This window comes from Malus domestica, chromosome 12 (assembly GCF_042453785.1).
Source record: "Malus domestica chromosome 12, GDT2T_hap1".
Lineage (NCBI taxonomy): Eukaryota > Viridiplantae > Streptophyta > Magnoliopsida > Rosales > Rosaceae > Malus > Malus domestica.
The window spans coordinates 30,249,686-30,310,633 of NC_091672.1; the positions used below are offsets into that span (position 1 = coordinate 30,249,686).

The 60,948-nt window shown below is 38.0% G+C and overlaps 6 protein-coding genes across 10 annotated transcripts; 5 read left to right on the top strand and 1 right to left on the bottom strand.

The window, feature by feature from the left end:
* The first annotated feature begins 1,973 nt into the window (after nt 1–1,973).
* Nucleotides 1,974–3,542, top strand: LOC139189929 (uncharacterized). The gene is made up of 4 exons (XM_070809202.1): nt 1,974–2,177; nt 2,307–2,847; nt 2,956–3,081; nt 3,145–3,542. Exons 1-4 carry the CDS (start codon nt 1,974–1,976, stop codon nt 3,540–3,542), a joined length of 1,269 nt encoding a protein of 422 aa, XP_070665303.1.
* A 9,890-nt stretch (nt 3,543–13,432) lies between these two features.
* On the top strand, nt 13,433–13,921 carry LOC103414150 (uncharacterized). Its single transcript, XM_008352557.2, has one exon. It carries the CDS (start codon nt 13,433–13,435, stop codon nt 13,919–13,921), a length of 489 nt encoding a protein of 162 aa, XP_008350779.2.
* Nucleotides 13,922–20,721: 6,800 nt separating this feature from the next.
* Nucleotides 20,722–24,828, bottom strand: LOC103451044 (uncharacterized). Of its 2 annotated transcripts, none has more exons than XM_008390469.4 (2): nt 24,389–24,828; nt 20,722–23,298 (listed from the first exon to the last, which is right to left on the bottom strand). In XM_008390469.4, the coding sequence occupies exon 2, from the start codon at nt 23,177–23,179 to the stop codon at nt 20,930–20,932; it is 2,250 nt and encodes a 749-aa protein (XP_008388691.2). In that variant the 5' UTR covers nt 23,180–23,298; nt 24,389–24,828; the 3' UTR covers nt 20,722–20,929. The 2 variants fall into 2 exon arrangements, with proteins under 2 accessions (XP_008388691.2, XP_008388692.2); XM_008390470.4 differs by having other exon boundaries at nt 20,722–23,368; nt 24,389–24,725.
* Nucleotides 24,829–29,372: 4,544 nt separating this feature from the next.
* On the top strand, nt 29,373–34,625 carry LOC103451045 (myosin-binding protein 1-like). 2 transcript variants are annotated; one of them, XM_029090149.2, is made up of 4 exons: nt 29,373–29,776; nt 30,601–31,827; nt 32,001–33,551; nt 33,944–34,625. In XM_029090149.2, exons 2-3 carry the CDS (start codon nt 30,747–30,749, stop codon nt 33,527–33,529), a joined length of 2,610 nt encoding a protein of 869 aa, XP_028945982.1. In that variant the 5' UTR covers nt 29,373–29,776; nt 30,601–30,746; the 3' UTR covers nt 33,530–33,551; nt 33,944–34,625. The 2 variants fall into 2 exon arrangements, with proteins under 2 accessions (XP_028945982.1, XP_070665597.1); XM_070809496.1 differs by having other exon boundaries at nt 29,529–29,776; nt 33,833–34,625.
* Nucleotides 34,626–35,386: 761 nt separating this feature from the next.
* Nucleotides 35,387–40,279, top strand: LOC103451046 (phosphoribosylaminoimidazole carboxylase, chloroplastic-like). 3 transcript variants are annotated; one of them, XM_029090151.2, is made up of 17 exons: nt 35,387–35,567; nt 35,653–35,938; nt 36,049–36,264; nt 36,363–36,474; nt 36,721–36,783; nt 36,902–37,040; nt 37,128–37,183; nt 37,322–37,395; nt 37,533–37,680; nt 37,814–37,987; nt 38,140–38,227; nt 38,319–38,435; nt 38,866–38,963; nt 39,065–39,182; nt 39,272–39,366; nt 39,556–39,662; nt 39,754–40,279. In XM_029090151.2, exons 2-17 carry the CDS (start codon nt 35,706–35,708, stop codon nt 39,845–39,847), a joined length of 1,932 nt encoding a protein of 643 aa, XP_028945984.1. In that variant the 5' UTR covers nt 35,387–35,567; nt 35,653–35,705; the 3' UTR covers nt 39,848–40,279. The 3 variants fall into 3 exon arrangements, with proteins under 3 accessions (XP_028945984.1, XP_008388695.2, XP_017192064.2); XM_008390473.3 differs by having other exon boundaries at nt 35,428–35,567; nt 36,918–37,040; XM_017336575.3 differs by lacking the exons at nt 35,387–35,567; nt 35,653–35,938; nt 36,049–36,264; ... (1 more) ...; nt 36,721–36,783; nt 36,902–37,040 and having other exon boundaries at nt 37,474–37,680.
* Nucleotides 40,280–54,550: 14,271 nt separating this feature from the next.
* Nucleotides 54,551–58,109, top strand: LOC103423582 (GRF1-interacting factor 1-like). Its single transcript, XM_008361670.4, has 4 exons — nt 54,551–55,017; nt 56,725–56,801; nt 57,276–57,360; nt 57,491–58,109. The coding sequence occupies exons 1-4, from the start codon at nt 54,937–54,939 to the stop codon at nt 57,896–57,898; spliced, it is 651 nt and encodes a 216-aa protein (XP_008359892.1). The 5' UTR covers nt 54,551–54,936; the 3' UTR covers nt 57,899–58,109.
* Nucleotides 58,110–60,948: the final 2,839 nt, after the last annotated feature.

Sequence of the window (60,948 nt, forward strand, 5' to 3'; positions counted from 1 at the left end):
TTGAACTTCTCCACAAAAAGACTGCTGTCGTAGAATTTCGCAAAATTGATTAAAAACGGGAATTATTTTTTACAGATTTTTTGGTGCAAATATTTCTTACAAATTTTGTGAAAGGTACAGAAGGACATTATAGTTTTGGCAGCTTTTCAAGGAAATGTTTTTAGTAAAATCAAGTTGGATTGCTTATTTTCCTTGTGTTATTTGGTAGATGAATGCATTAAATAGGTTGGTTGTTTCCCACCAGAAATCCATGATGCTTGTTTTAGACTTTGAACTATAAAAACAATGGATTAAAGGGAAATTTTATTTGAACCATGTAACCTCTTTTTACACCCAACTTAAATTTAAATTATTAATTGTCTATTTTACCCTTTTGCATAATTACTATTAAGTACAAAATGAAATTAATAATAAAACTCAAATTTATCAATAAACCCATTAAACCCTTCCATCAGTTCTTGTTTATCATACGTTCATTCTAGCTAAAACCCTAATAGGTCTTGTAGAGAAAAACAAGTTTTTTTTTATTGATGGATGGTGATTTTGTAGTTTTGAATCCTCCAACTAAGGTATGACTCAATTTATGAATATTTTGTTTGTTTGATTTCAATTTTTTTAAAGTTTAGAAGATGAGTATTTGGGTTTCAATTTTTTCATCAATCCCGAATGGTTTGTTAAACTTTTTGCAATTGGAAAATTCTAAGAAAAACTTCTTACTAATGTTCTTAGATTATAAACTTCCTTACTTGTTGATAAATAGAAGGGGATGAATTGTTTGATTTGTTGCTTATGCACATTAGTAGAAAGAAAAAAGGCAAATATCTGGCTTTGGTAGCAGAAAGAAAAAAAAAAAGTAGTCATGGAAATGCTAGTGGGAAGAGGGGGTGGGGCAAGGACACCTTTTTAAAAATAAAAAATAAAAACAATTCAATTACAGATGTTATTTTATAAAGGAAATGGGTGTAAAGATAACTTAACATTTTGAATTGGGTTTGATAGGGTAGTTTAGGTAATAAATTTGGGTTTAAAGAGAGATTAATTCTTCAATAAAAAACAATATGGGTGAAGAGAGTAAATTGGGTGTGGAAAGAGGTTACATGGGTTCAAATAAAATTTCCCTTATTATATTAGCATATTCATAATTATTTTTAAAGGTCGCCAATTTGGAAGAGCTAGGGTTTCTGTATGTGCCAAAGTTTCATTCTTACCATACTATATTCTCTATGCTTTTTACCTAAACTTTTCGTTGCTTTTGGAAGCTAATTAATTAATTATGCTTTGATATAATGTTAATATATAGCATAATCCCTTCAAATGCTAGTTGTTTAGTGCTGTGTATATAAGTTGTGTTTAAAGCAGGATTTTAATTTCAAAACCAAGGACAATTGGAGCTGAAATATCGTGAGAATATTTTCCAAACATCTCATCCTTTAGAAAGAAAAAAAATAATGAGAAAGAAGTTCTTCCTTCATTAGGAATCTAAACCAAACTTCTCCCTTTATTTATGCAGAAAAATCAATTACTAATTTCCACACAAGGAATTTTCTCCTTAAATTCTCATTCATGCAGACTATAAATATCGACCACTCTAGCTTCAATTACAACTTAACCTTAGAAATTGTCTCTAGTCACCTATTGGAAGCAACTTTGTGTCAATCACAACTTTGTGTCAATCAACTTTGTGTCAATCACAACTTTGTGTCAATCAACTTTGCGTCAACTTTGTGTCAATCAACTTTGTGTCAACTCCTTAATTCAAGGAGCTTGTCTTCCCTAAACCATTTGGTCGGTTGTCTTCCCTAAGCCACCTTTGTGGTGTAAATCAAGGGGTCAATCTCCTTATATATTGTTGTACAATTGTAATGATATTATGATGAAAATACAAAACATACTTTGAAAATCAACATGGTATCAGAGCAGGAAATCTAACCTGCCTCTGCTCTACTACTATCTGAGGGTGTTCAATCTTCAAAATGACTGAAGACAATTCGTTAGGATCAGAAGTTGAAAGTTCACATGTGATTTCCTCCATGACTGTGCATGAGGTGGATGTCAACCCAAATCAAAGATTAAGCTTAGTTGTGTTGAATGAGTTTAATTACTTGCCTTGGTCGAGAGCAGTGTCTCTGGCTCTAGGTGGAAGATCCAAGTTAGTGTTCATAAATGGAAGCATCAAAGTACCTGATGCTTCCTCACCAACCTATGAATCCTGGCTTAGCAAGGATCATCTAGTTATGTCATGGCTCTTGAATTCCATGGAACGGAAATTAGCTTAAATATTTAGTTACTCTGAATCTTCATACCAGCTATGGGAGGCGGTCAAGGAAATGTATGGCAGCCAGAACAATGTTGCAAGGGTTTTCCAATTAAAGAAGGACATCTCCGATCTGCAACAAAACGGCAAGCTGTTTGTGCAACTCCTAGGAAGCATGAAAAGCATGTGGAATGAGTTGGAAATTTATCGCCCTCATACAACCGACGCAGCACTGCTACGAAAGAGAGCAGAAGAAGACAAGATATTTCAACTCTTATCCAGTCTCGATTCAACGTATGAAGATCTACAATGTCACATACTCATGAACAATGAACTTCCTTCCTTCACCAGTGTATGTGCAACAATCCAACGTGAAAAAGTAAGGAGGAAAGTTAAAATCATGGGTATAATGGCCAGTGTACCTGAGGCTAGGGCCTATTTAACCAACAAGAGAAAGTACAAAGGAAAGCATCTAAACTTGAAGTGTCAACACTGCAACAATATAGGTCATGTTAAAGACACATGCTGGATTTTACACCCAGAATTAAAGCCTGACTTCATGAAGGACAACAAGGGTTTACAAAGGGTGAATCGTACTACACACCGCGCAAATCATGCGTCTGCCTCTAACTCTGATAAATTCAAGAACTTCACAGCGAATCCAGCTGAACTCATGAATGAGTTTATGTTTTACCTTTAAGGCAAGAAAGGAGGGGCTGGAATTGACCGTGCAGACAACATAGCAGAAGGGAACACGACGGCATTGCTTGGCAAGTTTGCGGGTTTCTTGGCAGACACGAAACCCGTACCCCAAGAGAACATGCAAGGTATCATGAAAGCCTTTAAAACTACTCTTAAAATAAATTTGTTGCATGATTTTTGGGTTTTAGATTCGGGTGCCACAAATCATATGACTAACCATGTGTCTAAGTCTCAAAAGTTTGAAAAATTCACTAATCCTTCCCAAGTTTCAATTGCAAATGGTGAGAGTGTAAAGGTTTTAGGAAAGGAAAAAATAAAAATAATGTCAGATGAAATTGAATCAATGGCTTTGTATGTACCTTCCTTCCCATTTCAACTTCTATCTGTGGGAAAGATTACAAATACCTTGAATTGCTTAGCTATATTTTCTCCTCACAATGTCATCTTTCAGGACTGTGCCACCAAGAAGACGATTGGTGAAGGGTTTTATTTAGAAGGTCTCTATTACATATCAAAAGCAATCCCAGAGGGTTCCAAGCCAAGTTCAATCCCATTCAAGATAATCAATTGTGGCATCAACGTTTAGCTCACCCTTCTCCACCCATTTTGTCAACTTTATTTCCAAACTTAGGGAATGATGCTATTTCATGTGAAACATGCCACTTGTCTAAGGCCACTAGATTATCTTTTAACTCTTCCTTGTCCAGGGCTAGTAAGTGTTTTGAACTAGTTCATTCAAATGTATGGGGACCAACTAGTGAATCTTTTGATGGTTATAAGTATTTTGTGATCTTTGTTGATGATTTCTCTCGAGTCACATGGTTGTATCTTCTAAAGTCTAAGAATGAAGTTATGGAAGTATTTAAGGACTTTCATAACCTTGTTAAAAACCATTTCTCCTCTCAAATTCAAACATTAAGGTCTGACAATGGCACCAAATATATGTCCCATATCATGAAACAATATTTAAGCACTCATGGCATCATGCATCAAACAAGTTGTGTTGGCACACCTCAACCAAATGGTGTAGCCGAACGCAAAAACCGTGACTTACTTGAAAAAACAAGAGCACTAATGCTACAAATGAATATACCAAAGAAATTTTGGTCCCAAGGGGTTATGGCATTTGCTTATATCATCAATAGATTACCCAGTCGAGTCTTGGATTTCAAGTCTCCCCTAGAGGTCATGAAAGGAAGTAAAATTGATCTCTTACACCTTCGAGTTTTTGGCTGCATCTGTTTTGTGCATATTCAATCTCATCACCGAGATAAATTGGATCCTAGAGTTGTTAAATATAATTTTCTTGGTTATTCATCTACACAAAAGGGATATAAGTGTTATAATCCTCAACTAAGAAGATTGATTGTGTCCAAAGATGTTCGATTCCATGAAACTAATCCTTTTTTCAGCAAGTCACATGAAATCACAAGTCAAGCGGATGACATCTTGGATATGTTCTCACTACCAAGAATCGAACTTGAGGCTCCTCAACAACAAGATCCCAGTCATGTCAACATTGATGCATATCTCAATGAAAGTAGCAATGAAGGGTCTCACTCTAATGGTACACGGCATGAAGATGGTGATAATTAAGATGACCCTCACAATACGGTCCAAAATGTGAACGAGTGTGAGACAACTCTTCCTGCTCCTCGACGCAATCCAATGCGTGTTAGGAAAACTCCCACAAGACTTCAAGACTTTGTCATCTACAAACCCACACATCCCATCTCCCAATATGTGTCGTACAAGAGAGTGACACCAGCCCATGCTGCATTCCTAAACACCATATCAAGTTACAAGGAGCCTCATATTTTCCATGAGGCCAACAACCAAGAGGTTTGGAAGGAAGCAATGCAAGAAGAACTTAAAGCTCTAGATCAACACAACACCTGGAGTATCACCAAACTTCCCATAGGCAAGAAAGTTGTGGGTTGCAAATGGATTTATAAACTCAAATTCAAGTCAGATGGATCAATTGAAAGACATAAAGCAAGATTGGTAGCTCAGGGATTCACTCAAACATACGAGGTGGATTACAAAGAAACGTTTGCACCTGTTGCCAAAATGAACACCGTGAGAGTGCTATTGTCCGTGGCAGTAAACAAAGGGTGGTCCATGTACCAAATGGATGTGAAGAATGCATTCTTGCACGGAGATCTCAAAGAAGAGGTCTATATGAAATTGCCACCAGGGCATCCTCAAAGCAATGAACCGAATTTGGTGTGCAAATTGCACAAATCCATTTATGGCCTGAAACAATCTCCACGAGCATTGTATGCCAAACTAAGCTCAGTTCTCACTAGTGTTGGTTTCATAAGCAGCAATGCCGATTCATCACTATTTGTTCGCACATAAGCTGTGGGCAAATTGGTTGTGCTGATCTATGTTGATGATCTGATAATTACGGGTGATAATGCTGACGAGATCCTCAACCTCAAACAGTCCCTCAAACAAAGGTTTGCAATTAAAGACCTTGGGATATTGAAGTACTTCCTTGGTATAGAAGTGGTAACCTCGCACAAGGGGCTGTTTCTTAACCAAAGAAAGTATGTCTTGGATTTGCTCAAGGAAGCCAACATGAGCGATGCTAAACCGGCCATTACTCCTCTCGACAGCAAGCATAAACCTAGCTTGAAGGCCACGCCACTCACGGATATCAGCCATTATCAGCGATTGGTGGGTAAGTTAATCTACCTAACAATCACTAGACCCGACATCACATATTATGTAAGTCTTGTGAGCCAATTCATGCACTCCCCGACTCTTGAGCATTTGACCCTTGTTAAAAGGATCTTACGCTACTTAAAATGATCGGTGGGTCGTGGAATCCTTATGTAGAAGAATGACAACACACAAATCATGGGATATTGTGATGTTGATTGGGCGGGGAATGCCATCGATCGCAAGTCCACAACTGGCTACTGTACTTTTGTCGGTGGAAACTTGGTCACATGGAAAAGTAAAAAGCAAACTGTTATAGCCAGGTTAAGTGCCGAAGCTGAGTATCGTGCCATGGCTTCAACTGCGTGTGAGTTGATCTGGCTCAAGGGGCTTTTGTGCGATTTAGGTGTTCCTACAACTCTTCCTATGTCCTTATTTTGTGACAATCAGGCAGCCATGCGTATAGCATCAAACCCAGTGTTTCATGAGTGGACGAAACACATTGAAGTTGACTGCCATTACGTTCGAGAACAGGTGCAGTCGCAGGTGATTCAGACACACTATACAAGAAGCTTCGACCAACTGGCCGACATCTTCACAAAGCCTTTGGCTTCTCATCAGTTTCAGCGACTTCTGTCCAAGCTTGGATCCATAAACCTCCTGGATCTAGCTTGAGGGGGCGTATTGGAAGCAATTTTGTGTCAATCACAACTTTGTGTCAATCAACTTTGTGTCAATCAACCTTGTGTCAACTTTGTGTCAATCAACTTTGTGTCAACTCCTTAATTCAAGGAGCTTGTCTTCCCTAAACCATTTGGTCGGTTGTCTTCCCTAAGCCACCTTTGTGGTGTAAATCAAGAGGTCAATCTCCTTATATATTGTTGTACAATTGTAATGATATTATGATGAAAATACAAAACATACTTTGAAAATCAATATCACCACATCTTTTCCCTCACTAATCTGTTGTTTTTCTGTGAACTCATTTTCCAAAACTTGCTCCGTTTTCGAATTTCTTACAAATATCAATGGGAAATAGTCAAGCAAAACAGCAAGAACGCCGCAAGCATTACGAATTTCCGGCCTCTCATTCTCCAAACACTTCACTTCTGAGCCATGATCATACTCGCTATTCGAATAGTATCCAGGTCAAACTAACTAATGTGTCTGGAGATGAAGCTGTGCAGACTGGAACTGCACGAGTGCACAAGGGGGAGATGAGAATGGAAGGCAATGATGCATTTTCTGACTACATTAATCGCACGAAATTTAAGATCAGACCTACGACCTCCAATGTTGGTCTCGAGAAGGTTGCATCCATAGCAAATGGTGTTTGTGAAACAAAGCAAGAAGATAATGAATATGAAATGTTTACGGATTTTGTCAATCGCTCTAAGTTTAAGATTAGAAAGACATCCAGCATCGGGAGCAGAAACAACATCTCCTTTAAGAAGTAGGAGACCCAAATTCTGCAACCACATGAGTGGTGGTGATTGCCGGCATGTTCATGGATTATGTTCTCCCTCTTTAATTCTTTCTCATATTTACGTCCTGGATACACAGGTTATATGATGTTGTTGATAATATAACGTGTATGTATTTCTCAGTCAATAATATTAAATCATTCTTCTTTCATGTGTTTCTAGAGCCCATTATAAATATGCTATTTTCGAGCAATCTTAGCGAATGCAGGTAACGATGATGTTAGAATGAAAAAATATCCCATCAGTTTACCCACGTAATTAGGGATCTTTAATACATACGCCTATAAATCATAGGACAGAGATGAGGAGATCCATCCATGAGAGGGTGACAATTGTTCTCTGAGATGATAGTCTGTAGGTTCCATCTTAGGAGAAATTTTTAGTTGTGATGGGAATACAGATGGTACATCACGTGTTTTTATGTAAGCGGTGAAAGTTTTTAATTTTTAAGTTATTAACATTTTAACACACATATCCCACCATTTATATAAAGACACATGGTGTACCACCTCATGTGACGGTCATACTGAAAAATCCCTTCCATCTTAAGACTGCTACTGTAAAATTTCCTTAGTAATGACACGATGATTGGCATACGGTTACTAAGAAAACATCTTTCTAGAAAGAAAATCTTCTCTGTAGAATAAAGTTAAAATGTCTTTTTCCCTTTCACAATTTTCCATGCGTTCTAGATCACAGAATTTACTCATTTAGTAGATATTGTTTGTTGAGAACAGCGAATTTAATGGACATGCTATTATTAGTAGCTTGGCACATTGTTTTCCAGTTGATGCGTTCAGGAGAAACCGTTACAGTTTTAGCATGAAGCATTCTAGCATGGAAGAAAAGGAACAAAAAAATGCATCTGGAAAATCACATTAAGATATGTTTTATGTTGAAATACGATGTCGAGTATTTGCAAGGTTATGTTAAAATATGAATTTTATCATATATTGAGTCTAAAAAGGGTGACTTAAGCCAACAAGGCTCACATGACATAATGAGTGGGGAAGGTACAAAGGAAAAGGCAAGATGAGAAGATAGCTAGCATTCCTCGTAATGTATTGAATGAATTTTAAAAAGTTTAGTGATGCAAAAATACCACAAAAACTATAAAATAAGTTAGTTTTCCTAATATTTTTTTTTTGTTGAAATTTTCCTAAATTACAATAATGCATATATGCAGAACTTTGCTAAACTGATTAGAAGGACTCGCTGATTTTGATAAAAATGTAAGGGCAACTTACACTTTACAACCTCAGGTTTAGGGTCTATAACTGTATACAACATCTTCAAAACGCATTCAATGCCATACATCAACTACAATTTTATTTCAATATAATACCTCCATTAGATTTTCATCCAATCCTCCATTAAAAGCTAACGTGGCAGCATGATGTCTACTGTCATGTCAACTTTTAATGGAGGATTGGATGGAAAACCTAATGGATGTATTATATTGAAATAAAACAGTACATGATGTGTGAGAGTGAAATATTTTAAAGATGTTGTATAAGGTTGCAATAGACCCCAAACCTGAAAAGATAGAGTGTAATTTAGCCAACATGTAATAAACCATGCTATTAATAAAATAACCCATAAGTATTTTTTTATTAAATTCAAATTGGAAAAAAAGAAAAATCCAATAAAATAAAATAATAGCAGGGATCATATAACATAGCCATAGGACTTCCGTCATCTTGAACATCACCACAATTTTCTTTGTGTGATTTAGCAGATGAATACATTGAATCGTTTGGTTGTTTCCCACCAGAAATCCATCCTGCTTGTTTAAGATTTTGAACTATTAAACAATGGATTATTAATATCCAAGGTCGCCAATTTGGAAGAGCGAGGGTTTCTCCATGTGCCAAAGTTTCATTTTTCAACTACCATCCAAGATTCTCTATCTTTCCTGCATCAACTTTTCATTGCTTTTGGAAATTAATTAATTAATTAAGCTTTGATATAATTTTAATAAATAGCTGGCCAAGATATTAATTACATAATCCTTTTCAATTGCTACTTTGCTAGTGGCTTAGTGCTGTATTAATTAGTTGTGTTTAAAGCAGGATTTAATTTCAAAACCTTAGAAAATTGGAGCCGAAATAACGTGGGAATATTTTCGAAACATCACATTCTTTAGAAAAAAATATTGAGAAAGTTCTTCCTTCATTAGGAATCTAAGCCAAACTTCTCCCTTCAATTCTGCAGAAAAATCAATTACTTTCCACACAAGGAACTTTCTCCTTAAACTTTCATTCATGCAGACTATAAATATCGACCTCTCTAGCTTTCAATTACAACTTAACCTTGGAAATTGTCTTTAGTCACCACATCTTTTCCCGCACTAATCGGTTATTTCTCTGTAGTTCCGTCACTCATATTTCCAAAACTTGCTCAGTTTTTCGAATTTCTTACATATATCAATGGGAAATAGTCAAGCAAAACAGCAAGCACGCCGCAAGCAATTCGAATTTCCCGCCTCTACTGCTCCAAACACTTCACTTCCGAGCCATGATCATACTCGCTATTCGAATAATATCCAGGTCAAACTAACCGATGTGTCTGGAGCTGAAGCTGCGCAGACTAGAACGGCACAAGTGCACGAGGTAGAGATGAGAATGGAAGACAATGATGCATTTTCTGACTACATTAACCGCACAAAATATAAGATCAGAGCTACGACCTCCAATGCTGGTCTCGAGAAGGTTGCATCCATAGCAGATGGTGTTTATGAAACAAAGCAAGACGATAATGGATATGAAATGTTTACGGATTTTGTCAATCGCTCTAAGTTTAAGATTAGAAAGACATCCAGCATCGGAAGCAGAAACAACATCTCCTTTAAGAAATAGGAGACTCAAATTCTACAACCACATGTGTGTGGTGGTGATTGCAATCATGTTCATGGATTGTGTTCTCCCTCTTTAATTCTTTCTCATATTTACCTCCCGGAATAAACAAGTTATGTGATGTTGTTGAATTGTCATGTACGTATTTCTCAGTCAATAATATTAAATCATTCTTTTTTCATATGTTTCTAAAGCTCATGTGCTATTATAAATCTACTATTTTCTAGCAATCTTAGTGAATGCAGGTAACGGTGAGTTAGAATGTAAAAAGATCTCATCAGTTTACCCACTTAATTAGGGAACTTTAATATGCATATAAATCATATGATTCAGGAAAATGCGACTGCATTTCTTCACTGAAGTGGAGAGATACTTCTTAATAGTGATTTATATGCATTGCAGCAAGCTTCAGACAGGTAATTTTTCGCCAAGTCCTTGACAATTGGCATCTGTTTCTTTACCTCTTCGAAAGGCTATAATTTAAAAGGCGAGACTCCTTTGCATGGCTAGCTAAGCAAAGATAGATGTTTGGAAAGAGCTCAACCATGAAGTGCTTCTGCATGTTGGTATTCAAAGATTACTAACTCAATACCAAAAATATGTGGGTAATAAGTTTTTCTAACTTTATCACACATTTCACTATCACTCTCAATACAATTGGACAAGGAAATAAAGAAGTAAATGAAGAAGCAAGCTTTTGTGTTGGACAAACTGCACGGAAAACAAGCAAAACATTTTGATATATTTAATAAGAGTTTACAAACTCAATTGCTTACAAGCTGAAATGGAAATGGGATTCTGATGTAATGTCCTAAAGCCTTACAAGAGGCTTAGTTATACATGCAAAAAGTGATGAACCACTCAAGTGCTTTTAATAAACAAATACAACATGTTAGCTTTCCTAAAAGCAGTTCAGCTATCACATGGTAGCACACTGCTGTCTTGTAATCACCTTTCGACTGACAGATAGAGGGAGCAATGATGTTTGTAGTTGTAGGTGAACAACCTGAAAAAACAACATACTAGCTAAAAACTGTTCCACCACTTTCTGAAAAGTGTTTCAACAATTTCTAAAAAGTATTACACCAATTTCGGAAAAGTGTTCCACCAATTTCGGCCACTGTATTTGATTTGAACTTCCAACACTGCATCTCTATTTTTGTACGCGCTAATTGGGGACCGAGATAATATAAAACAAATCCAACCTAAGCTACATATGTAGGGTTGACTCCATTCAGGCAATAAAACATCTAAATAATATTCTGGTTTGTACGCGCTTGCTGGATCCTACTTTTATGAAGAGTTTCTGGCTAAGAAGCTGGGAATATGATTCCCATACACCACTTCAATTGAAGAAATCGCTCCTTTACGAGTAATTTTTTACTATTCAGCCAAAGTGGTTTTCCCTTCATTTCTGTATATATTTTTCAGTTTTCGAGCAAGGATCGCAAGAACATGCTCTCGAGATTTCTCATTACTTCATCTCCTAAACTTAGCATACAAGCTTGCTCAATTTAATTTCTAACATACAAAAACAAAAAAACAAAAACTCAAAGTAATGACGTGAAAAAGAAAGAACTAGTCTGTTTATTCCCTTCGGGATCTTCAATATGCGTAGAAATCATGTGATGCGGGAAAATGTAACTGAAGTTAAAGACTTCCGAAAAGTGGTCATGACTTTTATTAACTTCAAAAAGGAAGGAATCAGATGATAAGTTTTGGATAAAAGGAAAGACTTGATTATGATTGCAAAAACCAACCCAGTGTAATAAAAGCTACAGCTTGGTGCAACATATATACATTTCCTCCAATACCATCCTCAGGAAAATGTACTGTAACTGGGCTAGTGTTTAAACAAATTCATCTTTGAACTACGTATGCATCTCCATTTTTGTGCACGCTTATTGAACGAAAGAACATAAAATAAATCCAGCTAAGCTACAGATTTTGCCGGATTCCATTCAGATGATAAAACATCTAAATATTCTAGCTTGTTTACAAATAATGCCTACAGAATTTGGAAACCAGTAGTAATAGGGTGCCCTTCCACTTAAAGAAATTAGGGGTAAAACAAGTGGGAATACGATCCCATATATCACTAATTCATTTAAAAAAATAAAATAGATCTCCTTGATGAAGAATTTTTTAATATTTTAGACAAAGTTTCCCCTTCATTATTTCTGCATATATTTTTAGTTTTCGAGCAAGGATCGCAACAATATGTTCCCAAGATACCTAACTTCTCCACCCATCTTACAAATAAGCTCAAGGTCTCTCATCTTTCCATTAAAGCCAGCGAAAAATACTTCTCCTGCCATTCTTCATTAAGCTATCAAATTATTTCGTCTCCTAAAAACCAAATGGGCAAGAGTCAGCATAGCTCAAACTCCAAGTGTTTGTGCAAGCACATCTTCAGTTCTCCCTGCCCCATTTGCAAATTAGCAGCAGCACCAATTCATGCTTCAAAGCTGGAGAAAAACGTGAATAAAGCAAATATGACTCCACCAACGAAGGTTCTTGCTGAGCTCAGTCATGCCAAGGCTAGTTCAAAAGTTAAGAAGCAAAAGTCCAAACTAGTGCCACAAATTACGAAAGCAAGTAGGACAATAAGTCTGGGTTACAATGATGCATTTTCTGACTACATTAATCGTGCAAGACTTAGGATCCAAGCTATGTCCAACGTTGGAATGGAGAAGATTGCGTCCAGATCAAGAGATGATGGATATGATACAAAGAAAGAAGACGATTCAAAAGATGCATTTTCCAATTATATAAATCGTACGAAGATGAGGATCAGAAAGACATAAAGCATTGGAAGTAGAAAGATCTTCTCCTTCAAACGAGAGTAATTAAGGAGAGTGCAATTAAACAAGGGAGATTTAACGTTTGTATAAAATAATGATAGTGGCTATGCTTAAAGTCTTGATGTGAAAAACTTAGTAAGGGCTGTGTGTGATTGTAGTGATTATCTTCCTAGTTTGTTTTTATGCTTAATTACTGTATCATTTACTTGTAATTTCTGTGCTCCTCCAAATAATATGGTGGTTCCTTCTGTTTGTTATTCAAGATTTCACTTTATGGGCTGTACGATTTCCGTCTCGGCACGTTAAATCTAAATCTTTAAGTTGATTTTATTCAGAACAAAGCTGGTGTCTTCTGTTCAATATAATGCCTAGAGAATTTGGAACTTGTAATTGGCTGCGCTTGCTGGATTCCACTTCATTAATTAGGGGTAAAGAAATCTGGGAATATGATCCCACACATCACTTCATTTGAAGAAATCATGAAGTACTCCTTTGAGAGGAATTTGACTATTTCAGCCAAAGTTTTCCCATCCATTTCTGCATATATCTTTAGTCTTCGAGCAAGGATCACAAGGGCTTATATACATATGCATGCTCTGGACATTTCTCATTACTTCATCTTCTAAACTTACGACAAGCTTGTTCATTTCAATTTCTTGAAAAACAATGGCAAAGAGTCAGCATAGCTCAAAATCCAAGTGTTTCTGCATGAAAATCTTCAGTTCTCCTTGCCCAATTTGTAAAATGGCAGCAATGGCTCATGTTTCAGCCGCACAGGAGGAAAGCAAGACCAAGGAAAAGATGCCTCCGCCAACAAAGGTTCTTGTTGAGCTGAGTCACACCAGTGCTAGTTCAGAAGTTGAGAAGAAAAATCCAAAAGTAGAGGCACAACTTACAAAAGAAAATGGGACAGAAAATATGGGTGACAATGATGCATTTTCCGACTACATTAGTCGCACAAAAATTAAGATCAGAGCTGTATCCAATGTTGGTATGGAAAATATTGCCTCTGGATCAACAGATGATGGATATGATACAAAGAATGAAGACAACGTGAAAGATACGTTTTCAGATTATATAAATCGCGCGAAGATGAGGATCAGAAAGACATCAAGTATTGGAAGCAGAAAGGTTATCTCCTTCAAACAAGAATAATTGGTAGAGTGAAAATATACAAGGGTGCTTTACAGTTTGCTTAGAGGATCTCGATCTCCAATGACAGTTTCCATATTTATGTCTATGATTCTGCTTAAACTCTTGATTAATAAGGGATGTGTTGGTGATTCCAGTGATTATCTTCCTAGTTTGTTCGAATACTTTACCTGTATCATTGCTTGCAATTTCAGTTTCTGTTCTAAATACTATGGTTCCTAGTTTGTTTGAATGCTTAAGCTGTATCATCGTTGGTAGTTTCGGTTCTTCCTAAAAGAAATTATTGTCATTTAAAATGTAGGTATTCGAGATTTCACCTTACCGTTATAGTTTTCAGCCACAGTTGTTAATTCAAGATCTTTGTTAGTCGGCAATTTGGTATTAGATAGAAAATTGAATTTATTGAAATAGCTGTGATTTTCAGAATTACATGATCGAGAATGAAGAACTTGTACGTAAAACATGAATAAAAGATCGTACCAAGTGCACAAGGCTCCCGCTTTACGCAGGGTTTGGGAGAGGTGAATGTCGGCTAGCCTTACCCCCATTTATGGAGAGGCTGCTCCCAAGTCTCGAATCCGAGACCTACCGCTCATGGGCGAAGGCACTTGACAATCATGTTCTACAACCAAGTGTTACATTCACAAGCTGGTTTGGTAGCGTCGAAGCTGCTCAAGCAGATTGCAAACGCAAACAGTATAGCGGGTAGCGACAATCCAAGGTGAAGACATCTTTTCCAATCTTTCCAAACTGTAGGATTACCCTCTCTTGCTATTCAGCCGAAACATTGCGGGACCGATCAACAGTTAACACAAGCTGGAAATTTTTAACAGAAGCCACTGTAACACGCCCTCTAAAGTTAAGGCACCAGCATTGTAGCTGCTCATGCCACCTAGGAGACTTATTTTTCAGCACCATTGGTTCTGCACCCGGGAAGCATCACCAAAGGAAGCATCTTGACTTCAAGGAAGAAAGTGAATTCTTCTTGACTTTAGGATAGTTTAAGATTCTCCCAGAATAATTTTCCACCCAAAGTAAATCATTATTTCGAACTTTCAACTTATTTATAATTAGTGGAATCATTACATTTTTGAGCTTCGACTATAAGACAGAGGCTCAGGGAAAAGCGGTAGAGAAAAAACCTAAGAAGACTTGGAACTAATGGAAGACATATTGCGCAAAACCAAGCGCATTGACATTCTAGGATTCATACAGTCGACCTCACTTAGTAGGATTAGGCTTGGTTGTTGTTGTTCGGTAAGCATCACATAATTAGCAGATTCGTACGTATCAACATGTTGTGTAAAACTGTTGGAAAGCATCTAAAATCTCATCACGTCTAATGTGCTTGCTAGATTCTGTATTTGTGGAGATAAGGACGCATTGTGTGTGGGAATATGATCCCAAACATCATATCACTCAGAAAAATATGAAAAGTCTACTTTATGAAGAACCTTAGCCCAATATGTTTCTCCCAGCTGGTTTCTTTCACACACCGCCAACAAAACCGTGTCCCTGCCTTCCATACTCCAAATCCTTCACCATCAACCCAAGTTCAGAAAGCTAAGAAAGATAATGATGATCAAAAACCCATGTCAGAGCTCAGAAATCAGAACTGGATACCAATGATATATTTTCTGAATACATTCATCTCGCAAAGATGAAGATCAAAAGTAGTAGGAATGTTCGCGGTGGGAATAGGAGTGCCTCTAAGTTCTAACTCCAAATTAGATGATGTACATGTTGAAAAGAATGAGGATCATACCAGGGACATATTGAGTACATTAAACGTGTCAAGACTAATTAAGATCAGAAAGACGACGAGTAGTATTGGAAGCAGCAGAAAGAGAATTTCAAAGGAGGGCACACACGAGAAATTGGATAGCCTTGAATTTGGGTAGAAAAGGCCGGTTGACAAATCCTGGTATTAAATGTTGGTACTCCCTGAATAATTTGATGTGAAGTCCAAGTTGAGAATAAACTTCTTGTTGCTGTGAAATAGTTTCTTTCGCTCAGTTGTATTTTTATATACTATAGTTTGTGCCGGAGGCTTGCTTGATCAAATTTTCTCTGAACCTTACCTGTTTTTGGTTTAATGGATATGTTTTGTTGTGTACTTCGCTGCTCAGTTACGTCATAATTAGTTTGATAGAATTTGTTAACAACAACCAAACCTTATCCCACTAAGTGGAGTTGGTTGTATGAATCCTAGAACGTTACTGTTTGAATTTAGCAATCAAATCATAGAGAAGCTGGTAAGCTAGCCAAGCGAGGATTTTCGAAATGAATGGTCACAGAACCTCATGAGCGTTTTTTGATGTACCTGTTGATCTGTTGGGACTTTATGAACTGAGGAGCGCCTGGTGTTTGTCCTACTTGTAAAGCCCCATATTTGCAATTGCCCATTTAGCTTCTGTTGTGCTAGGATAATACCAAACCAATTGGAACCAACTCAAGCTAACCCACATGAAATATATCAAATGAAATGCAAGAACAAAATATTAAAGACACCAAGATTTTAACGAGGTTCCTCAACAATCAGTTTAACTGGAGTACGTCCTCGGAGCAGTAAGAGCTCACCCAATAATTTACCATCAACCAAATGGGAATTTACAAAGTGTTGGCAAGCTAACAACCCAAAGGCCCAATACACCCAATAACTCTCACACACCAAAGAAACCAATAGAGAGAAATATAATGAATAATTTCCTCTCTATACAAAGTTCAAAGCTATTACAACAACAACTACCTTGGTGGATGATTACTAACCAAAGAGATGAGCTCTCTTTCAATGAGAGATGAGGCAGTCTTCTTCGTTCTGCTGCTCTGCTGCTCTCTCAAAGATGGGTTGCTAAAACAAATGGTGTTCTCTTCCTTCTCTCACATTCGGCTGCACACCTTCATCCATCCAAAAGCACCCAAAAACAAAACCAATAATAAGGCTACTTGCTAGCCTTTACCTTTTTTTCTACAAACATCATCATGACCCTTTTTATCTTTTCAACAAACATAATGATATTTTCTACCTCCTTTTGTTTATTTTATTTAGCCGAAAGTTGTTTTGTCATTTGGCCATTATCCAACAGCTTCCTTACTTATCCCTTCCACTTTTTGCCTGTGGCTCTTCCTCATGTTGCCTACTTCCTCCTGGACAAAAGCCATGGAGGCATCCTTTCAGTCTGCAGATAACGATCCTCATATTCAATTATCTCATCCGCCAACTTGTCCACATTTCACTGAAGCAGCGGATTTGGTTCTCATGGAAGCAATAGTTGCACTTCAGTATCAGCAAACAACTTCTTCTCCTCTTTGGGTTTAAACACATAAGGCACGTAATAATCAAGTCTCCTTAGGATATTGTCTTCGTCCGCCTTCTCCATTCGTTCCATCAAAGCAGCCCTATCAGTGCAGCCCAGGACAAATATTGAACGTGATCAGGAACGCCATCAATGAGATTATATGGAATCCAGTTCATACTCATCTGCTCCAGTGGGATGGTTCATTCTGTAGTAGCCCGAATAGGGCAAAGCAGATTTCTTGGGACGGTGGGATAGGTGATACAACAGCCACCAAAGCAGGTGGAAACGAAAAATCAGATGTCGATGCAGGATCCAGTTGTACAAACAGATCAAGTTTATTAAACAAAGCTTTTGGTCGACGTTCCAATATGAACCAATAATCTATCCATATAGTGCACAACCACAAGTCAGATAATGACCAGTATCTTATGAAGCTCTCAATTGGAAATCTGCTGTTCGATGTTTATGGCATTACTGACACCAGTAGTGATCTCTTGTGGACACAATGTGAACCATGTGATACATGGCTACTATAAGCAGATTAATCCGAAGTTCAAACCGAAAAAGTCCTCAACATACAAACCTCGTGAAGTACGAGAGTGCCATACAAATAGCACAGGCAGATGTTCACCTCAACACTCTTGCAGTTACAGTTATGCGTTTGGAGGCGGTTCGATGTCCCAGGGGGTATTAGCGAAAAAGGCAATTACCATAAATGTGAAACCCGTCCCAAAGTTTGTATATTGTCATTTTTACGGAATTATGAAATGACATTTTTGCCTCTTACCCCCTTACCCTATCCGAATTCCCCTTCTATTTTTAGATTTTTTAGTCATTATTTTATAACTCTTCCCCTTTCTCTCTCTCTCTCCTTGCCATATGGCACCACCTCATCCCTTTTCTCTCCTTCTCTCTTCTTTCCCCTAATCTCTCTCTCAACTCACTCACACTCTCTCTCTCATCAAACTCTTTCTCCTTCTCCCCGATCTAGACACACACCTTCACACCCTAAAAATCGAGAACACCACGACGGCGACAACACCCCCACCATCACCTCACCTAGTATTTTCTTTCCCTCCTCATCTGTGAAGCACAGAGAGCCCATGAAAACCCTCCGGCGAGCCCCGTGGCTTCCGAGCCAAAATCCGGCCAACTCCGGCCACTACTTAGGAAACCAAAGGTACCATTCTAACTTACACTCTTTTATCTTCATTTTGGTAGGTAGTTTGTAGGTTATGGTGGAGAAACGAGGTCGATTGGAGCTTGGGAAGCTCCGACTTCCTCCTTCGTGAATCCAGCCTGAGAACCGGGTCGTTTCGACCCAAACCCGAAAACCCAATTATTACTGACCCAAATCTTTGGGCCAAACTTTTAACCCAAACCCCATTTTAACATAGGCTTTAGGCCGTCCAACTCGGGCCTTAGGCCCATTAAACCCAAGCCTAATCCTCTTTCGAAGCCCAACCCAAAACCCAAGTGACCCCAGGCCATTGGGCAGTGCAAGCTTGGGCCTTCAGCCCAAGGACAAGCCTAGAAACCTTTTAGGCCCAAGCCCAAACCCGATCCAACCCAGAACCCAGGCCGTGCGTGGGCCTGCATATGGGTGTGAGTGAGGTCGTGCTCGTGCTGGATGAAGTGTTCTAAATGAAGAGTTCTATATGCCTTCGGGCAATACTGATACCACTTTTTAGCACACTGTATACGATATATGTTTTACGAAGGTTTTATGGCATGCTAGGGTTTTTGGAAAACCTATTACATATTATACTATTGAGTTTTCATAAAACTTTGGGGGTTAGTACGTTGATGATAACTATTTAGTATTATATATATATATATATATCAACTTGGTCCACTCACGTTTGTTTTGCACCCCCTCATGACATAGGAACGAGGCATACGATCTGATCTACGAGGCATTCCCCTATCAGTGATATCTCGTCATCCTTTCTGCTTGACATCATTGTAATAACACCTTCTGTTTGTATTTTGAATTAGATGTATGCTCTGAACATGTCATGCATTACCACTATCACTATCATTGTTGGCAGTTGAATATTATTTTATAAGGTTTATGTTGGAATATTACATTGTGTAGTTCGTGCGAAATTTACATGCATGTTTCACATGTTCTCAGCATATGCATTCATTAAATGACTTGCGTTACCCTCGGGTGTCCTCGGCCAGTACGTGGCCATCCCGATATCCCCTGGACATTGGGATCGGGGCGTGTCAATAAACCTACCTCAATCTTGGGAAAGATAGTGAAGTAATTGGGACGGTGTGGTTACAACGCCTTTGAAGATGACAAGACTCCATATTTTGAAGAATGGGAGGATTGGTAGGAAGCTACCGATTCTTACCCAGTACTCTCGGGAAAATACTGCCGACTTTAAATTGAGAGAATCAGTAGTTTCATACCGATCCTCCCATTCTTCCTTCCATAACGCTAAATTTGGTGACGGTGTGGTTTCGACGCCTTTGGTTACCAAAGAAGACAAGACTCCATATTTTGTAAGCCCACAGGGGATTAGTGTGCCTTTTAGTTCTTCAGGCAATGTTTCAAAAGGCAACATGTTCATGGACACTGGCACGCCTCCAACCCTAATTCGCAAGATTTTTATGATTGTTTGGTGGCGGAAGTAAGAGGAGTCAGATTCCGATGACCCCAATTGGAATTGATCCATGTTTGGGAACTCAGCTTTGCTCCAAGGGCAAGAATAATCTGAAAGGGCCAATACTGATTGTGCACTTTTGAGGGTGCTGATGTGAAGTTTAACACCAATACAAGCATCCATTCCACCAAAAGATTATGTGATTCGTGTAGGAAGCACTTTAAGTGTTTTGTCAGGGTTCACTTACATTTTTATTAAAAATAGATTTAAAAAACATTTTCATTAAAAGCACTTTCAACCATTTTAAAATTTCTTTCGAAATGAGCCGAGATTTTTTACTTTGCAATGCAAAGTGTCCCTTGGGATCATGGTATTAATGGAAACTTTGCTCAGTCCAATTTCTTGATTGTTTATGACCTAGAGAAAAATGGTGGCATTTTTTAAGCCAACTGACTTCCTTAAGATTAACATAGAAGTTACATTACATAACAATAAAGGTTCTTTGGACCATGATTGTTATCAGTCTTGTATTTCACGTTTTGTTTAGTTTTCTTAAATTTTTAAGTTGGGCGTAGTCAAGGAGAAATTCTTGGATTTGGTCCCTTGTGCCACGTCAGTGGTCCATCCCTTCTCAAAAAAGAGGGAAATCCTCGTATTTGGTAACACCCAACCCTACACATTTCACCCACCTCTTCAAGTCTACCGCCCTATACAGGCATCTGCACACAAGAATCTCTCGTACTAATACGAGCCCTGCAAAAGAGAACTGGGATACGAGCCAACATGTGCTAACAGGCCCTACAAATTTAGGACTGCACCAAGGCTTGTTGCTCCCTTTTGGCACGGCAAAATCTCAAAGTGTATAACCAGTGATACAAACACCATGATATCACCGTCAACGTTGAAAATTATTGGTGTTAATAACATTCATATTATGACAGGATATCCATATAACTTCCACGAAATACACTATATAATTACCGAACTAACTAACAAAAACTACATAAATAATCACAAAGCAAGAATTCCTTTGCACAAACGAGGGACGTACTCAGATTGTATAGCAGCAGCAACTAATCTCCAAGCAGTGACACAATCTAGATGGGGGCCGCACAAGTCGTCCTAAAGTGGCCGGTTTGATTGCACCGACTACAATGCACCACTCGCTTCACACGGCCACGGTCTTCTGCTCGGACACGCTTCTTTCTCGGCCGTCCTGGTGGGCGGAGGGACTTAGGTGGATTGATTAGAACATCAACAATCATGCTCCCATTTGGATCTCCCTCGGATAACTCCTTCCAGAGGGACTTGTCTGGAATAGGATGTATTGTTTGTGAGTATGTCTTCCGATAGGTGGTGACTGTGAAGCAGCTCTCTGTAAATCGGTTGACTTGCTGCCTGCACGATTTAAGTGCTGCAACGGCATGTGCACATGGCAAACCATAAAGCTGCCAGGCCCGACAAAGGCAGCAACGGTTTCGAATGTCCACTATGTTCGTCCCTTCATGGGATATAACTTCAAATTCAGCCTCATTAGCACGAAGGACCTGATAAGTGCGTGCACGCTCTTCAGCGTCCAAAACACGTCTCTCTGCACTGGGCACAAGAATCGATGTCCACTGCATACTGATCTCTCGACGCTCATTGAACCAAGTCATCAGCTGCCTTCTGACGTATTCCATCATCTGAATGATTGGAAGCCCCGACGCCTCCAATATCCAAGCATTTAGAGATTCAACTACGTTAGCTGTCAAATGCCCAAATCTTGTTCCCTCAAAATAAGCAGTAGCCCACAAGCGAGGTGGAATTCGCCGAATCCAATATGCAGCATCTTGTGATATCTCTTCAATCTCCAAAATTTTTGCTTCAAATTCTATAACAGTGAGAACTTGAGCAGCCTCCCATAAAAGATTAACAAGCATTGTATTGTTAAACTCTTTGCGGAAGCTATCACTCAAGTGACGCATGCAAAATCCATGAAAAGCAGTGGGAAAGTTTGCTTCAACTCCATCTACAATGCCCTTCTGCCTGTCTGACAAAATTGTAAGCCTAGGCATATTTTCTGTATTAATCTCAAGCAGATTATGAAGTTCAGAAAGAAACCACATCCAGTTATCATCATTCTCCTCATCAACAACCCCAAATGCCAGAGGAAAGAGAGCACCATCACCATCAAAACCGGTCGCAAGAAGCAAAGTTCCCAGATACTTACTTTTCAAATATGTCCTATCAAGTCCAAGGAGGGGCCGACAAGCATTCAGGAAACCATAAATTGATGCCTGATATGATATGAAGAGGCGTTGGAAGCTGTTATCATCCACGCATGCATAGACGGATGCAATACTCCCTGGGTTTGTCCGTTTAAGCTGTTCACAATATTGTGGAAGCAAGCGATACCCTTCTTCAAAGGAACCACGCATTGCAGCCATGATACGCTCCTTGCCTCGCCAAGCTTGCTTGTATGATAAGGTGATACCATGAACTCGGTGAATCTCCTCCAGTATCTCCTTTGGCTTGTAATTAGGGTTCTCTCTAAGCCGTTGCTCCACAGAATTTGCAACCCATTGAACTGAGGCTTGCTGATGGCCAAGATGAGAAATTCCTCCACATGTATGATTATCAATGATGGTCCTGATTGTGAAAGTTGGAACTCCAGGAAGCTTTGCAGCATGAATACGCCATGGGCATCCCTCAGTGGCACATTTGGCAGTGAAGCGAGTCTTGTCAGATTTAATAGTCTGCATTTCAAAGTGTAAAGCAATAGCAGTATCCCTTAGTGCCCTCCGGCAGCTCTTGACATCAGGGAACTCTTGCCCCACTGACAATTCATAATTGGGATTTACATGCGCCATACGGGCCTGAATCACAGGACTGGGGCTGAGTGCAAAATCAGATTCCTGGATACTCAAACCATGGGCAGATTCTATCCCCATTTCATTATTTTGAACCATAGACAGTTCCATATTTTCATCAAGTTCTTGGCCCTCTGAGACGGCCAGTTCATTGTTCTCTAAGACCATATTATGGTTCTGAGTAGGAAGAGCCATTTCATGGTCATCATGATTAGGTTTCTGATCCACACCTAACTCGTTATCATGCCCATAGCTGTGACCATCATCCCCTTCTTGGTCATGGCTCTGTCCTAAACCCAATTCATGATCAGCGTGCCCTAAACCCACGTCATGGTCATGGGCCTGTCCCAAACCCAAATGATGCTCACTAGACTGTCCCAATTGAAAATCATGATTTTGCCCAAGTCCTATGTTATGATTGTGGCCCAGTACTTGCTGATTCTGCCCAAGCGCTAAATTGTGACTTTGCCCAAGCATCAAATCGTGGTTAGCCATCAAAGAAGTCAAACCCGCTGTATTAGGTATAACAAAGACAGCAATAGCTCCACAGTCCCCCAAAGAAACAACCAATTTATAGTTGGAAGCACTGCCTTTCAAACTGTACTAAAGCATGTCTACAAATCAATATAACTACGGTCAGTAAAGATTCACATGCCTCTATCACATCAAGCATCAACTCTGAATCTGCACACATCTCCATACACAAGAAAATAATACAATAAATATGGAAAATATGAAAAACACACTTAGCAAGACAAACAGTCAGCAATTTCAACACATTCTTTCACTTCTCAAATCTGCATGCCTCCAAAGCAAGTAACAGCTACAAACAAATGCCTAAACCGTGATCAGAAGCAATGCAATTGAAAAGACAAAGAAAGTAGAAGAAATTTATACGTTGGTGCACCAATTTGTCATAATAATACCATAAAATATATATACACACAACCCAAGCCAGATTCATGAACACAACATACCAGACTGAACAACCCACCTTTCAGATGCTTATACCAAATTTACATCAAACCAAAAATTGCCACGACATTTTACCCCGACACATTTAAAACATACAACCGTGGCTATTGGAGATCTAAACCAGTCAGACAAACCAAGTATCTCCTCTGCTTCTGCTGAGAACAGTATAAAAACAAATGAAATCGAAAAGTCTAACTAAGCCTTTCACATTCTAGATCTCTTACAGCACAAGCGTCACTCGGGTATCTCACCTATGCCCTGGACATTATATAAACCAAGCTTGCATTCTTCAAACCGAAACATAAATAATCAAAAAATCTATAATTGAACTCCCCTCCCCCTTGCTTTGAAACATTTTCCCAGCCACAGAGTCAACATATTTATCTCATTCACAAATCACAGAACAGTAACTCTTACTTCATACAAGAACAGTAACCACAGAATCAACATATTTATCTCATTCACAAATCATCATGGACAGTGAGGCCAAAGCAATAATCTTTCAACCAGACCAATCGTTAATCCCAAATTAACAGCAAAACAAGCTAATTTAACACAAAATAACACTACCATTAAAATGCCACTCAAGAAATAAACGATCATATTCATTAAACTTTCAAATATTAATCAACTTTCGAAAAATTGAAATAAACTCCAAACAACACAGACCCATCAAAGAAAACCCACAAAATAAAAGCTCTCAACAGTGTAAATCAAGCAAAAAGGTACCTGAAATTATCCAAACCCTAGCTCCAGCCAATTAAATTCACAAGCTCATCTTCAAAATCGATCAAATCGATCAAATCAACAAAAAGACGAACTGGGTTTTACTCAAAACACCAAGAATCGAAATCCCGAAGCTGCAGAAGGCGGATCGAGCTCGAAAGTCGAGGTCTTGGAATTGCAGGAAGAAGAGAAACAGAGGTTGCAGAAGAAAAAAGGGGCAAAAAACAACGACAATTTGAAAAGACGGAGTGGAAGGAAATTGGCGGGTAAATTGTGGAGAAAATCGTGAAGGGCAAGAAGGAGAGGAAGAGAGATTGGGAATTACAGGGGCAGAAGAGGCAGTGTATGTTTAGGGTTGAGAAGGGAAATACAGGTATGAGGGCTTTGAGAAAAAAAGGGGGTATTTAGGTCAAAGAAATTGGGAATGGTTTTTTCGAATTCCTGTTTTGCCCTACTTGGTTTAGATTGGCTTTGCCTTACCCGGAATGGCAAAAGGAACACACAAAAGAAAAATAAAGAGCTCGTCTGAATGTAATTTGAAAATGATTGAAAGTGTTTTTAGAAAAAATCTTTTTAGGTTTTAAAGGCATTTAAAGTGCTTTCTACAAAAAGCATCAGTTATGTGATTCCTTCAGAAAGCACTTTAAGTGCTTTTTTAGGTTTACTTGCATTTTTACTAAGGATTTGTTCTAAAAACATTTTCACTAAAAGAGTTTTCAATCATTTTGAAAGTATATCCAAATGAGCTCTTTGTAATTGTGGCCTAATGGATGGACTCATGATACAAATTTGCAGTAAGAACACGTACTCAATATAAACACCTAAATACGTCGTTGATATGATCTATCGAATCACATGTATGGCCTGATAATTTGTGCATGTGTCGCACCATTCACTACTGGTATTCCTCTTTACTTGTAAGTAAGAGGTTTTATATTCGAATCTTGTGGATGTCGAATTCGGTACCAAATTAGGTTGCATGTTGTGTGGCTTAGCCGACTACCCCTCCCCTTAGTGTAAAATATAACTTTTTTCAGGCGGTGAAATAAATCGGCACACTCATTTTTACCTTTCAGACACTTTTTTAGTTTTGACCGTCGAGTCGAATAAACTAACCATGATCAAAAGATAGAAATTGATAAATAAAAAAAATATGTAGCAGATAAAAATAAGTATGTGAATAGCACTACTCTTTTTTTCCGTCTCAAATCAAATTGGTCTTTAAACTTCTTAAAAAATTGGAGCATTGATCTTTGTATTTTGATAAGTTCGAAGAATATAAATGTCAAATGGTTTGTAATAATGTCATTGTAGGCGAGAATACATCACTAGAAACATGAGTATTTTTCCAAGATGCAGCTTCTCTCTTAATCTTATTTACGTTTGTAATGATTATGTAGGGCATTTCTAATCCTTCCTATGGTTTTGGGATGCATTCCGATATCACCTTTTCTGCGTACAATAGTTTCACTATAATTTGGCATTTTCATTTGCACGCTAAATCCTCCCTTGAAACCATTTGAATTTGCATTTTGTACGTTTTAAACAAACATTTATAAATGAACCCTGAAATTGTTTTGGATTATAAAAGTGTTTTCTCGAGAAATTTTAGATATTTATTAAAATTTTCAACATGTTTCTTATAGCTAAACAGTTTGTGAACAAAAATGTTTCTTTAAAGAACAATTCCCAACAAGTATTAACAAAACTATTTCGTACCAAAAAAATAACACTCAAATTCTTCCTTCAAAATCCCTTAAAAGCTAAAACATAAAAGAGAAAATTGTAATAGTTATCCATCAACTTTAACCCAATTAGAGTAATAGTCCCTCATCTATGATCATTTTCGTCGACTCCATCAGGACTTTTGTAAAAAAATGAGTCATGTTTGAAAAATCATTTATGCAACTGTTGACCCTAAAAACTACCAAACCTACGTGGTGCGCAGGCCGAGTAATTAGTAAGTTAACTACGTCATTCGATTGTATGCGGGGCGTGCCAACTCGTCAGCCGAGCTCGGCCGAGGAGTAAAATTTGTTAATGTTGCGTTGGGTGCGCTGCTGACTTCTTGATCTTGCGATTGTGGCCAAGGAAGGAACATGTCTTGGCCTTCGGGTTCTAGAGCCTGAAGACAAGGCTGCTAACTTAGCGAAGTTCAATATCAAATTCAGCTTTCAATGTGCCGAATGTAGTAACTCGTAACACCTCACTTCGCCGAGAATGCTGATGAGATGACCTCAACCAATAAAGATTCAGAAATCTTTCTCGATCGAGACTTGGATAGGTAATCAACCGTCCTCGCCGCAGTGCTGTTGATGCTAACGGAAGATGCTGCGAGATCGGCTGATTCTACGGTGACAGAGCTATCTATGCCGACTTAAGATATCACCGGTTGCTTTCACAGTGCTGTTGATGCCAACGGAAGATGTGTCAGCGAAAAGAGAAAATAAAAATCTCAGTTGTTGAGAGAGTTTGCGCATGGCAGTTGTGTGTTGAATTGGAGATCCTTAAACGTTGTCTGCGACTTTGTATTTATAAGTATCATCCTCATCCTGACAGCTCGCGTTGTAAAGCTGCCGCCAACATCAAAGTCCTCCTTCATAACAATCTCATGCAAAATAAAAAGATTGTTATCACTTACCAACACGAAACCATCTTGTGCTAATTAATAGCATATTAGCATATACCAATTAGTGCTAATAAGCATCTTGACTTGAAATAATGATATGCATGCATGGCTCCACCAAATCCAATCACACGTGGCTATCCATCTCCAATTTAACATCTTCATCTTCATGCAAGCATAATTCGTCGGGCGCCGTCCAAAAGCATATACCATTTAGAATCCTTCACGCATTCTGGCGTGGATCAGACCCAACTGCATGCAATTACCCAACCTGATTAAAAATCCCCACCATTATCTCAATATTTTACGCAAGTAAATCCTGATCCAAACGTTTAATGGCCTCCACGTGCTGGAACCGTGCAATCACACAAAAAATATTCAACTTGATCACATCTCCCATTTATCCATGTCGCCTTATCCTTGGATTTCGATAAGTATCACTTTTCCGTGTTGATCAGGATGCGAACCAAATGTACAGTCCTTGTACAATGCAACTTCTTTTATTTATTTGACTCTTCGAGCTGCAACTATAAGATAATTACCAATTTAATATATTCCTAACATAATGGTAATATCAAATATGGCCTCTTTGATCGAATGACTCAAAGTATACAGGCCGAGTTCGTGCAAAATTACAGCCTCTTAATATTCAGAATCATCCGACCATATAGAATTCTGCTCATTCAACGGTCTCTATCACTCGGACCAATGGTGTAAATTTGGGTCCAAACAACAACTAGGTTAAAGTTGAGGGACTATTGTTCCAATTGGGTTAAGGTTAAGAGACAATTTCTCTCATTAGGTTAAAGTTGATGGATCATTTATACAATTTTTTCATTTAATTTTCAATATTTGTCTCTTGATTCAGCCTCACGTGAGTGGCTCGTAACTCATTGTGACAGAAGTTTTAACGGAGCTGACAAAAAAGACCATAGCTGCACGTTTCAAGGAGTTAAATGACCAATGATCATAAAATTTAAGTTTAGGGATCATACCTACCCATCAAGTGACAGTACGGTACGGGCCCGCTCCTGGCTCTGATACTACACGCCCCCTCAAATGGGACCTAATTAATGGGTCACACGTGGGAGATCCACACATCGATAACCACTTGGAGCCAATGAAACTCACCCTATACGCGGGACCAAGGAACCCACCATCATCGCGCAAGGCTAAGGGGACCCAACCATCAAGTGGCAGTACGGTACGAGCATGCTCCTCACCATTATCGCGCGGGGCTAAGGGGACCCACTTGTCACATCCCGGTTCGGGACGGATCACTTCTCAGGCCCACTCCACCACCGTAGCACGATATTGTCCGTTTTGGGTCCCCACCACGCCTCACGGTTTTGTTTCTGGGAACTCACACGAGAACTTCCCAATGGATCACCCATCCTGAGAGTGCTCTCGCGCGCTACTTGCTTAACTTCGGAGTTCCTACGAAACCCGAAGCCAATGAGCTCCCAAAAAGCATCGTGCTAGGTAGGGATGAGAATATACATTTAAGGATCACTCCCCCTGAACGATGTGGAATGTTACAATCCATCCCCCTTAAGGGCCCGATGTTCTCGTCGGCACACCACGGCCAGAGTTAGGCTCTGATACCATTTGTCACATCCTGGCCCGGGACGAATCACTTCCCGGGCCCGCTCCACCACCGTAGCACGATATTGTCCCCTTTAGGCCCCGACCACGCCCTCACGGTTTTGATTCTGGGAACTCACGAGCAACTTCCCAATGGGTCACTTATCCTGGGAGTGCTCTGGCCTCCTTCCTGCTTAACTTCGGAGTTCCTACAGAACCCGAAACCAGTGAACTCCCAAAAGGCCTCGTGCTAGGTAGGGATGAGAATATACATTTAAGGATCACTCCCCTGGGCGATGTGGGATGTTACACCTACCCATCAAGTGGTAGTATGGTACAGGCCCGCTCATGGCTCTGATACCATGTAGAATTATCAGAGAGACGGATCATATAGCTCACTTCCAATAATACCGATATTGTCTCCAACTTGGTAATTACTAAGTGCACAATCCGTCAGGTGTGAGGTTTTATCACAAAAAACTTCCGTATTAATTGGAGTGGAATTAGGTTATTTAAACTCTTCTTTTGTCATTGATAAGGTGGATGGAACATTTCAACAGTACAAAGTTTCAATCCGTGGCCTCAATTCTTGCTACAATTCTGGTTTTCCAATTTACTGATTTTATCCCCTCCAATTTTTCTCTGACAATGCTACTCTTATTACATTTTTTATACAACATATGTTGATGGATCCATCTCTATTTAAAAACTGATACAAATATAATTAAAAAAAAAAAGAACTTTAATGTAATAAGAGTAGCGTTGCTCATCTTCTCTAATCCACGTTTTCTTCTCTTTTAAGAAATTTTTTTTTTCCTGGGAATCTTTGCTGTTCGTATTTTTTTTTGGTGGGAAAATCCTCGCTGTTGATCCAACAGCCCATCCAATCTTTTTTTTTTCTTTTTATAGTGGGCACTTTCGGTACCGTGTCGTTTTCTGCTTTATGTGCAGCCGACTTTTTGGCGTCTGTCAGCCGACTTTTGAATTCTAACAATGTGGGACGGCAACGTGCGTCGTATGTTGTTGTAAAGCTTCAATCTTTCGGTTGGCCTTTCGTTGCTGTCTGTCTCTCGGAAACTCTCTCACGAAACCCATTTACTCGTTTGTTGGTTTTGTTTTTGTCATTAGTTCTGAAAAATTCACTCATTCCACTTCTTTCTTTGGTTCCACCACATGAACAGGTCAGTTTCTAATTTCGTAGTTATCTGATCCCATTTGCTACATTGATATGTTGTCGTTATTTGATCCTCATGTCGTAAATATTTAATCTTTATATTATTTGATTTTGATCAGACTAATTGCGATTTGATTTCTGATCATTTTAGTCAACTTTTCGAATTGTAAATGATATGATCTGAAATTTTTGTTGCTGATTGAATTGGGTTTCGGTTAAATAATCTTGTTTCTGTTGTGTAAAGTCAAGTCTGCTTAATTAGATTGAATCAGGCCATTAAACCTTCTGATGGGGTATTGGTGTTTCAAGTGTTGAAATTTAATTTCTAAATTTTTTTGTTTTTTTGTTTTATTTCTTAGAATCTTTGCTTTTGGTAAAATTGTATCTGCAATTTTGGATATTGGTTGTTTCAGATTTTTTTGTTTGATCTTCTGGGATTAATTGGTTACTGTCTGTTGATATGAATTTGTGCTTTTTAAGGCGTTGACCCTCAAAAGTTTCTGGTTTTGATGGAAATTTAAGCTTTGGATTATGTGGGGTTTGATCCTGTTAAGAAATAAGATTTGGGGTCATTAGCATTGGTTTAATCTGCATTTGATCGATTCTTTCGCTGTCTGGTTTTCGATGAGAAAGGGGGTTTTCTGTGAGAAATGAGGTTGTGTTTCATAGAGGAATGTTTTGTCTATGCATGTCACTTACTTGCCTTTTCTGTTTTCGGGTTAAGATGTTTCCTTTTCAGAACTATTTTCGATCAATGTAAATTTAGGGATCATTTTGTTATGTTTAGATTGTTCTGTGGTGCTCTCTCAGCTAACGGAAGTTGTAATGCAGGCCTAGATTCCGGTGTTAAGTTAGCTGTTTCGTTGATTGTTCTGAATCTCCCTTATCTTCCTTGTCTGCTGCGAGAAACGTTACTGAATTTCACCTTGGATTACTGATTCACATTTGAAGGACTGGAGTGTTTCCTCTTCGAGCACATGGCTGCCTCGGGGACTTCATCTGCATTGTCGCGGAAAGCCCCCCAGGATTGGTCTAAAGCTTTGGTATACGCTTTTTTTGAATGGCTGCTAATTTTTGTGCTGTTTGTTGACGCCATATTCTCATACATAATTACGAAGTTTGCTTATTACTGTGGATTGCGAGCGCCTTGCCTGCTGTGTTCAAGAATTGATCATGTTTTGGGCAAGGAAAAACGTGGTTATTATTGGGACCTGTTCTGCGGCAATCATAAGTCAGAGATTTCTTCGTTAGTTCTTTGCCGCGCTCACAATAAGCTTGTAGATGTTCATGGAATGTGTGAGAGTTGCCTCTTCTCATTTGCAACAATTAATAGATCCAATGCTGAGACATACAGATTACTGGTGGGTAAGTTGGGGGATGATCCTAAATTTGATTTCGATCAGGATCCATTACTTGGGGGTCATAATCCTTGCTCTTCGAGCAGAACATTTTGTTCTTGTTGCAATCAGCCGTGGATTTCTCAGGGGGATTCTCAAAAGTTGATTCAGAAAAAGATTTTAGAATCTGAGGCTGAACTTGATGTGCCCGCCTCTCATGTTATTGAACGTAATCATAAAGAACTGAGGAAACAAGATGAACCATCTATGTCAGTGAGAACCACTCATATTCGAGACAGCGGGCTACACCCTTTATCTCATGTTGGATATACCGAGCTCAAGGTTAATTCTGATACTGAATCGGAAGTTCATTATTCTGACGATGATGATGATGGGAGTGCTTTGATTCATGAAAGCCACGATCGCAAGAAAGATTTATCTGCTCAATATGTTGAGCCTCGCGTTATTACTCCAGCTCCGAGAGATCCAACATCTGTTCCTGAGCCTCCAGTTTTGGTGTCAGAGGTACAAGTTGATCTTATGTCCCACGGTAGTACATCTGTGGCATCTACTGTAGCTATTTCCCATGGACTGGAGGAACTTAACTGGCAACAAGTTGAGAGCAAGGCTGATGGCCCTGCGTCAACTGGACCCGTTGTTGACAATCCACCTCCATCATCAAGTGCAATAAAACCCCCAATTGAAGTATCAAAACAAAGAAGTGAGTTTGAACTTTTTTCAATTTCCTATTGTCTTGATTTCACTAATTTTATCCTCTCTGAATTCAACATATTATTGCTTCTTGTATGACATGCTTCTGCATTAAGCTCCCATTGTTTACTGCAGTAAATTAACTTCACAATCATCATTCTTGTCTGTGGTGGTTTCTCTCAGTTGACGTTACTGGAACTTGTGAAATTGATCAAACATCTGTGGTGGAATCTGGGGAATTGTACAAGGGAGAAGTCGGGCCACTTACAACATCTGAAACAGGTGTGGAAACAAACCCCGTTTCAAGCAATGCTGATGAGCAAGTAACCAATGTTCTAGATCTTGGTGATGCTTATAAGCTTGTTGTTGTTAGTAAAGGAAAGCATTTGTCTGGTGGGGTTGCAGAAAAATGGATTGGGAAGGACTCTTCAAAAGTTAGTGAAGATTTGAAGGTCTTGCTGTCACAATTATCTGCTAATCGAGGGCTTGAGCAATCAACAAGCACAATGAGTCCGAGATTGTCTGCAAATAGTGGAAGAGTAATGAGTCCGAGATTGTCTGCAAATAGTGGTGATTTGAAAGCTTCCGATATTTCCAATTCTTTTGGAATGCAGATACTTAACAAGAGGATCTCACTTGAAAGAAATGAGTCTGGGCTGTCTCTGGACGGGAGCATTGTCAGTGAAATTGAGGGTGAGAGTATGTTTGATCGATTAAAGCGGCAGGTTGAGCATGATAAGAAAATTATGAGCGCTTTGTATAAGGAGTTGGAGGAAGAAAGAAATGCTTCTGCAATTGCTTCAGATCAAGCAATGGCCATGATTACGAGATTGCAAGAGGAGAAAGCAGCGCTCCATATGGAAGCACTCCAGCAGCTAAGAATGATAGAAGAGCAAGCCGAGTATGATAACGAAGCGCTGCAAAAGACAGAAGACCTTCTTGTCGAGAAAGAGAAGGAGATACAAGATCTAGAAGAGGAGCTGGAATTGTATAGGAATAAGTATCCCAATGAATCGATGCTCGCTAATATAGCAGAGACAACTGGTGATATCCAGGCAAGGGATATTGGGATTGATCATTCCGAATCAAGCAACATGGAACACAGTTCAAGTGTACATAAACACGTGGATAATGGAAAGCCTCGTACACACAGCAAAGTTGAAGGAGCCGCGACTACTTTTGGTGATGAGGACGGTGGTAGTGTAAAAACTTCACTTTTGGATTTCGAAGATGAGAAGAAACAAATCTTACAATATCTAGAGATTTTAGAGAAGTCACTTTCTTTGTTCTCTACCAATGGGATAAACTCGGATTCGTCCAAAGGTGATTGTTCTGAAAATGGAGGCTCCCAAGAAGCTGTTGCAAAACGAGAGAATGACCTGCCAGTGCAACATGAAGTGTCTGTATCATCGTCGGGACATACTGATTCACTTGAAAACCCTCTGTCAAACGGCAAGGGACAGTGTGAAATTCATAGCAGCGAGCCAAACTCTGCAGATCTCTGTCAAGTGATAGATTTAGCTTCTCTCCGGGTCCTGAGTTCCAATGTGCTTAAGAGGTTGAAGACACTCGAGGCAGACCGAGAGTTTCTTGAACACACGATTAAGTCGCTTAGATACGGTGAGGAGGGACTGACGTTCATTCAAGATATAGCTTCTTACCTGGGGGAATTACGAAAAATCGGGATAAGAAGTGATCAAACATCAGCTTGAGTCTGCAACGCCATAACAAAAGGTGATTTCCTTATTCAAACATCATAGTGCTCGTTTAGTGCTTTTAAAATGATTGAAAGCGCTTTTAAAGAATATGTTTTTGGGTTCCAAAAACACTTGAAGGAAGTACTTCGAGTGCCTTTTCAGGATTCACCTGCATTTTTACGGATTGGTTTCAAAAACATTTTCATCAAAAACGCTTTTAGCTATTTTAAAAGCACGTCCTAGTCTTGCCAGCGTATCTTATATCTCTTCCGAGTACATAGCTAGGTCTGTCAACAGCTGTTTCGTTTCAATTTACAGACTCACGAGAAACATAATGCATGGATAACACAAGTATTGCAGTTATGTTCGTGTCGAATAAATTTAGAAAGTTTTTCCCTTTTCCCTAATATGTACATTGTTCTATGTCAGGTGGCGAGTAGTAGTTTTCACTCTTCTCTGTTTTGTCTAGTCTTTGGAGTGAATAAATCAAAGAACAATCGAGGGACAAAAGAAACGGGAGGAGCACAAATTGAGAAAACGGGAGTTTGAAAATCACTACCCTCGAAGATTTGGCGTAGCAGGTGTACAGTAATATAGCTTTTTTTTCCCTCCACAGTCGACAAAAAGAATATGATAGGAGTTGAGTCCCTCCCTTATACTATACAGTTGGTCGTTTTTCTCCCTTCCACCACCTTTTGTGGATAGATTTTTCTGTGTGCCGGAAATAATTTGGTGCACCAAGTATACTAATACAATTAGTTGGAAATTTAAAAAAAATATATATATATTTTTTCACACTTGGTTTACTAGACATGTTCCCCGGCACACTAAAACATTTCTCATGTTTTGGGTCTGACATATTTCACATTTTACCTTGGAAATATGTAGATTTGGTGAGCTTTTCATTTTAAATTTTATTATTTTTACTAATTAGAGTTTGAGCGGGTTTGTTTTATTTTTCTTTGTTTTGTTTTTTGGTTTTTAATTTTTTTCACCTTTTTTTTTGGTTTTATATGGAGTGGATGAGTGATTTAAATGTAAAACGGGTGATTCTAGTGTGTAAAACTGTGAAGTATCAATAAAAAGATTGATGTCATTTCGTTTTGTGCAATTTCATAGTTTATTTTTTTTCATATTCATCTTCATCTTCATATAGAGAGCGGGGCGAGTCTTGATGCAATAGTAAAGTTACTCTTTTGTGACCAAAAGTTTATGGTTCAAGCCTTGAAAATAGTCTCTTTGTACAACAAGAGTAAAAGTGTGTATAATAGATGTTCATCCTGCGACTCTCGCAAAGTTAGGAGCCTTGTTGGCTTCAGGTCACACTTTTATTCATCTTCATATAAAATTTTCATTTCTAGTCTATTCGGAGTCAATAGAAGTCAACCTAAATTGACAAAATTCACATCGAGAATCAATTAAATTCTTTTTTTTTTTTTAATAAACACTAAAAGGGTGAGGAATTAAATTCTTTGAATATGGATAATGCTTGGCTGTATTAGAAAACGGGACTTTGTATGTATAGGCCCTTCAGCTTTTAAAATATATAAACAACTACGTCATATAATTTATAAAATATAATTTAAATCAACAATCTCCTATCATTATTCTTTCGGTCATTTGATTTACAAAATATAATTTTAAATTGATTGTTACATTATCTTTCGAGTAAAAGTCATAAAGCTCGTTTATTAATCCGTAATCAGATTGAGGGGAATTGAATTGAAAAGAAATTGAATTGAAGAAGAATTGGAAATAAGTAGAATCAGAATCAGATTTCTATTGAAATTGTTTACTTAAATTGTCTAAAATCGAAATCGAAATAAAAATGACATTGATGTATTAAAATCGTTTACTAATTTACATGAATCGAAATTGTTAAAATCGTCTACTATCCCATCTCTATCTTTCCCATATTTTCATTTTCTATCGTGACCCAATCCATCTTCCCCACCCTTTAACCCATCACCGCCGCCGCCTTTCCTGTAACCACCAGCCACCTCCCATGTCACAACCAGCCGGCTCCCCTTGATTTTGGTCGTCGCCAACCGACGTAAGATCAAAACTGAAATCCAAAATCTCCTATCTTCTTCCCTTTTGATTTTGGTCATGAAATCTGTATAATCTTTCTTTGACAGGGACAAGTAGAGATAGAGGTAGAAGGAGAGAAGGGTAGTTTACTCCCTCTAAAATGCTTCAGCAGAGCTCTAGCTGCTGTGACTCCCTCTTCGCGTCGCCGGATTTCGAGTTCAGGCCGTGTTTGGCCTCGCCGAAAACCAAAACCGCATTCTCCTGCTCCATGGAAAAGCACAAGCTGCTTCTCACTTCTGCTTCTTCTTCTCTCTCGCTCAAGCAGCAGTTCCAAACGAAGCGCAATCCAGTCCTCGCCTGCCGAGCGTCACGTGACCCTCAACTGACTTCTGGGTAAATGGTCGTTTCCCGGAATTCGTTTCAAGTTATGTAAAGCAACGATTTTTAAGTAAAGTGGAAGAGAGTTCGAATATATGTGTAGAATTTGCATATTTGTTGTGCAGGAGAGATGATGCAGCCGTTCATGGAGTTGCTGATGTGATTGTTGGTGTTCTTGGAGGAGGCCAACTGGGTCGGATGCTCTGCCAAGCAGCTTCGCAAATGGCGATTAAAGTGATGGTACTGGACCCACAAGAGAACTGCCCAGCTAGTGAGATTGCCCATCATCATATGGTTGGAAGCTTCGATGATAGCGCAACGGTCCAGGAATTCGCGAAGAGGTGAAGATTTTATGTTCTTGTAATCCAATTTTATGTTTTGCTGTTTTGTGTAGTTGGAAATATTATGTATGGAGGGTAATCGTAATAGTGGTAGTTAGGTGTGGAGTGCTGACTGTGGAAATTGAGCATGTGGATGTGGAGACTTTGGAGAAGCTTGAGCAGCAAGGAGTGGATTGCCAACCCAAAGCCTCTACGATCAGAATAATTCAGGTTTGTGTATTCCTTTCGAGATTGCTTTTTATTTTTTATTACCCCGTCAATGCATGTGAAAGTTAGTATGTTACAAACATTCATCCATTTGGACAGATTGTTTTATGTATTTCATTCGTCCCAAGGAACATTCACATTTTAGGCATAAAATTTTACCCTTGTATTGATGTGTTGCGACATTCCATGTATCACTGCATTGTTCTTTTGTAGTGTGTTAAGCATTGGCTCGTGTTTTGAATGTAACAGGATAAGTATCTCCAAAAGGTTCATTTTTCAAAGCATGATATTCCCCTTCCTGAATTCATGCAGGTTTGTTACTCATTTCTCCATCTGATTGAAGTATTAGCATAAGTGATATTTGTAAATTTGCTTTCTATTAGAGAGCGCAAGATTATATATTATTTACTGTAAAATGTGGCTAAGGCAGATAGATGATCTTGAAGGTGCCAAGAGAGCAGGGGACCTCTTTGGCTATCCTCTTATGATAAAAAGTAAAAGGTTAGCTTACGATGGACGTGGAAATGCTGTTGCTAAGAGTGAGGATGAGCTTTCATCTGCTGTGACTGGTAATATGTTCATCAAAACGGATTGTGATTGATGTTGATTCAACTAGTAAAGGCTATGCGGTTTTTATAGTTCGAAATTTGTTGCAGCTCTTGGAGGGTTTGATCGTGGTTTGTATGTTGAGAAATGGGCCCCATTTGTAAAGGTTGGTCTCTAGATGTTACTAATGAGCATTGTTTGATGATTTACATTACCACATATTAATCCCCAACAAAACACAAATGATTCTGAGTGAGTTCATAAGAAAGAAACTTCCCTTACATTTTTGGCAATGTAACTGTAGGAGCTGGCTGTTATTGTCGCAAGAGGAAGAGACAATTCTATCGCGTGCTACCCTGTTGTTGAAACAATACACAAGTAAGCTGCAGATTGAGTTTTGAATTGTCTGTCACCAGCCAATCTTTGATCTTAATTTGCTCATATCTGTTTATTTAGGCGATAATATCCACATAAAGCCAGATGAGTTCATGCATGTTTGGGGATCATTTCTGCAGGGAAAACATTTGTCACATTGTAAAGGCACCTGCTAACATGTCATGGAAGATCAGAAAGCTGGCCACTGATATTGCAACCAGAGCTGTTCGTTCATTAGAAGGTGCTGGTGTCTTTGCAGTTGAGTTGTTCTTAACAAAGGATGATCAGGTAACAATTCTACCTCTTTTAACAACTTTTTGTTATGGTTATTTATTCGTGATCAATTGGTTGACGTATTTTAGTTCTCTTTTAAAAGTCTGCTGCATTTAACTAAGTTAAGAATGTACTTACTTCTTGTCAGATTTTGCTAAATGAAGTAGCTCCTAGACCTCACAATAGTGGTCATCACACAATAGAGTCTTGCTACACTTCACAGTATGAACAGCATTTGAGGGCTGTTGTTGGTCTTCCACTTGGTGATCCATCGATGAAAACTCCAGCTGCGATTATGTACAATTTACTTGGTGAAGATGAGGTCAGATTCAATTCATTACTGTGGTGATCACCATCTGTCAGCATTTATCTTCTGATTTTAGTTCTAAAAAAAGTATAGTTTTCACTATGCTCGTGGAAGATAAATCACTTAATCAAATGCTCGTGGCTGTCATGCCTCCTTTATGTTTTCAGGGGGAATCTGGTTTCCTTCTAGCTCAGCAGCTGATTGGAAGGGCATTGCGTATTCCAGGGGCCACTGTTCATTGGTATGATAAGCCAGGTTAGATTCTGCTTATGTTCATATTACAACGTCTTGCTTATTTCTGAGTCATACTCATACTCAAGAATCACCTATTTTTATGATATGGCAGAAATGCGGAAGCAGCGGAAGATGGGTCATATCACCATTGTTGGACCTTCCCTGGGCAATGTAGAAAAGCTTCTAGAGTCGATGCTAAATGAAGAAAGATTCGATTGTCAGTCTGCAGGTAGTTGTAGTAGGGTGGTTTCACATGATTATTCTGAGGTTGCAGGTCCTATGTCGTTATATGGTTATACGTATTAACCTTAGCTGGCTTCATTATTACATGTACTAGTAAATTTCATAAATTACTAATCATTGTTGTGGAAAATTTACTGTAAAATTGGAAGAGTGCAAGGGGAATGAAAATGGTTGAATTTTGTTAATAAGTCTGGGGAAAGAAAGGCAAGTCAACCATGCTATCAACAATATTAACCTTTTATATCTTGTGGTGATTCCCTTCCTTTCCTTGTGCCTGTAGCTGCACCCCTTCATAAACCAAACTGCATAGGATCCATTTTCATTTCATTGTACTTTAATGGTCTTAGCAATTTTTTAATCAGAATAAACTTTTTTTATCTTCAAATCACCTTCATTTTGCTTTTTAACAAATGCAGTCACACCGCGTGTTGGTATCGTAATGGGCTCTGATTCAGATCTTCCTATTATGAAAGATGCTGCAAAGATTTTGAATATGTTTGGAGTACCTAATGAGGTTTGCTTTTCACATGTTACTGTTCACTGTCAATTGATCACCCGTTAGTTGTGAGCTATGCCTTTTATTACTATATGATGTTAATGTGATATAATTTCCAGGTGAGAATAGTTTCAGCACATCGAACTCCTGAATTGATGTATTCTTATGCCTTGTCTGCTCGGGAGAGAGGCATTCAGGTCATCATTGCTGGTGCTGGTGGGGCAGCTCACTTGCCAGGCGAGTCATATAAACTATGCTTCAAACAAATTCGTCTGGTGCAGTATACATTATATGGGGTTAACTGAACTGCCGCTTGAGTTTTGCAGGCATGGTAGCTGCCCTCACTCCTTTGCCCGTTATTGGTGTCCCTGTGCGCGCTTCTACATTGGATGGAATCGATTCTCTTTTATCCATTGTGCAGGTACATATTATTTCAGATTGTTCTGCTTTTTTCCCTATAAACTTATGCTTTGTTCCATTTTTCTTTTCATTGCTGCAATTTTCTATACTGTTTGACAAGAATAGTATGTGGGTTTGGTTCTATTGTTGGTACTAGTGAGTTTTTATGACTTGTCAGGAAAGTTATTTTGTATCTGTGTACATTATGCAGATGCCGAGAGGGGTCCCAGTTGCAACAGTAGCTGTAAACAATGCCACCAATGCTGGTTTGCTGGCAGTTCGGATATTGGGTGTTTGTGATGCTGATCTAGTATCAAGGTAGGGTTCTTTCACTTGATTACGTCTTGGTTTAAATTTTTTGTATTCGGTTGCCTGCATTTTCTAACGAGGTAATTGAACTCGAGTGCAGAATGACCCAATATCAAGAAGACACACGGGACGAAGTTTTGACAAAGGCAGAGAAACTACAGAGAGATGGTTGGGAGTCTTATTTGAATCCTTGAAGTCGGAGAAACTACAAATATCTGTTGAATTTTTGCAGTTTCACTTTCTCTTGAAGTCGGAGTTTCCTGAATATGCTATTAAACATAGTATCTAGTTGAATTCCAACAAAGAGATGTGCAAAAGAATATCTGACAGCTTATTTAGTCGCAGAAAAATGAACAGAAGGATGTTTTTGAAAAAATGTGGAATGATTTTGCTTACGAACATCAGTTGACATTGTTCGGATTGAGGTCAAATCGGGAAAGAAGTACGAGGAAAAGACGACTCCGGCAGGGGGCAGATGAAGCCTTCTATTTATGTTTGTAACAGTATAAGATTTGTGTATCTTCTAATTTTGATCAGTCTTCATCTTGTGACGAAAAGGGATGGTTTTGTATTTCTTGTAACTTCCATTTTGATTTTTGAAGTAGTTTGGGTGCGTTTTCCTTTAATTTACATTTGGAATTTAAAAAAAAAAAATTGTCTTATGAACTTAAAAACTTTTTCAATTTGACATATGAAATAAAATTTTAAGTGATTTGTTATATTAACTTTTTGAAATCATTAATTTGTTATCTTATTTTAATTCCGTTAAGTTTTCCATTCAAAATAGGTCATGACTTCTGTTTAGTGTTATTTTGGGTACTTTGGCACCTATTACTCCGTTAATAAGTTCATGATTAATTTGTCATATCACTCTAATGAAAGCTTAACTTCGTTAAGTTCTTCCTAGAAACTGTAGAATTTGAAGGAAATCAATTGAAAATGTTGTTAACTTTAAGCAATATTTTCTCATTACGTAGTACCTTTGATTTTGGACATGATCAAGCAATGGATTAATATTTTTGATAGGGTAGCAATGAGATTGTCTATGTTTTTTTTTATGGACATGATTAACCACGTTGAATTCTCAAATCTTGCAATTAGTGAGTCTAATGTACTTTTTAAGTAGTTTATCATAAGTTTTTTAACCGAACAAGACATGTTTTAACTAACCAAAATTTAAGAGTTAGTACTAAAAAGAAGCAAAGAACTAGTAAAAAGGAGATCAAAAATCCGAAATGATCCTGGACATTGGAAATTACAGAAATGTTGAAGAAAGTTGCCAAATGCCCTCATCAATACCTCAAGGTAGTAGAAATACTACGGGTACTGTGCTCGTCCATATGTTTCTGATCATGTCATGTACTTTATAAAGAATGCTGTTACACCAGAGAAATGGTTATTGATCCTGTCCGACGTCTGTGGCTTTGTGGGACGCGTCCCAGTGAATTTGAGGAGGAAGTGAAGGTAAGAGAACATCCCATGGTTTTAATGAACATATATCATGCCAGGAAATTTATCGAAAGGAAGATACATAGTGTAGACATCGAAATTGTGGTGAAATAAATGTTCACCAACGCATTAAAATTTTGACGTGTCAAGGCATACATGGCATATGCCACGTGTCATACAAATTGTACACATGGTGTGTGACTCAACAAAATAAAAAGAAATACCCTTGGAGGATTACACAAGTTTTTCTTCTCATTTTGGGCAATGACAAGGCAAGCACATTTCAATCCATTGAAGATCAAAACAAGGTTTTCTTCTCATTTTGGGCAATGACAAAGCATGCACATATCAAGTTTAAAATGATATTAAGTGGAAAATTAGGCCATAAAATTACCACTTCAAGTTTAAAATTGTATTAAGTGGGAAATTAGGCAATGGTGCTTGGAAAAGAAAAAAATATTTTGTGGTGGTGATTCATTCTCAAAGCCTATAAATAGGCTTCTACATCAAGGTATCATGAACCAATTCACAAAAAATACATTTCTCTACTCCCAAAATGGAAGAGAATACTCCCCACACATCCAAAATCCTTGAAGCTTTGAAACTCTAAAGCTTTCAAGCATCCAACCTCCCAAATTCAAGCAAATCCCGAAGGATCAAGAAAGCCCTCTTCGTTCTTCGTCAAATCCTCCTTCAAGATCAAGCCCCAACGGCCCTTGAAGAAATTCCTCCTTCAAGATCAAGCCCCAACGGCCCTTGAAGAACTTCCACCAATTCAAGATCAAGCCTCGACGGCCCTTGAAGAAAGTGTTCAACAAATCCACACAACTGTTCATCCTAAGATCAAGCCCCGACAGCCCTTTTGGATCAACAACATCACCAAATCCACATAACTGTTCATCCTAAGATCAAGCCCCAACGGCCCTTTGGATCAACAACATCAACAAATCCACACAATTGTTCATCCTAAGATCAAGCCCCAACGGCCCTTTGGATCAACAACATCACCAAATCCACATAACTGTTCATCCTAAGATTAAGCCCCAACGGCCCTTTGGATCAACAACATCAACAAATCCACACAACTGTTCATCCTAATATCAAGCTCCAACGGCCCTTTGGATCAACAACATCAATAAATCCACACAATTGTTCATCCCAAGATCAAGCCCCGACGGCCCTTGGATCAACAATCATCCATCTTCAAGATCAAGCCCAAAAGCCCTCGAAGATCCGTTCATCATTATTCTTCAAGATCAAGCCCCGACGGCCCTCGAAGAAAGTGTTCTTCAAGCCCCAAAGGCCCTTGAAGAACTTCCACCAATTCAAGATCAAGCCCCGACGACCCTTGAAGAAAGCACCATCGTTCATCATCCGTTCATCCTAAGATCAAGCCCCAACGGCCTTTTGGATCAACAAACGTCGACAAATCCATACATCCAACCGTTCTTCAAGATCAAGCCCAAAAGCCCTTGAAGATCCGTTCATCACTGTTCTTCAAGATCAAGCCCAAAAGCCTTTGAAGATCCGCTCATCACCGTTATTCAAGATTAAGCCTCAACAGCCCTTGAAGAAACACTCATCCTCAAGATCAAGCCCCAACGACTCCTTGAAGATTCGCTCAAATCCACCTTCAAAGATCAAGCCCACGGCCCTTGAAGAAACTTCCAATAGTTCATCCAAAATCAAGCCTCGACGGCCCTTGGATCAACGAAACATCCACAAATCAACACTTTACGGAGATCGAATCAGAGGATCAAATTTGAGAGAGATTGTAACCCAAAATCATCAAACACAAATATTATTTTGTGCATGTTGTTCTTGTCTCTTTCCTTTCATGAATTTTCCGTGTTCACACATAGCCCTATAGAATTTGTATGCCTTTAGTAAGTTCAGTGCTTGAGTTAACCCTATAGATTTTATGAAATACTAGGGTTTGATTTTGTTGGAGTTTTCTAGTATAGTTAGAACTTAGAAACTATTCTGCTTAGTTCTTTTGATTAGGCACACCAGCCAGTCGTGGTGCGGTCTATGTTGTCGAGGAAGCACAATCTGAAAAGCTCAGATTTCAGACGAGTCGTCTTAAGGCAACGAGCGGTCTCAGTCTGCCTGAACGCGGTTTAACTAACTAAATTATTTTTGGAAAGTTACCTGAATTAAGATCTAAATTAGAACAATTGCAACTCATATAGTAGGTTGCAACCTTTGGAAGTGTCTAGATAGTTTAGATACTAGAATTTCAGAAGCATTCATTACGTCTGTTGTCTTCGAGAGAAACATCCAAATTCTAAGGATCAAGTGTTAGAACCTTTTAAAGACAGTTGAATTCTGGTTAGACATCGTTCATTGAACCACTACCACACGACTAGGTTCAAAATTCTGTCCAAGGACATTGCCAAAAAAACCTTTTATCTTTTTCATAACATTCTGATACTGGAGCTCAAATTGAATGAGAAAGGGTTGCTCCCTGTTTAAGTCAAATACAAAGGGAGCTAATATATATATAAGCTGTTGGTCAGACAGAAAAGCAGCAAAGCTTGGTGCGTGGATGGAAGTTTTCATATGGCAACGACTTTGACTTATTCTTTTCTTTTGCTTTTAATTTGCTGATACAGAGTCTTTACTCATCGTATGAACGTCTATACCTAGTTTGTATGCAATTTTAGTGAACTTACACGCCGAAATTAAACCTACTCAACCCTAATATATATATTTAGAACTTTCTACATGTTTATAGGGTTTTAAAATCCGCATTACAGCAGAAGTACCCTCACTAGTATTTAACTAAACGTCTAAAACTGTAAAAATAAAAATTAATATATGCATACATGTCAAGGTGCAATGATTCAAATTTTTATTCTTTTTCATCTTTTTGGGATTGAAAAGTTTTCCAAAAAAAAAAATCAGTATTGACTCATTCTGAACTCTTTTTATTTTTCATTTTCCACAGGGCCTCCACCCAAGGCCAATTCCTGCATCTCAATGGATGCTAGTTTAGAAGGTCAAACATATATGAAGTTGACCCCCATGCAAATTGTCCATCTTAAACTACTTTTATTCATATACTGAAGTAAAAAATATGGACCGGTTCAAGAGGGTCCATGTCCTTGATTCAGACCCTCTTTAATTCAAACTTCAAACACCGCGGCTCCAAGTCAAATTAATCAGACAATTACACACACTAAACTCCAATTAAACCCTAGTTAATTACTAATAACTTCACAATTTTGCATCTCTATATATACCAAACCCTCCCGCTTGTTTATATGTATACAAAAATGGCCTACTTTCTTCGGGAAAAGTACCAAAATGCTGCATTGGTTTTCACAATATTGTTATGCGTATCTGGTTTGCATGAAGTTTTGGCTATGAGGCCATTAGAGGGAGATCACTGGACGGAAAATGATTCTCTTCACGTTCAATCGCTTCGGGGCAAGGCGCCTCCGACCGGGGGCAATCCATGCACTCATATTCCAGGACGCGGCAGTGGACGGTTCACGTTTGAAATGGACGTTGCCGGTGGAGGCCATGCAACGCAAGCGGCTTTCCCAGGCCACGTTATTAGTTTTGCAGCAGCTACCGCTTCTGTTACGCCGATGACACTGAAAAGCAAAGACCAATTTAGTTCTTGATCATCATGGTTTCCCAAGGTAGCTGAATTCAACTATAAATTGAAGAATATTGACATTATAATTTGTAATTGTAATTATTTTATTTTATTTTTTTGTTAAATTTGTTTATTCTTTATTACCTTTGGGAGCTAGCAACCATGCTAAAGCTCAAGCAAGAAGCATGGTTGTTTCTCAACGATGTTAAGGAATCTGATGTTTAACAATTAACAGCAACAGTGCTGAATGAAATTTAAATTTATACGATTCTTTATTTTAATTTCTGGACACTTTTTTTATTAAGTTATATGATGGACTCAGAGAATGCAATTTGTCATGCATGAACAATTATGTAGGTTGTAGGTATGGTCTCCAAGGTTTTAGTCATAGGATGGCATGGGCCTTAAATTTTTGTACGTCTTTCCCTGTTTCATGGGGCTTCTTTTTGCGTATCAAAAACCCTACAAGCTAGCTTATCTTCGACAACATTCCATTCTCGAGACATGGTGAATCTATTAATTAAATAAATAAATAACCAAATTGGACGATATTAAATTAGAGAATTATACAAAACAAACCAAATATTGGACCAATTGAGAGAAAAACTTACGAGGTCCTTGAAGAAAGTTGAGGTTCTACCATAAAACTAATTAGTAATATAGGAAATAGCCCAACCTACTAATAAGCTCATGCAAGGTCTCTTCTCTCATTAATGTGAGATTTATTCTCAACAGTCTTACCGTCCTGATTTTGGTGAACTCTTGAAAAATTGTGTCAGAATTGTCAACAAGATGTATTGTTATTGCTTCATTGTCTCCATAATCTTCGATGGTATCTTTGCTTGGTTTATTGTTGCTCACATAAGCAATCGAGCAAATCATTGACAATGTCGTAGTGACAATGGTGGATACTTCTCAATAGAAATTTCTGAGCAACATTGTTTGGACAAGGAATTTTGGGCTTCTTTTTTCAATAGAAATTTCTAACATCTTTAATGATATAGACAGTTGAGTAGAATATCCTCAAAAACATCAAGAAGTTATTTCAAATGAAACTTTCTTGGCTCCTCCCATAGCCTCTCTAGACCAAAAAATAATAGATAATCGTAACTTGTCACTAACTGTTCCTCTTCATTAAAAAAAAAAATTCACTTATGTTTCATTTGGCTGCCCTAATCTCACTTTTCTCATATGTGATACCAAATTAAAGTACCTGCAGCCTGCATGTCATTATTCTCAACGACTCATTGGTGCAGGGAGTAGGAGATTCCTCATTGACAAAAAAAGCATAAAAAGAATGAAAAAAACTGGCTCTTTTTCATTATCTTTTTATTCGAAGCCATGAGAAATGAAAAGCTTTATTTTGCAGATGTACAACAAGTCCTCCCCTCTGAAAACATTTTTTTTATGTGCAAGAAAAGCGTGTGTTGTACGTGTCCTACCAAAAGCAGAGTGTCAAGCATATGGGACATGTTTCTGCGGCCAGTCACATGGTTAGTGCAGCACGGGAGGAAAACCAAGTACCTTAAGGGGCCCATAGGACCTATTGGTTTATAATAATTTTAGTGTAAACGTCATATCGTCATAAACAACTCTTGTATTTTTATGTAGAATTATACATCATATTATGTATAACACATGTAGTTATCTATTAACATTATAATTTGATTATATGGCGAAATCATTTAAGTCTGATTCAAAATATATCACATATGACATCCATCTAACTTATACATTATTATTTACTCATATTGTAACACGTTAAATGATAACATCGCGTAACAAAATCCGGTTACAACATTTCTCACTAGCTAGGAGCCCAATGGCCATGGGATTTGTTGTGTGAAAAAGGGATTTGGATCCTCTCCTGAGCTAATGGAGAGGATCCTCCTGATCAGTTATCATGAGCCGTTGGATAAAAATCTAACGGCTATAATTATTATAACTTTAAAGAGACTCCCTGTTTATAACCGTTGGATAAAAATCCAACGATCCATGATAACTGATCAGGAAGATCGTCTCTATTAGCTTAGGAGATGATCCAAATCTGTCAAGGGCATGCGGTGTGACATTTCAAGCCAAAATGTACAGGCATGTGGAACTGTGCATGTCATATTGAACGGTATTCTAGCAGCAGCTTAGCTGTCGTTTTGACTGCAAAACCTAGGCATATAATTTGGCACCCTCTTCTATGTGCTTCGACTCCCACAATCCCACCTCCCACCACCACAATTCTAAGCAAATGGTTGGTGACTTGGTTAAATTATTACTTTAGTAAACTACTCAGTATTTAAGGATTCTCAGCCGCTCAGGCTCTGGGGGAGGAGAAGGGAAAAATCTTCAGTGTGTCGGAATCAGTATGGCGAGAACGTTTTTGGCGCATCAACTGGGGTAATACAAGTGATTAGAAATTTTTTTCAAATATTTAACCATTTGTATATTGTCATATTTAATGTACTAGATCGTATTTCTGACATATTGAAAAATTTCTTCAAGAGAATAATAAAGGATCAATATCCCTAAGAATAAAAGAGTAAGACCATGAGATTATGAGTTGTTATGCTTATGACGTTTCCAATGTTGATACTTAAATTTATATGATCTCTATAAGTTGTTATACTTATGTTTATTTCTAATATGAAGACTCAAATCTTATATCGGAGTGAGTATTAATTAGGGTTTCTTTATTGGGGTATAAACTCAACACTGAAATTCAAATTATTTCAAACTCGCACTCTTGTTTGGGTTTGATTGTAACTTTTTAGTTGTGTCATGATTGTGATCATTCTTCCTTTAACAAAACTAAACACATGCTACTGATACATTTATATTTTTAGCTGTTTGATTCTTGATCAAGAATCCAACAAAAAATATCTAAACTTAAATATACCAGTATATAGGAATATAGGATACATCCAAACATGTTACAATTTTCGGGTGTTTTACGAATAACATAGATATTCAGCCCAATGCAAACATTGCATGGGAAGTCAATTTTGATGCTTGAAACATATAACAGTGTCCATCAGAAAAGAAAAATGAAATGAAAAACATAAAATTTGATGCTTTTCTTCGATATACAGACTAGGAAAAGACCAAGAAAGGGGCAGGACAGCTTTTACGGTTTGATATAGAGGAATCAATATTTACAGTCGCAAACAGTATTCCTCAGAATTTGATACTCTATTTTTTCGTACATTTTTTTTTTTAAAAGATACTATAGATAATAGTAGCTTTAGTGATTGTGCCAAGGAACGCTTTGCAATCCTCCACAATTTGTCTGATGGAAGACAAATTGAGGCTGGGATCCCTCAACACCTTCACAATCTGAAATAAAAAACCCCTATCAATTTCAAAAACTAATTTGGTGTTATTCACGCACTTATTTTTATTTTCTATATTTTTTTGTTAATCTTTATCTTTCGATCATTTTCATTATTCGTATCAATGATCGGAAATTAAAAAATATGTGTAAAAAGTAAGAGACAGTGAATATAGCACCACCAAAAGAATATTGCAGATTATGCAGATACTCTTAAAACGAAGATGTTTCTGAACCTGGTCTGTCTTACTCTGAACATTGCACAAACCCTTTTTAAACTGTGCACGAATCTTATTCTTAAATACTGTGTTTTATTAGTTAATTACTTAAGTTTTATTTAATTGTTATTTGCAGGTGGAACCAGAAACCAGATATTCCTGATTAGGATAATGATACTGTGCTTTGTAAGTTGTATAAATATATAATTTCTGGTGTAATTCCATCACGTCCTCGGTAATACTGAGCTAATAAAATATATATTAGCAAACCCTAATATAATAAGATGAGACACAGTCACGTGGCTGCTATCGAGGAGACATACTTTCTGGGATCCTGACAGGTGCCAAAATAATATATATCACCCCACCAGAAAGGCCTAGTGAATCCTGAGAAAATAAAGTACGTACAATGTGTAAGTATGTATATATGGGGTGAAGTTTGAACTATGGGAGTCTCCTGTCGCTGTACATGCCAGCCCAGTAAAATTCCACCTACGTAGTACAAGTCCAAATGCTAGGGCCGGTCCTGAGTTTTTGGGTGTTCAGTGCGAAAATTCAAAATATGTCATTTTTTAATATGGAAACATATGTTTTAAAAAATGTTTAACGAGGGCTAGAACCCAGTCGAAGCTGGGGGGCCAGACCCTCACGTCTAAATTATATTACTTGAGAAAATATACAACGGGGGGACATAGTACCTAAACCCCGACAATCAAGAATACAATCATATACAACCACTCCTAGCAAAACTCCTTGAAATTTCAACCTTTAAGAAATTGTCTTTTGCCATTTTTTGAAGCAAAATCATCAATTATATCATCATACTCCAAGTCTTCAATCTCATCATTTTCAATGCATAAGATTGCTAATCCATTTAGCATATCTTGAGTCATAATGGTCCGCAAGTAAGATTTTAATAATTTCAATTTTGAAAAACTTCTTTCTGCAAATGTCACGGTTACAGGTACAGTCAACAATACACGATAAGCAATCAAGACATTAGGATACATGTCAGTTTCTTTTACAAAGTTTGCTATTTCCATAGATGTCCAAGGGTTATTAGAGAGAAATGCTTTTTCAGGTAACATTATTTGCAACACCTATAATTCGGAACATAAGTCGGCTAGCAAATGCACAGGGTAGTCCTCCTCCACAGTTTTATTCTTTTTGACTCCTCTCAGTGAAAACTACAGAGATGAGATCAAATTAAAGAGTAAAAGTTTGGGTTTCTAATCCGAATGTGTGCTATTGGTTGATTATCTCTGTTCAAATGCAGCAAATAACCAATCGTTTCGGCCTTAGGGTTTATGTTAGTCCCTAGGGTTATATCTTCACTCTTTTATCTCCTTCAGAGGATAAATAGACAATATGAATAACTTTCAGGGAATGATAATATTAGAGTTGTGATATTTTTAATCATGCAAGCACAGCTGTATTGTGTTGAAAAATTATAATGCATGATAATATATACGTGAATAACTTTGACACTGCAAGAATAGCTTTTCCTTTATAATTTCTCACAAACCTTATATATCTGGTTATTGGCCATAGCATCGTTTAGAGACAAAGATTCCTAATGCTAATCCCCTTGTGGTTATCATAATTTTGGTAATGTAGCAATAAGTATCGTGCATGCAAAATGCTACATCAGTCCCTTCGAACGTGAATTTATTTAGACTATTCATATTTATGTAACTCAGAAAAATATTAACAATAAGAATCAGTACTCGTCATTGGTGCATTACTGTAATGGTCAACCCTAGTGAGACTTAAAATCACGGGTCGAAGAGCGGAGGAAGCTCTGAGTGCTAGTACTGTAGTAGAGTACACAGCTGTGGATATATTTGGTCTTGGCAGATAATAATGAGCAGGCGCGTGGAGGTAGAGCTAGGGTTTGGCACAGGTCGGGAGGGAAGGTCAGGGACAAGACCCAGGACCTATATGCAAAGGTGGCAAAAGCATGAAAGTGAAAAGAAAATAAAGCTAATGTCTAAAGGAAAAGACAGGATTGGAATATGAGTGCACAAAACAATTGAGACACCCCAACCACCCATCATGTTATCAAAGCTGGGAGCACCACCAACCTTACCTATATATCCATCTATCTCCTTCATGATTCGACTTCACTAGTTATTCACCCAATAATATGTTCCTTTTCTTTCCAAGTTTCCAACACTTCCAACACCATGGACTCTGGGATCCCTCTTAAGTAGAGCACAATAATTCATATAACCTAGCTTTTTATCATATCTCAAATTATAACCCTAATTTTTAACATGAAAAAGATAATTATTGTGGAGATATTTATGTACAAAATGAGGTAAATGTTCAGATTTCATGCTACAACGCGTGATTGATTTATATATTGTTTCTTTGACATCAAGTTTTACCTTTTAATTAGGTATTTTTTTTAGATTTGGCTAACGAGTCGTGTTTTTATGTCATACATATTATATTAACAGATAATATCGTGTCAAATTTGTTATCTTAATGACTTTTTAACAAGTGACCCGATAATAACCCAACTCATTAACAGGTTGTGTCGTTTCGTGTTGGGTTAATGGATCATGAAAAAAAAATTCATGTCTAATGTATAGACTTGGAAAACGGGTCATGTTCTTGTCGTTTATATGTCATATCATTTATCTTAACGAGAATCTTAACATGTGATATCCTTTATCTTAACGAGAATCTTAACAAATGACCTGATAACGACTCAATTCATTAAAATATAACCCAATAATGATCCGAATCGTTAATGGATTAACCTAAAATGTATTTTTTTTCGTATTATTTCATGTCGAATCAACGAATCGTGCAAAAATTATCATGCTCCACATGCATAAGAAAGTAGGGCAACTTGTTACTGTTAGAAGGAAAGCATCGTATGGTAATGGTTCAGTGACTTTCTGCCCCCACAAACCACAAAAAGAAATTGGCCAGTTAAGCCTTTTAAGATTTTTTTACCTTTTTCACATGACATTGTCACATTGCAACCGTAGCATCCCACAACCACAAAAATGCAACGTAGCATCTCGTCCCACAACCACAAAAAGAAGCTGCCCAGCATGACCTTTTAAGATAGTTAGATGGCATCGATATTCTCCTTCCGTGTTATCATATTTTAACTGTTTCATATATGATTTGCTTGAAATACTGCAACAGGGGCATCCTATGCAATTTCTTCCCAACAACCAGAAAAAGAGCTGCACAGCTGACCCTTTTAAGATAGTTAGATGCTCTCCTATTGGAGGCGTGTCTAGCTAAGGGGATAACTTTGAAAGTAGCTTTAACACTGCTAATCCATTGAGGGGCCCTAATGTGGGAGAGAGAGGATAGTTGGAAATGGAGTGGAGGACACCAGAGGTACAGGGCATGTGAACTCTTTGGGGTCCCTTTCCTGGCCAGATCATATTTTCCAGGATATAATGAATACATGATGAATCATGCATGCAGATGTCAATATATTTCTTCCACATATTCTTCAAATTATTAACTGATATGAGATAAAAAAACCAAATAAATATCTTCCTTTGAGGTGTTGAAGTAACTGGTCGAGTAGTTCAGCAAATATCACACTTCTACTTAACAAAAAAAGAATATCTACATTTCAATTAGTGTGCATCTGATGATAGTGCTGTAAGATCACCTAGCTGTGACATTTTGCAGTAAATTTCTTGCCTAGCCAAATGGAAATGATTAAAACACTTGCACAAATTCCATGGTTATATGCGGTAACTTTGTTTTCAGGAGAAAACTAATCTAGGGCATGATACATATTTCTATATCAACCGCAATACCGGATGTATGATACATAGTTATGTTAGAGTAAATGTAGAAATATAGAGAATAATCCAAATGATGACTTTGAGATACGAATTAGATCGTTTTCTTAAAGTGTTATTGACCCCCACTCGAATGAGTTTGCTAAAAGGTTCTTGGCAAATCACTTCCAGGATATAACAAAGTATGGAATATTCGATTAGCAAAACCGAATTATATTCCCTTAGAAATAACTAGAAATAAATTGGATGAAAGTAATGGAGAGAGAAGAGAGTAAGGAATGCATAAACAAATCTCTGAAAAATTGTGTGTGAAACATTATGTCACAATAGGTATTTATAGGTATTAAAGCACCCGTTCATCGAGTTCTTTCATTTTAGTTGAAGATATACAACATTTTTTAATAGTGTTAACCCAAAAGACATGTCTTTTATTTAGAATTTTCAGAAAATAAATATTGACTAATTACATCTTTTAATTATACTCATACAATTTGAGTAAACATCATATCCTTTAACCAAGAGTTGCAGTTCAACCAAAAGATACAAGGTTGAATTAATTCAACCTTTTGGTACTATTATTTTCGCACACACATGCTGCACAATGCAGCACCAAGTCACATATATATAATATATTTAACCAAGAGTTGCATTTCAACCAAAAGATACAAGTTTGAATTAAATTCAACCTTTCGATACTATTATTTTCGCACACACACACATATATATATATATATTCACTCGAAGAGAAGCAACGGTTGGGCATATACCTAACTTTTCAGCTAACGAATATATGAATATATTCTTGAAATATTCAACAAGTTATATACTCTAAGTAACATTTAAAAATCTCTTCGATAAGTTAGAGTCCCTAAATCTCCAAAAACTGGGTTTTTGGTAGGAATAATTTACCAATTCATTTTAAAGTAGTATTGGTACAGTCAAAGTACACAATGTTGTATATTGTGCAGGAGAATGATTTATGCACCGTTTACAATCGGAGCCCAAATGTTATATTTTGGGGGTGCGACTCAAAGATTCTAAATAAATATCCAAAGAATAATGGTTTGCTTCTGCTGCTTGCAGTTGCAGAAAAAAGTATGGAGGCAAGCAAGTGAGATCACGTGCCTAGCATCTGGAGAAGAGCGCGTGGGCATTGGTGAATGCAAAGGAAAGGAGCTTTCATGGAATCTATTGACGAAGCCAATACGTCATCAACATTAACAAGAGAGACCACAAGGGTTTGGACTCGAGCTGTGAGTCCAAATAACCCAACAGGCATTGCTGTGACCTATCATGTATGAAAATCCTAGTGGTACTAACATATCTTCATGTTTTTTGGATGGGTGTGATATTCACACATTCCTTTTCACTTCTCTCATACTTTTTTAATTTTCGGCCGTCAGATCGAATGAATTAAAGAAGATCAAAGGACAAAAATTAACAAGGGTGTGAGAGAAGTAAAAAGGGGTATATGGATAGCACACATCTTTTCGGATAATCATATCTTCATGTTTGATCCCTTGTGTTCTTTATAGGTCACGTTGCCCTAGTTACTTTATAATGAGCATGTTGCTGTGACGATATCTTAAGTCAATTTCGTGTTATTAAGTATGATTCAAGTGGAATTAAGTTATAATTGTGATGCTATAACCTATCACCTATAACATGTGAATGTGATGATAGTATCAACATTTCTTCTTGTTTAATTCAATTATTTTAGCATACTAACTTATCCAACTAAGATGTTACAATGACGATATTTCAAGTCAATCATATTTGCAGCACAGATCCACATAGGGACCCAAATGGCCCTGGAACCCTTCAGAGGTTTTTTTTGGGGGGGGGGGAATAGCAAGCAAAGGTCCTGCAAGTATCCTTTTGGATGTTGGCATGTGACTCTTGTGCTCAACAAGTATTTGATATAATGTTTCTCGATGTTAAATAGTACCCGGCTGGGGATCTTGAGAGAACTTAGTAGGGCCACTCGACAACACTTAGTAGATGTGGCTCGATAGAGGACGAGATGCACACCACATGCCTGACAAAATGCAAAACTGAAAAAAAATATACAAGATTTGTGCGTTGTGCGCTTTATTTTCTTTTCCAATCAGACCTCAAAGTTAGAACCTTAGATCTGTCAATACATGCATGGTTACATTCAGTTTACATGCAACTAGATGTAAAGTTTGTAAACTGTGACAATTTTCTAAATCAATCACACATGGTTAAATTTAACTTACCTATCTATAACGGAGTGTAATTGCAATCATTTTCTAAGCTAATCATGCACGATCAAGTTCAATTTATGTACACCGAGAATGTAACTAAAACGGTATCCAAGGACCCAAACCACTCATAAAGTGCCATGTAAAAAAGCTAAAACACATTGCAAGCTTAATTGACTTGAGCTATGCTTATGGATTGTAGGTGAATTTCTCTCCTCCACGTCTTACAAGAAGAGAGAGGAGATAGATAGAAGAAACTGATGCCGAAAACCAAAACCAAGCAAAACTCCAAAAACACATTATTTGCAATTCATTTGATTCGATGATCAGAAATTAAGAGAGCGTTTTGAAAGTAAAAGGTGGGGGCGTAAATACACTCTCTCTCTCTCTCCGCGCCTATATCTGTGCGGAGGTGGTGTCATTGTATGTCGGGAGAGAAAGTGAAAACACAGAGAGAAAAATAGAAAATAGAAGAAAAGAAAAAGCAAAGGCATCTGTCAAAACTGTCTCTCTATTTGGTTGCACTCTTTGCAGTAAGTGTGGCATCTCAACTCTGTAAAAAAAAAGCTCTGTTCCTACTTTAGGAGTGAGAAAGTTAGAGAGAGAAACAAAGAGAGAGTGTCTTTCTGTTTGTGGTAGAGGAGCAGAGCAGAGAGGTCGACATATATAAAAGAGAGATGCAGCAGCACCTGATGCAGATGCAGCCTATGATGGCAGCCTATTATCCCAACAACGTCACTACCGATCACATTCAGCAGGTCCTCCTCCTCCTCCTCCTCTGCTTTTTGCTCGGTTTTTTTTTTTGCTTCTGCACTTCCATTTGGTTTTTGGTTTCTCCTGCCATTTTCTGTATCCACTTATTTAAAATAAATTAATTTACCCCCCTTTTCTAATCTCTGAAGTATTGATTTTTGGTATGCTTAATGGGTTTTTCTTGTTTGATTCCTCTTGGTTTTTTCTAATGGACTATATAGACATATATGATGGTATGTACATGTATCAATGGATGTTTCTTCTGATTTTTTGAAAGTTTCTTCATAACCTCATCAAGCTAGTTTCTTTGTCTGTTGCCAAGTTTGTGTCCTGTTTCTTAGTGAAGTTTAAATGGGTGTTGAGGATGCATACCTGGGTTAGGCCATTTGGTTGCGACGGTGTGCCTATCCCCTTGCACCAAGTTCGAATCCTCCTCCCGATAGTTTAGAATATCGTCTCATAAGAAAAAAGGGTGATGAGAACTGATAAATGGTTTCTTTTCATGTTGGATATTTTGATTTACTATACATGTTATTTATTGTGTGTAGATTTAAACTTCGGCTCGTTTGGAAGTGCTTGTAAAATATAAGCGATTATGATGAAAATGTTTTTGTAATCGATCCTTAGTAAAAATGCAAAGTGAATCCTGAAAATGCGTTTGCAGTTGCAGGAAGCACTTTAAGTGTTTTGGGCACACTTCTAAACGAGCCCGATTCTTCTGTCTGTTGGAAATAGTGATTACTCACATAACCATGCATTTTCTTGTGCCTCATGAGTTTATCTGGTGTCCTTCCGGCTGCAACCTAACTTAAAGAGTGCTGCTTTTGTTTCTGTTTTGACAAGTTGTGACTAGTGAACTAGACTTTGTGCTTTCATTTACGCGTCGGTCTCTTGAAAAATCTTTGATGGCATCACTAGAATTATGAAAGTATTTAGCTTGATCCTTACAGATTGCATTTACAATATGTGCATCTGTTTTGGTTGGCCATTTGATTCCATTAATTTTGTAGGACATAAGTTGAAGGTTTTGCTAGTTTCTTCACATCATTCTCCTCGTAGATATATTACTATTTTGGACCAAATTGGCTGATCTAGTTTAGATTTCAAGTTGCACAGAAAAATTCGTTACGAAATAGCAAATTAGCATAATCAAAGACTAATCATTTGTAGTTGCACCGAAATGGTAGCTATGGATTGGTTTAAAACTATGATTATCTGCTTAAAGTGCTCGTTTGGCATGTTCTTCGGGCACCAAAACAGCGAAACCTTCAGGATTCTGTTCCTTTGAATGTTTCTAACGCAGGTCACGTCTTCATCTTGTTATCGAGCATGTTTCCAGTGTCGGGTTTCAGATAAGTGTGCAGCTATTTTGTCGACCCTGCAAAAGTTTGTCTAGTGATAGGAACTAGTGACCAATAATCTTTCTTTTGCACAGCAATGGTGTCTTTTTCTATTTGTCTCTTTCGGAATGTATCACTTGCCCCAGTTGCTTACTTCCATCTTTCTCATAAATTTGAGTAAGCAGTGTTGTTGGATTGATTCAGTTGGTTTGGTTACACATACTACTAATAATCGTACTTTGATTCTGTTCGTTAGCGTTACTGTGAATTTCTTACTCAGAAATTTTAGAACCTTTTCGCTTACCGCTCTTCTGGTCTGTATTATATTCTTGTTATCCTATTGTTAAATACCTTCTTTAAACTTTCCTGCAGTACTTGGACGAGAACAAGTCGTTGATTCTGAAGATTGTTGAGAGCCAGAATAACGGGAAACTGAGTGAATGTGCAGAGTGAGCATTTTATTTCTTAATTAACTGCTGCTTTGCTTATCTTTTGTTATCACTGAGTGCTATTCATTAGCTGCATGCTGTAAGCTGACACCCTCTTGCCTACAGTATCGGATTTATGAGCATGCATCATTTAGTTTAATGGATACTATCGATTTCCACGAATGATGATTCTGTTTAGTGTGGCAAACTTCTGTTTTGAGTATGTACTTTGTCGGAAGGATGCCGTAAATTCTTACCATGGCATAAATTAAGCCTTTTTGAAGGATGCCACTAAATTACTGCAAGTGATGGATGCCATTTATAACTATTTCGAGTACATAAAAGGTTGCGAAAACATCGTTTTAGTTGAACTCTGATTGCTATATATATATATATATATATATATATGTTAGGCTCGTTTTAGCTTGTGTCAAAAAGCAGAATTCTTGTGTTTAAACTGCTAGATGGGTCAGTAATCGTTTGCAATTATTGCAGGAACCAAGCAAGGCTACAGCGGAATCTGATGTACCTGGCTGCCATTGCTGATTCACAACCCCAGCCTCCTACCATGCATCCTCAGGTACAAAACCTCATTTGCGAAAAAAACTAATAAACTTGAAGGGCATCGACTGAATCTGTTAAGTGTCACCGCGTAATTCAGTGTCCCGAAATTGTGCATTTCCTGATTGTTTTCATGAAATGCTTTGTAGTACTCTTCCACCGGCATGATGCAGCCAGGAGCACATTACATGCAGCAGCAAGCAGCTCAGCAGATGACACCACAATCGCTCATGGCTGCGCGCTCTTCCATGATGTACTCCCAGCATCCGTTTTCAGCTCTGCAGCAACAAGCCCTGCATAGCCAACTTGCTATGACTGCTGGAGGAAGCGCGGGTCTGCACATGCTCGGGAATGAGGGAAATAATGCTGGAGGGAGCGGGCAACTTGGGGCTGGAGGGTTTGGTGATTATGGGCGCAGCTCTCCTGGAGAAGGCATGCATAGGAGGATGGCCGGTGGGAGTAAGCAAGATATGGATGGGCGCGGCGGGAGCTCTGGAAGCCACGGTGGAGATGGGGGTGAGACTCTTTACCTGAAATCGACCGATGATGGAAATTAAGCGGTGAAATGATGGACATTTTGGTCTGTTAGCATCTGAACTTAGGGAATTAGGTGAGGAAACGAAGTTAGCCGAGGAGGGGGAAAAAACTTGCTGCTTAAGACACTTGTGTTTTTATCTGTTTAGTGTTTATCCTCAAAACTTGAACTATGGTTATTTTAGTGAGACAATGCAGTTATGGTAGTATATCATGTAAATTTTTGCAGGCTAACTTCTTGATGCGCTTTCATTTTTTATGTTGAAATTTTCGTGCTCAATTCGCTGGGTTATTATGAATCAAGATTTCAGAGAGACGGATCAACAATCTTCTGCTAATCAACACTAATAGTTAAAAAGGGACGCAGAATCTCTGCTTTCCCACTTCCCGTGCCCTGTTGTGTCCTCTTGTTTTGTGTGGTCACGGTTAAGCCACGTCAACATTTTATATATATATTTTTTATAGAGATAATAAGACAAAAATGAATAGTAATATAAAATATTGACGTGGTTTAACAGTAATCACACAAATAAAATGGCACGGAAGGACACGAGAAGTGAGAACGCAGAGAATCTGCCTCTGTTTAAAAAAAGCCTACAACTTGCAGTATCGTACAATACAGCAGGTGTGGACGTTTATCACAAAACGGTCTCATTACAATTAGTAGTTGATCTATTAGTTATATGTTATGTCAAATTTCTGGCGCTGAATTTTTTACATTCTTCAACATAGCGATCACTTCAAATGTAGGTGTTTGCGAATTAAACTCGAAATTAAATATTGATTTTACTTCCCTAATGTAGTAAGGTACAGTATAAGCTTGCAACACTGCAAAACTGCTAGGAACACATGAAATTCACAATATCGTAACACTCTCCAAAAGAAAAAGAAAAAACAGAGGAAAACAGAGTCCTCTGTTTCCTTTCATCACACATAAACACGTGGAGGTCGGTAACTGCTCAAGATTTCAGCAACTGCTTCCCATAAGTTGTTTTCATCCATAAGCTGATCGGAAACAGCGGCCGGCGCAGGCGGAGGAGGGTGGTCCGAAAATCTGATCATCGTATCTGGTCTTGAGGCTTGTTCTTTTTCATGAGTGGCAGTGCATTCTTCATCAGATGGAGTGTTGGCATTTTGGCCTGTGAATTGCTGAACAATTGCTCTGAACTCAGAAGCACTTCTGGCTTGGACCATCATAGGGCTGGAGATGTACTTGATCATGGGTTCTTTTGATTTGGCGGGTTTTTTGCTTTGATGATCAGGCTGAGATTGTTGGAGGTGATTTTTGAGTTGTTCCATTTTTTAGAGAGAGAGAGAGAGAGAGAGAGAGAGAGAGAGAGAGATAGAGGACTGATGTTATGCTTACTTGGTCATATGCTTCTACATATATAGAGAGAGAGATAGAGGACTGATGTTATGCTTACTTGGTCATATGCTTTTACATATATATATATATATAGAGAGAGAGAGAGAGAGAGAGAGAGAGAGAGAGAGAGAGAGGACTGATTTTATGCTTACTTGGTCATATGCTTCTACATATACACACAGAGAGAGAGAGAGAGAGGAAATATGGAGAGGTTCTTGAAGGGGAGGAAGGGAAAGGGATCCTTTCCCTTCCACCAAATCCACAAAATTCTCTTCGGATCTATTCTACCAAATCCATCAATCCCGACTCTTGAAATTTGATCTAACCACTAAAGTTATTGTAACTTTTAAAGGAGCCTCCGTTTTTAGCCGTTGAATTAAATTTTAAGAACTCATATTGGTGGATTTGATAAATTTAGTAGAAGAGATCCGGAAATGATCGCTTTTCAGGAGAAAGCAACCAAGAAGGAACCTTTGAGACAAATTTGTGGAAAAAGTGAGGCAAGACTAAGAAAAAGTTGATTGGAAGACCTATGATGCAGACTATATCTACTAAGATATTATACATTCAATTTCTAAAATGGCTGCTTAATATTTTTGTCTAATTCCCAAGTTGCTGCTCACTTATCAATTACACACACACACACATTTTTGTCTAATTCCCAAGTTGCTGCTTCCTTATCAATTATACACACACACACACATATATATATATATATATATATATATATATATAGAGGATTGTATATGAAAGCGTCCAGAGATATCGTTTTTAATGTAGTAAAAATGCAATAACAGAATTCCGTAAAGATCGTGTATTTATTACATAAGAATTCTGTACTGATATAAATGGTTCTTGAATTTATCTACTGTCAATTATCTTAGATCTATAGTGAAAATCTCTGGTAAAAAGCTACTCTCGTATATTATACAAACAATGATTTCCATAAATGAAAGGCCAAATAATCAAATTACTTAAAAATGAAATTGTTTTATTTATTTATTTAGTTTTTAATTATATTAAATAGCAGTTATCAATTTTGATGATTGATGCAGTCAATTAGGGTTAGTTTGGTATTATTGTATTTTGAAAAAAAAAATTGTTTCTTTTGTACTGTAAGAATAAGTAGCTGTGAAATAAAGTAGTAAAGTGTTTGATAACGATAATTGTAAAAGTATTTTTAATAAAAAAAAAAGCAGTGTTATAGTTTTGATAAATATTTATGTTAAACAGCTGTGATTGTGTAAAATGACAAAAAAAAAAAAAAAAAAACTTATGGCCTTTTCTTCCTTTCTTTTTCTTTCTTTCTTTTTCTTACTGCCAAAAAGTTCATGATTGTTTCCTTTTTCCTTTCTAGCTTTCTCATTCTTCTTTCTTTATATTTTGTTCTGCCAAAATGTTTCTGCCTTTTCTTCCATTTTTCATCAATGATCCCTCCTGAAATTTCAAAGTCCTCACCTACCTTCATCCCTTCGCATTTCTCTTTCAGTTCTGGTGATCTTGAACCTTCATCCTCACTCCCATTTATATTTCTTGCATTTCGATTTCCAGGGCATTACATGTTTTGGAATGTGCGGTGGTGGATGGGTGGGTGGAATCTGGGTTATCATCTAGTAGGGAGTGGGTTGAGATCATGGTCTGTGAGGTGGTGATGGGTGTATTTGGTGAGGATTGGGAGAGAGATGGGGTGGCGAATTTGGGGAGTAA

Excerpts from the sequence above, each read along its gene's own strand:
- LOC139189929 (XM_070809202.1), top strand. The coding sequence starts at position 1,974 with ATGACTGAAGACAATTCGTTAGGATCAGAAGTTGAAAGTTCACATGTG. Across the intron at positions 2,178-2,306 it reads TCATAAATGGAAGCATCAAA|CTATGGGAGGCGGTCAAGGA; the intron begins GTACCTGATGCT and ends TCTTCATACCAG. Across the intron at positions 3,082-3,144 it reads ACCCCAAGAGAACATGCAAG|ATTCGGGTGCCACAAATCAT; the intron begins GTATCATGAAAG and ends TTTGGGTTTTAG.
- LOC103414150 (XM_008352557.2), top strand. The coding sequence starts at position 13,433 with ATGGCAAAGAGTCAGCATAGCTCAAAATCCAAGTGTTTCTGCATGAAA.
- LOC103451044 (XM_008390469.4), bottom strand. The coding sequence starts at position 23,179 with ATGGCTAACCACGATTTGATGCTTGGGCAAAGTCACAATTTAGCGCTT.
- LOC103451045 (XM_029090149.2), top strand. The coding sequence starts at position 30,747 with ATGGCTGCCTCGGGGACTTCATCTGCATTGTCGCGGAAAGCCCCCCAG. Across the intron at positions 31,828-32,000 it reads TGAAGTATCAAAACAAAGAA|TTGACGTTACTGGAACTTGT; the intron begins GTGAGTTTGAAC and ends GGTTTCTCTCAG.
- LOC103451046 (XM_029090151.2), top strand. The coding sequence starts at position 35,706 with ATGCTTCAGCAGAGCTCTAGCTGCTGTGACTCCCTCTTCGCGTCGCCG. Across the intron at positions 38,436-38,865 it reads ATTCGATTGTCAGTCTGCAG|TCACACCGCGTGTTGGTATC; the intron begins GTAGTTGTAGTA and ends TAACAAATGCAG. Across the intron at positions 39,663-39,753 it reads GATGCTGATCTAGTATCAAG|AATGACCCAATATCAAGAAG; the intron begins GTAGGGTTCTTT and ends ACTCGAGTGCAG.
- LOC103423582 (XM_008361670.4), top strand. The coding sequence starts at position 54,937 with ATGCAGCAGCACCTGATGCAGATGCAGCCTATGATGGCAGCCTATTAT. Across the intron at positions 55,018-56,724 it reads CTACCGATCACATTCAGCAG|TACTTGGACGAGAACAAGTC; the intron begins GTCCTCCTCCTC and ends ACTTTCCTGCAG. Across the intron at positions 57,361-57,490 it reads CTCCTACCATGCATCCTCAG|TACTCTTCCACCGGCATGAT; the intron begins GTACAAAACCTC and ends AATGCTTTGTAG.